The following is a 72,089-nucleotide window of genomic DNA, read 5'->3' on the forward strand; positions in this document are numbered from 1 at the left end:
TACAGAACTGCTGTCTTGAACAGGAGACAGGATCATACTGGAAGACCAGAAATAGTTGTAGGGTGGAACTTCAATATACCTTCTGGCCAATGAATGATTTAAGATTGTGATGATCACTAAGGGAGTTACTTTAAGAGAGTGCTTATAACATGCTTTCAAAACTCCAGATATGCCTAGTGATTTCTAATATAATATGCCTGCAGCAGACAGATTCTTAGGAACATGCAAAAATAGTATTTTCTTTTCAGAGTTTTTAGTTTGTAATAATTTAGGTTTTCAGCGTATTTATTGTAATTTACAACCCAGAGTTAGTTTGAACTGAGGTATAATTTAAAAGCAATCAGCATAGCTTGCAATAATATAGCTAATATTACAAGTATCGTGGTAGCTATTTCATACTGTATTGAACCAGATTTCAAAATATTTGATACTCTATCAATCTTTTAAAAGAAATTAAATACATAAATATTGTACTTACTACTCTTCCTGGTTGTATTGGATTTTAAGATAATAGGTATAATTAAACCACACTGACCTAAACTGTTATTGCTGCTGGTTGGCCATGAAGCTATTCTATCCCTTAAAGTTTTCTTTTTACACGAGTCATCCAATTTCACAGAAAGCTCCACTTCTTCCTTCCTGATTTCTCGTACAAGCTGCATACGACATCGTGTGAAATCTTGAAAGGAAATTTTTCCATGTTCATCCGCACCAAGCTGATGCATGATCTCAATCACAGATTCTTCCATGTTCAGTTGGCGACACACCATCAGCAAATCATTCCTAAAGAAAGAAAAAATAAAACCCAAAATGAATGTAATTTAATAAAAAAAATGCCAATATGTCCACAGATATTTTAAATATAATAAAGTTACTGAAGCTATTTTTTTTCTTAGTAAGAGACCTTAAAGATAACCAATTTAATCAGAGGAATAATGTCTTGATTAAAGAAACAAATTTATATACTCCAATATTTTTGCTAAAATCAGGATTCTGCCCATCCTATCTCATTTTTATTAAAAAGATTTGATGCTTTTTCAGATAAGAAGAAATGATACCATCTCTGAATTTATATAAGGGAAGAAGAATAGGGTGGTACAAAAGACAAAAATATTTTCTGAATCTTAAATTTTCCTTAATACATTCTGGATTGAAAATGTATATACTTCTCCCGCATCCTCATCCCAGTTTATTAGCTGCAAAAGAGAATGCTCTACATTGGCAAATAACACCACAAATATTTCTCTATGATATACAGTATGTGAATTTTTATTTCTTTTAAAGTAGGCTGCAAAGTACTTGAAATACATTTCACGCATCCCCATACTAAAATGCTTTAAAAATATTCAGGACATGACTTCTGGTTTGCCATCGCAGCCGCCGCAGACATTGGAAGGCGAGCTCTGTCTTCCGCGTTTGGTTTCGTTCCTCTGGGGGACCCTGGAAAGGGTCGAAAATCACCCTGTAGGGGCTATGAGCAAGACGGGGACCCCCGCTTGATTGCAGGAAGGCGGCAGCCCTCCAAACCGGTGGAGGAAAGACCGGCCATAGCAATATGGCTCGTCACTAAGCTGCAGACAGCCGAAGTCAAACTTACCAGCAAGCACTTCTAAAGCAATGCGGATGAAACTGGGTGAGATCCTATCTTCTCTTTAAGATCCTAAGTATTTTCTTTTCCTGTACAAGCTGCCCAAAGTATCTTTTCCCCCTGTGAGGAGAGAGGGAAGGGAATTTCTACCCCACTCTCTGAGAATAGCGGTGACTGACTACCCAGGGGAGTTAAAGCACTAAAAGAACAATTTTAATTTAATTGGATTCATATGTTTCTGAAACTTGGGAACCAAAAGTTTTCTTATTTTTACTGGAGACTTTTGTTTTTATCTACAAAAAAGAAATACAACTGGAAAAAGGATTATAAAAATTTTGGACTTAATAAAATTTTGGTCATTAAATTTAAAATATTTCTAAATTAGTTGAAAATAAGGATTCTATTTGTTTAATATTTAAAAATTAGATCCAAAAGAAAAAAAATGAATATGTTTGATTTATAATTAACTCAGACAATATATATAATGGTTTTGATTTATTAAAGGGGATACAGTATTATTAATTAGATGATTTAATATGGTGGGAAATAGATAATTTTTTAAAAATAGAACAAGACTATACTCAAATAGATAAGATGTGTATTTTGAATATTAGATTCTGTTATGAATTGAGATAAGAGAAACTTTGGTTACCTAAAGCCTGGAAATTATAAATATCAAATGTTAAATTTGAATATTGATGGGAAACTAAAAATTGGGGGAAAACCAATAACAGGACATGATTGTCTGTAAAGATTGAATGTAAAAGTAATTAAGATATGTATAAGCTAAAAATTTATTGATAAATGTAATAATGATATTTTTACTTAGTGGATATAACAAGAACTGTATTAGCTTAAATATGAGACAGTAGATATTAAGGGAAAAAGAGAGGAAATATTTGATGTTGTAACTTGAGATTTGTACTAAAGATTTTTGTATGTTATTGAACTATTGATTAACCCAGCCGCCACGTTACTTTTTAAATACCTAAATGTAAAATTAGAAAATTAATAAAATATTATTTTTAAAAAAGTATCCAGGACACAAACAAAATGAAAAGTTACGAATATTTAAGGACACAGATATTTCAAGTTTAACATCAAACTTTTCCTTCTGAAATATTAGGATTCTATTTTTTTTCTATTATTTACTATGCATGTTCCACACTTTTTTGTGAATTGAGTCTAATGTAACTTATTCTATAACTAGTTTTTAAATTTTGCATAGTAATATTGTTCAATGTCTTTCATATTGGAAAAATAGGTAATAAAATTGTCCATGATTGGTAAAAAAAATATCCCTGCAATGCTGGCTACTAGTAATATTTTGAAACATTTATATGAAGCAATTAATATACTAGCTTCTGATGTTTGCTCCAAGTATTCCTTTTCATCACTGCCTGCCTACTTTAGCCATTTACATTTGAATCTGAACAGAAGGAAAACACTGGAAAAAAATGGTGACTGCTGTAATTCCTCTCACTTTTGTCACTGATCACTCAGGGCAAGTAAACTATTAACACTAGTGATAAGAACTATCAAGAGTAGTGGAACAGGCTGCAGACAACCTTTTGGCATGCATATTAGCACAAGCCCAATAACACTGTTGTGATATCTTTCTATAGTATATTGCCAGAGCTGGATTAAAATTCAATCTTATGTTTCACAGAAGAACAAGAAAGAGATTTGGATGACTGGGAACTACAGTATAATTATTACAGATGTGCACAGAAATGGAAGAAACTTTCACAATAAAGGAATGGATTGTGAAGGTATTAGAATTGGCAGAAATTATAAAACTGACCTGCTTGGTCAGGGACAAAATAATAAGTATTTTAAGTACAATAAGACTGGAAACGTATTGTGGCATTTCTGCTGAAAATGAAAAAAAAGGAAATAATGATTTATGGATTTGATGAATTGAATTGAATACTTTTTTTGGCCAAGTGTAATTAGACACACAGGGAGGGTCTAGGACAATTTGGCACAGCCAGCTCACTGCTGCCAGCGTGCCTCTGCCAACTCACCATCACCAAGAAGCTGCAGGACAACTCCTTATGGCCAACTCGCCACGGGGACAACTCACTGTGGGTGGCTGGAGAGAGAACTGGGTGGGTGAACATGAAGGTTTGCAAAGAGCAGAGCGGTGGCAGCAGCTGGGAGCTTCCCATTATCACACCACCCACCATTGCCATCACTGTTGTGCCAAGCTCCAGGACAGCCCCACCGCCACCATCCCCAGCCTCTTCAGCCTGGAGGTGGTGGCGATGGCTTGGGGTGTGAAAATGGGAGGCCCCTGGCCACCACTACCACTCTGCGCTCTGCCCACTGGCTTGCTTGCCCACCTGGCTCTCCCTTGGGCCACCTACAGTGAGTTATCTTCGTGGCGAGTTGGCTGTGTGGAGTTGTCCTGCAGTGACTTGGCAGTGGTGAATTGGCAAAGGCAACTTGGCAGCGGTGAGCTGGCAGCGCCATGTTGTCCCATTTTGTACAAGGAATTTATCTCCAATGCAGAAGTTCTCAGATATATGCAAAACAACAGAATGAGTCATAATAACCCTTTTCATATTTTTTATATTTATTAATTTATGTAAATATTCTTAATGTAAAAATACTATATATAATTTTAATATACAGTATGTCTGTCTGTCTGTCTGTCTGTCTGTCTGTCTGTCTGTCTGTCTGTCTGTCTGTCTGTCTATCTGTCTATCTATCTATCTATCTAAACTTTTAAGAAGGCAACAGTACCATAACACTGAATACACATTGCTCTTCACATAAATAATTCCATATAGCATATTTGTATTGGCAAAGTTTGAAATAGTCTTTTTTTTAGCAATAGGACAAGAAAGAAGACTTTCAAGTAATATGTTTGAAGCTTTGTAGCTATCCTGTTTGTAAAATAATTTTCATGCTTTTCCTCCTATTATCTTTTCTTTTTATTATTCTGCTTATAAGTCTTGAGTTTGTCTTGATCCTTTATAGCTACTACATTAATTTATACTTTTTAAAATTAATTTAAATTTATATTTTAATTTAAAAATATTATTTTTAATAATTTAGCATAATAAAATGAAATAATATTAAATTAAAATTAATCTCTTATGAAACCAGGGTGAAAATTGCTTGATAATTGGTTGTCCAGTACATTAGCTATGTCTTCTGAGGAACAATACTTAAATTCAATGATGCCTTGATCTTGCATTTCTCTGTTATATTTTGAATCAAATAATGAATCCAATATTGACCTCAAAAGTAAGAACTGGCTCACGTTTAGCTTAATTTTCTGTCTCTCAAGAAACTGCATCTCAACATGTTTGAGCACCCTGGCTTTGTTGACAAAATTACTGCTATAATTTGGCTTCTACTGATCCATGTTCGAACTGAAACTCCAGTGGAAATTCAGGATATGACATATCATCAAATCAAATCTATATCCACTTACCCAACTATTTTTATGTTCAAGACTATTGGCAATCTTCTTTTGAATGGTGTATTCAAATAACTCATTCATTTTCAAAGCTGAACTGTTAAAAGATTTTGTGTCAAAATTTTGATTTCTAGAAAATCCCCAGAAACCGGATAAGAGCCTCCTCTGTGGTATGAATTACAGTGTGTATTAACAGCAGAAATTACTTATATTTTATGTGTCAGTTTTTCAGTATACAAAGAGTCCTATTGTCCAGACTGGTCACTCTGGTTTGTGTGAGGATGTAGTCGTTAAATAGAATGATGCCCAGGCTTTATTGTATTTCTAGCCCTATTTAGAGATATTGATAAAAAGCAAATGTCCATCTATTTTTTTTTACACTATTTCTTAGGCAACTTATTTCTTAGATTTGTACAAAGGTTCTGTCATTGCTAGCCATCTTGCCCAAAATACCCAATTACATGGTTTTATTTTGCTTTCTGCCACACTTGGCAGAAAAAAGAAAACAAAGGCTTGCCCATACTTTTTCTATTTTTTATAACTTCTGTTCTCTTTTGTACTAATTTAAACTTGTTAAGAAAGCTTCTCAGAGAAAAAGCTTGGCATTTGGCCCACTATGAAAAGAACTCTTTGAACTTATAAAATGGAAGCAATCCAAAAGAGAGTTTCATTATATTTCAAAGACATTCTACTTAAGGATGTTCAATGGCATACTGTTATCAGTATTAAATAGTCCAAAAGATTGATTCTTGAATGTCCTTTTTTTATATTTGCCAAATGTTATAGAGAACTTCAAGGGTTATGTTTAAGCTTGGGGGAGGATGGAAAACAGTTCATAGGTCCAGCAGCCTTAATATGTGGGAGACCAAGAAAGAAGATGTAACATCATCAACATTCCCCAGCATTTCTCAAGTTTCAGCAATAGCTTCTAAATCTCATTTATCTTCTGCAGTAAGAAATGTGGTTCTTAAAAAATGTCATCCATATCTATGCATTTGTATAAAGTCATTGAAACCCTTGTGTCACGTAACTTGATCTGTTCTTTTCTGTATTTATGTATTTCTCACTAGAAGTCTCTGTATTCTCCACATACCCTTCAACCCCATTTCAGTTCTTAGCATTGAACGGTTTTGCAGATCTTGTTCTCCTACATCATTTAATTTGATCTCCTGTAGATCAGTATCTCCCAAAACCATTCTTCCCAATTTTTAACAGGTGCAGCCGATTTCTTGCCAGGGATCTCTCATCTTAGAAATACTTTCCTACCTCTATCATGGAGCCTTTAACACCTATACTTTTGTGGAATGAGACTTCTGTCTTTATTCGTCTCTGAACCCATTTGAAAAACACATTTGACATCCTGAAAGATATTAGGACAGTGGTTCTCAACCTTTTTAATCCCGTGACCCCCAACCGGTCGTAAGTCGAGGACTAAACCGGTCGTAAGTCAAGGACTAAACCGTGACCCCCAACCGGTCGTAAGTTGAGGACTAAACCGGTCATAAGTCGAGGACTAAACCGGTCGTAAGTCAAGGACTACCCAACCGGTCGTAAGTCGAGGACTTTCCCTGCCCGGGAGCATCGCGCATGCGTGGTTCTGCCCCCTGCGCCGGCCGAGGCGTACCTGGCAAGCGGCAGAGACTGAGCAGGCCGGCCACCAGCTGGCCCAGCCCAAAGGAGGTAAGGCACCCGCTGGAAAAGGGGAAAAAAATGGCGGACAAAAAAATGGCGGACAGCCTTGCTTGGCGACCCCCGTTAAAATGGTCGATCAACCCTAAATGGGGTCGCGACCCATAGGTTGAGAACCGCTGTATTAGGATCTAGGTTTCTTAAATCAAGATATTTGTTTCCGGTTTGAAAACTGCTTAATTTGCAATTTGATCCCAAATTACATATAAAATTCATTTTATGATATAACTCAAATATAAAAATAATGGGTAAGAATTTTTACAAGGGAATATTTTAAATTAGTTGATTTTTATGATTGTTTTTAAGATTTTCAGAGATTTTCATTTATGTACGACTTGCCCACAATATACACGTGACAAAATATACAACCGCAACATGTATAGGTAGTCCTCAATTTATGACCACAATTGGAACCAAAATTTATGTTGCTAAGTGAGACAATTGTTAAGTGAGTTTTGACCGATTTTATAACCTTTCTTGCCACAGTTGTTAAGTGAATCACTGCAGTTGTTAAGTTAGTAACATGGTTGCAAAGTGCATCTGGTTTTCCTGTTGTCTTTGCTTGTCAGAAGACTGCAAATGGTGATCACATGACCCTGGGATACTGCAACGGTCATAAATATGAATCAGTTTCCAAGAGTCTGAATTCTGACCATGGGGAGGCTGCAACAGTCGTAAGTGTGAAAAACAGTCATAAATCCCTTTTTTCAGTGCCCTTGTAACTTTGAATGGTCACTAAATGAACTGTTGTAAGTTGAGGACTACCTCAACTAAACAATGTATTAACTAAACTATGTTGACAGATGCCACCAAGGTATCTGAAATTATAGCTTCTTTAAAAGGTACCACATGCTAAAAGAAATCAACAATTTAATTTTACAAGAAATTGAAAAGTGAAACTTAATTATATATTTGGTGGAAAAAATAATTGAAATATTCAAGTTTGGAAAATGAATGGGTGTGAGTATCAAAAAACATAACTTAACTTCTTGATTCACTTCTTGAGTTCATTTTTCAACATTTTTTCTCTTCTGTTTCTGAAATGGCTTTATGGTTTAAAAATGAGAAATGCCGCAATAGATTTCCATGTGGTTAAAGGACTTAATTAATTCTATATTGACAGTAAAGTGATTTTATATGGATTTTTTTCCTTTTTATTACGTTTTATTTTAATCATCATCATTGAATGTGGATTCTTTTCTCACTATAAAATCACTACTATAGGTTTTTTGTGGGTGGTTTTTTTTTACTCCATTATTAATCATTACATGCACACACGTACATATTTGAAAGGCCATTACTCTATTATGGTTCCCTCAGATGAAATTCCAGCCTCACCTGTCATCCACTGTATGAAAAACATTCTCCAACTGGTATGCACAATGCTTGGGTTCTTTTTTTATTCTTTACAACATTAGGTGGAAACAAAGAGATCCTTTTCTATCCCTTCCTTGCCATTAAGTGGTCATTTTTATTTGTGTAGTCAAAATGCAGCAGCTGAGTAAGTGATCTTGAAAAGCTAGTCAAAGCTTATGAAATTGAAGCAAGATTACCTCTTTTTCAAAGGTGTAAAATATTTGCTGCAATTATTGTCAAGCTTTAGGCATTGCCTCAACCTGAATGCAAGATTCTCACAGAACCTTTGTTAACCAGATTTATTGTTACAGCAATTTCAGCAACTGGATAATTACCCATACAGAACTAATTCATCCCCTGAAATATCATAGGGCAGAGAGTAACACCATTTCTTCTTAACAACGTTTGTGTTAAGTGGGATCAAAATGCAGTCTTCTTTGCGAATAATGAAAAACCTTGCAGTTGTTTATTTACCAAACCATCTCTATTTTATTAATCTATGAATACCCTGTAGTCGGAGAAACAACTAACCTATTTTATTAGCTACCTTTTACTGAAATAAGAAAGATAATGAGAAACAAGTCTCAAAAATTTATTATTGCTCCATGTTGCAACATGATGCTGCCATGTATGTGCAAATACACATTTCGTATATGAAGTGATATATGTACTCTATTAATGTAAACAAGAATCCACAGTATACACAGAAAAGTCAAGATAAAACATTGTTGTGAATTATCATTCTAAAAGAACAAAAGAAAGAAATATAACACACAACTGTGAATTATTGTCATTCTACTTCTTATCAATGTAATTAACAACCTATAGTTTTTTTTAAAAAAAGGAGTTATCTAGTATGCACATTCATAATTATATATAAAGCTCTACATAAAAATCTGAGAAAACAATTTTAGTAAACTTTGAAAGCAATTATGAAGAAAAACATGGAAAACACCAACACAGCAATGCTGATATGATAATCACACCTTAAAATATAAAACTGCTTTATAAAATGTTAAGAACTTTATATTTTGTACACAAGGCCACTTATATTAGCATTATAGGAAATTAACATGCATTGCTGGTGCAGCAAGAAAACAATTATATCCTGCAGACTTTTTTTTGCAGATTTTTTTCCTAATCCATTTAACACTGTATTTGATCATTTTATTTTAATCATGAAAATATAAAACAAGTCGGAGAAAATGTAAATTTTGCCTTCCTTCCAATTACCTTCTCCCAGTATGTCTAATTTTAACGCCACTAATGTTACAGTTAAGAACTTACTTACCAACTTGTTTTTTTTTGAATAGATTCCCACCAAGATTACACTTGGAATCAGATCACTTTTAAACTTTAAAAAAAACACTAAAACATTTCTTTTCTATAGGCTCCTCTAAAATTTCTTTATAGTAAATTCTTGCTGAACTTTGATTATATAGGGCAGGGGTTTCCAACCCCTGGGCACGGTTAGGAACCAGGCTGCACAGCTGGAGGCAAGTGAGTGAAGCTTCATCTATATTTGCAGCTGCTCCCCAGTGCTAGGCATCACCACCTCAGTTCCACCTCAAATCATCTGGCATTAGATTCTCATAGGAGTGCGACCCCCCTCCCCCGTGGAAAAATTGTCTTACATGAAACTGGTCCCTGGTGCTAAAAATATTGGAGACTGCTGATATAGGGATACCGGTATTATTATATGTCATAGTTTGTCAGCTCAATTTATATTAGTTAGAGTCATTATAATAAATGAGTGTTTCAATTGTTGTTCTATAGTATCTGTTCTATGCTTAGTTGTAATAATAAATTATGGATATAATAAATTCTTATTCATCATTTTTTAAAAAATCTACTTTAGCAGCTGCTACATTCTCTGACATATAAGTTTGTCATTGAAGACTATCCAATTCTAAAATGCTCTACATGCAAAAGCTAGCTGGCATATTAATGGCCACCAGGGCATCCACCTGAGGACAGGGAAAAGAGTTTAAGATATTAACAGGATCGCCATCTTCCTCACTCGCCTCTCTTTCTGGCAAAGGTAGGGTAGGAGAAGGGCACAAGGAGTAAGTAAAAAGAGAGAAAGAATCCTATTGCTCAAAATTTTATACGTGCCTCTAAAAATTAGTGGGAGCTGAGGGGAGTGGAGAGGCATACGAGTCCATGGGTTGCGCGTTCCTAGAGTTTAGAAGCTAATCATTAGAGATTTGGGATTATCTTTGTATATTTTTGCAGGAAACAATCTTTGAAACTGTGTCATATTTAATCCAAATTCCCTTTTTCTGAAATTATTAAAAATATTAACCCTCACTCCCAATAGGACAAATATAAAATGTCATTTAAATAGGCATGGGTATAAAAATATGTTGAACTATTTAGAGTTTTAATTACACCTAATTTTTCTTATTTTATGCTCAGAACTGCAAGTTATTTTGACAACAGTTATTCAAATGTTCATTGTATTATAAGGAAATATTTTAAAGTATTAGTTCATTAGTTGAATTTTAAATTACACCCTGTACCGCCAAATGCAATTCCTTTTTAATATCAATCAGCAATTTTTTTTATTCACATTTTAAAATGTCACCCTAACTATTCATAGTATGAAAATTAACTATTCTCTCTGGAGGTGACTTTTCTCTCCATATGTAGATTTTATTACCCAGCTAGTATTCAAAGAGTTTTCAATTTAATGTACCACAAAGGCTTTTCACAGCTGAGACACCATATAAGTTCATTAAGTATGCAAATAGCTTGTCTCCATACACCAAATTAAATTGCATACAATAGGAAAGCACTTGGTTTAGAACAAGAATAAACACCAGTTCTCCATAAAACTCATGTTTGTGAATGCTTTTAAGCCAAGAAACAACTTCATTCGCAAATGCACATGTGGAAAGAAAGTACAAAATGCCTGCAAAATAAAAAATATGTTTAAGTTTTAATATCCAGAATATAAACGGTAAATTTCACACTTATGAGAAAATATATTCCTCACTAATTTGAATTTATATTTGCTTTCTTTATAAAGCAGAGGAAGACATGTCTGAAAACTTGTATTTGGAAACAAGGTAGTCAAAATAGGCTGGAGAGATCAGAGTTGACAGTATATATATTTATGGCACCTTCCCAGACATTCTATCCTGTGTTGCTGCAGATCCATATAAGAGGTTCCATACCCAAGTAAGTAGCTAGTATCTGAAATGTGCTTCATTTGTAAGCTATTGTGCAAGAAGATTTAATGAACCTAAACTGTTTCATGACCAGTTAAAAAGGAAATGGCAATCATACTGATAGAAGCAAGACAAGAGCTTGTACGTAGAAGTATGAGAAAAAATTATCATTTCTGAACAATGTTTACGGGAGGGAGAAAGACACACACACACACACACACACACACAGAGAGAGAGAGAGAGTAATTTAGATTTTTTGACCCAGTATCTCAGAAATCTCAATCACTAAACAAAGCTTGTATTAAAATGATACCCTCGCTTAAGTCAATTATAATCAAACCACGCATGAAAATTATAGAACAGTAACATCTTATGTTACTCTTCCCATTAAAGATTATTACTGTTTTGTATTTGGCTTGAAAATATTTAAGAATTCTGGCTGTGTATCTTCAGGGAAATCTCTAAATGAACAAATTGTCAGAATCAGTCACACGATGTTCAGCCTAATAACTCAATCCTAAATTCTTCAGGATAGAGCCAGACTGATGTAATGGTTAAGACATCAGATTAGAAACTGAGAGACTGTGAGTTCTAGTTCTGCTTTAGGCATGATCTTGACCCTGATCTTGAGTCAGTCACACTCTCTAGGAAGCAGGCAGTGGCAAAACCCTTCAAAACCCTTGCCAAGAAAACTGCAGGGACTAGTCAAGGCAATTGCCAGATATCAAGACTGACTCAAAGACACACACATGCACGCACAAACACGGCCTCTGAATGGGTGGAAAATGGCAGATTGATGTGCTTCCTTCTATTTTCTTAGAAATCTATCCTGAATGTATCAGCCCCAAGTATATCAATTAGGTAGACTATGTCTAAGGATAAACTTTATCCAGGATGGTTTTCTAAGAAGATATTTCAAGACTGGGCTGGTAAACTGCCATGAAGTGATAAATAGCTTTTTACAGTGCTGGAGGGCAGGATACATTTCACAGTGAATGCAGCTAGGACTAAAACAATAACTGACTCATTTTAAATTATACTAAAGTGAATAATCAAAATTAATAGCATATATTTGTTTCTCCCAAATATTGTTATATTCAAAACTACAATTTAATTGCAACTTTTGAAAGGACTCTGAAGATTGTACCCAAGGTTGGGGGTGGTGGTGAGAGGGCTGTTCTGTGAATTCATGCCATGCCATGCACACATTTGAGTAGTTTCACAGAACATAGTAAAACTTGCTTTAAAATAGGTATTTTTATAATTGGTTGTAAGAGCTATGCATTCTATTCTGTTTACAAAGTATTTACAAAACAATAATGGTATTTTTAGATGGATACTTAAATATCGTAACAGAATTTACAACTCTTAGACACAGTTCTAAAGATAGTTGCTCTTAAGCAAGTCATTTAATGGTAAAGTGTATGTATAAAATTAACCATCATTTATAGCAGTAGCAACAACCCAGATCAATCCAGTGCAGATCTCTCTCTCTCTGTTTTCAATGAAATTGGATTATCGCAGCAAATAAATGACATGAATGTATTTTAATAGAACACCCCCCACAGAGCATTTTCCAAACATTTAAAAAACAAATGAAGCCAGAAATCAAAGCAATGTGAATCAAAGCAATGAGAGTCACTGTGAAAAGAATTATGAGTTTCACTTAGAACAGAATGAAAAATGTAGGTTTTTCTGTTATGTACTCTGCAGAAACTGGGATTAGTTTATTTTTGTTGATAGTGTACTAGAAGTTCAGCCTTTTTCTTTTTCTTTTTTTTATTTCTTCCTACTACAATGTAGGTAGTCCTTGACTTACAACAGTAATTGAGCCCAGAAATAGGGTTGTAAGTCGGGCCAATCATTAAGCAGGTTACCATGTGACTATATCTGATTTTACAACCTTTTTTGCAATGGTCATTAAGTGAATCATAGTACTCATGAAACCAACACAGCCATTGTTAAGAAAACTCTTTGCCTGCAATGGCCCGTCACATGACCACAGGAACATTACCCATCTCCAATAGTATCTATCAATCTCTATCAATCCCTTTATAAAATGATACATGCATATGCAGTAAACATAGAACAATACTTTGCTGAATTGTAATTTTAGACATAGAGGGATTTGAGATGATGATCTTAAAGGGCTGATACTTGTCAAGGTAGCTGGATTCTAATAATTTCTCCTGTTTTAAGTGATGTCAATATTTCAATTTGGTCTGTGAGGGCAAAATGTTTAGAAGGTAAAACTTGCTATTTATTCATCAGCCCGAGATGGGGGGGGGGAACTTGCCTTATAATGTAATTTTAATGTGTAACATCAGCTGAAGCATCCTGAAAAAGAAAGGAATTTTTCCCTAAATAAATCTGTGCATATTTTCAAAAATACATTTTCAGATTATATATTGAATGCAGTAAAACAATCGTTTTTAAACGATCTTACCTCATCAGTTTGAACATTAAAGGAACTAAAAATATAAGAAGCTACTTTACTTTTCAAAACACTGCATACGTCAGTTATTCACAACAAATGAGAATTGTAAACCAAACAGCATCAAGAATTTCAATATTTCAACAATATGGAGGATAGTTTCATCCTGTGCATAAGTATTCTGGAAAAACCATCAAAGAGCAAACATCAAAGGATTCCATTATAGGTATTTGGTTTCCATTTACTATGCATTTCTGCTGACTAACAATCCAGTGATGTTCAAACTGCTTTCAACAGGTACTGCTTTTAACCATTTATAATTAACAGTGTATGTCCAGCTACACATTGATAGAACTCCCTAAGTAATTTATTACTGTACTTAAAAGTTTACCACCAATAACAATCTCCTGTCTTGCCTGAACACTCTTGTGCCTTTTTATTTCTTCAGTCATATGCTTTTCAAAATCAATTAACAATAGTTTCAATACTCTCTTAAAATTCACAGTACCTATGAATTCAAATCAGAAAGATATATTAGCCAAATATGAAAAGTGATGAGGTTGGATTCTTATGCTGAATTTACAATGCTCCTTTAGATCTACCCCTGTATTACAAGATGTCATAGATTTTATGTTTCCTTATTTTTTATTTATACTTTTCAGTTCTTTAATTTTGGCAGGACAGTATGGAGCATGAACATTTCTGGGATTCTTACATTTTTATTGTGCCGAAAGGAGCTTTTACTACTGTATATTACATGTCACTATAAAGAATAGTCAATTAATTTTAGATTCTAAATTTAAGCATTGAAGGATGGCATACAATATATTGCTTCATTTAATCAAAAATGAATTAAATCTATCAAGATATGTTGGGGGCTTGCAAGAATACCTTCCCCAATTCATACTTTGATTAGTTTTAAAATCTTAACCTGTGTAGTTTTAATATTTTAACATATTTTTCTACTTGTTTTATAACTTGTAAGCTACCCACAGTCACCTTATAGGGGAGATGAGTGGCATAAAAATTTAACAAATAAAAATAAATAGATTCATTACTTGTTGCAAAGCTAAGGTAAGGATATCTAATGGAGAAAAAGAGTGAAACTGGAAACCTGTTCCCTTTTTCATCTCCTTCAACTTCTGAGCAAATAAAACATCTCAGTTTAATCTGAAGTAGCTCAACAGAAGTAACGAGGAGAGGAAATACTAATGCGGCATTTTTACCATTCCAACAAGTAAGTCCAATCACATTCCTTACACCAGTGTTTCTCAACCTTGACAATTTTAAGGCATGTGGACTTCAACTCCCAGAATTCCACAGCCAGCGTTGCTGGCTGTGGAATTCTGGGAGTTGAAGTCCACATGCCTTAAAATTGTCAAGGTTGAGAAACACTGCCTTACACTTTTAAACTTAAAAAAAAGGGGCAAAGATCGCAGTCGGGATGCAAATCTTTAAAGAAACTTTTAAGAAACGCGGACAAGAAACTGGGAGAGAGGCAAAATGGCTCGAAGGAGAAAGAGCCTTTTCTGAGAACCCTTTCTATTCGCTGGGAAAATGCCAGCCTGCCAGTCACTAAGCTAAGCAGTCAGAAGGTGCTCCGAGCTGGGCCCATTGGCAGAACTGAAGGCACCTCCCCTAGCCCACCATTCAGCGCGGGGTTAAATCCCGACTAAGAAACTTGCGAGGAAGTTGACCCGCACTTTAGGGGGACTCACAGAGCACTTTACATCTCTTATCATGACATGCATGCATAGTGACTGTTTGGCACGAAACGAAATGTTGCAGCTGCCCTCTTCACCTGCTGATAAAGCCGTCGCCGTCCCCATCGCACGTCTGGAAGAGGCGCCTCATCCTCTCCTCCTCGCCCGTGCTGGAAGTGTCGCTGCTGCTGCTGCTGCTCCCGGTGCTGCTCACGCTCACCTCTACCACCACTGCCGGGCCAGCCGCTGTCGCCATCATACGCGCTGCCCCGAAGAAGCGGCGGCGGCGGCGGCGGCGGCGACTCAAGCCCGCTCAGGCGTCCAAGGTTCCCGGAACCTCCCAGCTCGCCAGGGACCCCCCGCCCCCCCCCCCGCGCGCGCTCCCCCCCTCCCAGCTCAGCTGTCGCGCATACAAAGCACGAGAGGCGGCACAATGAAAACAAGGAGGGCGGGGAAACGCGGACGCTCCGCCGCTCCTTCTCGCGCACGAATTCAGCGCGCGCCGCCTCGTGCGCCAATCAGGCGCAGCCCAGGGACGGCGCGCGCGTTTGACTGGCGCACGAGACCCCGCTCTGGCCCTTTTCTTCGGAAGCAAAAGCCAGGAGTTGGTCGGCTTGCAACGGAAGAGCTACGGGAGAGTTGGGTGGAAGACGGTGGACGCAGATGATGGAAGTTTGCGGGCTTATTTGTGATTTCGGCTCGTTTTCCTGCAACGTAAGCGAACGAACGGCATATCTTTCTGGAGCAAATGGAAAGAATACTGTATTTGTTTCCGTCTGCAGACTACATATATATGGACGACCCCCGTAAAACATCGCTTCAGTCCGTAGTAGCAGTTACCTTTTTTAAAAAAAAGAGCCGCTGGCTTGAAGATTCGGTTTTCTTGGATCTTTTTTACTCCCAATAGAAATGCCCTTGATGCTTTTCCACAGTGAATGAATATCTGATGAATCCACAGTTCAACTGTGCGATACGTGATATTTGGTACACTGTCAACAGTGCACTGCATGTGAATTATGCTCGCAAAAGTTATGCTTGGGCTTGCTGCTGATTTGCCTTGAGCAAAAATCTTTCTATCTGCGGTTCGTGCCAAACAACCATTATGTATGTCATATAAGAGATGTAAAAGTGAAAGTATCATTGGTAAAAGTAAAAATGAATGAAATGTTGCATCTGCCCAAAATGTACCTCTTTGTATTACGTTATTCATTAACTATACTGTAATCGTAAATTTTCTTTGCCTTAAGTCAAACTTTTCTGTGACTATGTCTCTGATTTCTCTTGAAGTGATTAATGTTATTGCTGAGAAAAATATAACTGTTGCAAATGCATGTTTCATGAACATGGGATCAAATCTCCATCTTGATATGTCAGTTAATTCATATTTTAAGTTTAAATAATTTTAGCCAATGTGGTGGCTTTTCATTTGTTTTTAATAGCTTTATTTTCTAAATGTTTTTCAGCAGCTGCACTGTACTTGAGTTTGTAAATAACTGAGAGTTGAAGTACCATAAAATGGTTTATAGAAGTGTTTTTGTTTTGGTACAGCACCATCTGTCTGGTTTATGGTACTCAAGTGGCATATGATATACTGCCCAGTTTATTGTTATGGAACAATTTCTCATCTTGGAGAGACTGTTTTATATCTTTTTAATAACTGTTTTTATTTTAATTAACCTAAATAATTTTATATTAATATACATACCTCATCCCAACGGCAGATCATGTCTCTACACAGGTTGGTATCTGATAATCAACTATGTAGAGTGGATTTGGTTAATATTAACTTGGAATATGGAAGTAGGTGCCTGTCATTCAAATAACTGCTGAGATTTCAAGTTGCATACAGAAGTTATAGCACTAATATCTGCCCCATCTTTTTAAGTAACTACCTGGCTTCAGCAATAAATTAAAGACCTGACATTTCATTGCTTAACCTAACTAATTGTTTTCACCAGTTTGAAAATTCTTAATCTTGGATGCATTAAAAGCTTGATTGCAGACAACAGTGAAATCGTATATTTACCAAGAAGTGAAAGACTTATACTCAGTGGTTTACACTTGTGGTTTCCTTCTGCCCTTCCAAATTAATAGCGGATGCAGAGTATTCTTATTCGAAAGCAGGAAATTGTTGCAATTTACATAACACGAGGCCTCCGACTTGGGAAATATTGATTCTTGCTTTGGTTACCTCAACACCGATAGATTATGTACCATCAAGTCAATGTTAACTCTTAGCAACTACATAGATTTTCTCCAGGAATAGATAAACCTGATCCTTCAGGTTTTCCAACAGTGAAGCCATTATTGCCTTAATTGAATTCATCCATGTTGCTGCAGATCAACCTTTTCCCCCCACATTTTTGAACATTATAAATTACTCCAGAGACTTTTCATCTTTGCATAAAAATGTTCAAAAGTATGATAATTTGAGCTTGGCCATTGGTGCCTTAATTCAAAAGTCTGAGTTGGTTAGTTTAGCATGATGCATTTGTTGTTTGTTGCCTATTTCAAGTCTTACAATCACAAACAAGCTCCAGAGTACAGTGCTCTTACTCTTTTCTTCACAAAAATGAGAAAAACTGGAACTTCTCAGACCCAGTTATATATGCATAAGACAAACTATTAATTCAACACCATTATTTTCCTAGGTGGTGACCCTCAGCATCTTTAAAAATGTTGAGTGTACTGTATACCTCAGCTAGTAAAAGGTACATTGTTATGTTATGCTATCTTTAATCAAGCAATTTTATATGTCACAATGGTTGGGATTATTTACAATTATTATCATAAACCATGATATAAAAAACCAGTGGTAGTTGCACCATGCAAAGCCAAAATTTGACAAACCACATTAGGAGAATTTAATTCTGATTTATGAGCACCTTGTATTTTGTTCCAAGTCATTCCATCTCCTGATGACCTACATGGGTTTTCCAACTGTATGCATATGTGTAAGATGCTTCTATAAGAGTAGAGAAAAGGCAAACCCCCCATAATGTAACATTAATAATGCCCCTCTTCTATAGTCATACCCAAGCCATTATTTGGCCTGCAAACTTCCTTAGCAGAAAAACACTTAGTATTTTGAAGATGCACCTACCATAATTGCTTCAGAAAAAGAATCAAAGGAAACAGGTAGTACAGAATGTATTCCATGGGCAGATGACAGATGTAGAATTTTGATTGTTCTTTATAACTGATTTTGGCTCTCATAGCTGCCATTTTGTGAAAGTGTGAACAAAACTTCTAAATCTATTCACCAGACTGAAAAGGTCTCCAACCTGTGGCCTTGTAAGGAACCACTCATGAATTTTACCACTCATAATTACGTATCTTAACTCTACCTTTTCTTTTTTTTAGAATATTTGCTTTTCCCAATTCTATAATTTTTCTTGTCATACGTTTCCTCAATATATTTTTCCTTGCTAATTCTAATTATATAATGTTTCTATTTCATATGCCTTCATCTAGCTACTGGCTATTTCTAAAAACGGTTAAATATTCTGTGGAGCTAATAATTAGACTGTTTTCCAGCAAACAGGTTACCTCCGCTTTGAAGCATATGTAGTTGCACTACCCTTGTTACTGCATTCTTATCAGGTTTTAATTCTTGGAATGTGTACTATTGTATGCTTGCAATTGGATTTCTTCTCCAGCATTGTGGTTAATCTCAGAAATGTCTTCCATGAAACTTCTTTACAATAAAATCCCTTCAGAGCATTTAATTACAAATCTTATCTTGAGCCTGTGTTTTATTTCTAGTATTAGAAAGGGGCCATAACATTAAAAACATTGCAAAAATCAATTAGATCAGACTAAGTACCCATTTGATGTAACATTCTGTTTTTCACAATAGCTAACCAAACAGTACACAAATCAGGAAGGAGCAACCCTAACTTAAACAAAATAATGCCCTTATATTTATGCTCCCATTAGTGGAATTGGGAAAAATATACGATTTAGCAAGATTATCATATATCTGGATTTTTTCAAATAAATCCATTTTTTGCCATACTCATACTCTTTCTCCCAGGTACAATTCCCCCCCCCCAATGTCTAGAACTAAAGTGGCAGTGGTTGTCAGCTGAAGCATCCACAGATCTCATGGAGAATTCCTTTATCTATTCATCGGCTATATTATTTTAACAAACTACATTTCTTTACTTGATTTTACAGGATAAGGGATGGGTACAATTGGTAAACATTTCAAAGATGGGCAAGGACTCTTCTGATCATGACTTCTGCCTGCTGATCCAGCAATGCTGATAATCCGGGGAAGTCAATGGTTGCACAGTAGCCATGAACTCGAGTAAACCCAACCTCACTCCAAAGCAAGGAAGTTGAAATACAGCCTAGGGCAGACCTGTCAAACACAAGGCCCGGGGGCCGGATGCGGCCCGCGAAGTGGTTTCATGTGGCCCGCGAAGCCATCCTGGAAACAGTGAGGGAACGGCCCCCGCTGCCTTGGCCCTGGCCCAGGCTGGCCGGGGGCCAATGTACAATTTTGTGGTGGCCATCTATGCTAAAACACATTCAGTCTTAGCTCCACAAGGCTGTCTAGAAACCAGCCCTTGCCGCATCGGCGCCGCCCCCTGGGTGCATGCTGGGGAGGTGTTACCCTTTGTGAGGAATGAAGAAATGGACACGCCTTGGCGCTTGCCCCGGTCCCACCCCCTTCACCAGAGATCCTCAAATCTGTCCCACTCCTGCCCAGGCCCCCACAGGCCCCCTTGACGTGAACGATGTAGAGCTGACCATGCCCACCCAGTAGGCCACACCCACTCCATCCATGCCCACCCAGTAGGCCACACCCACCCTGGCCACACACCCCCAGCCCCCCCCCAGGGCAACCGCAATGCTGATGCAGCCCTCAATGAAATTGAGTTTGACACCCCTGGCCTAGGGGGAGTCTACCACCAGTTTAGCAATAGGTAGGAACTAAAGGAAAGAGAAGCAGGAGTTCCGGCACCATTTTGGGATGGAACCTTGTAGGGTAGGCAAGGCGGGTTGTATGATGTGTGTGAGTTCCGGCACCTTTTTTTTTTTTTTTTTTTTGCAAAAAAGCACTGAGTAGAAGTATGTTTCATTACTAAATAACTTATTAGGACAACGCTGGAAGCATACCGGACATCATCTGAGCCACAAAGACTTATATGAAAATAAATGCATCCATCTGCATGGTGCCAGAAAAGGATGCGTTTTTGTTCTATTTATTTAACATGCTCAGAAGGCGATCTCTTTCGGAAGATTTCTGGATTCACATAAGACGCTAACCATATTTTAAAAAACACCCTAATCACACAACACTCTTGACTCGTATTTTAATTTAGCCCGCTCATAGGACCTAAAGCGTACAGTATTAGTGTCTGTTTATTAGGCCAAAACGTGGCACCCACCCATAAAACAGCCACCCTCGGTAAATCGAATCGTATTTGACTCGCAACAGCGTCGTGCCTAATGTTGAGAAGCGACCTCCCCTCCTCACCGCCAGCACATAAGCCGGCTTCTTCTCTTTCTGCCATCCCTTTCCCGCCTGGGAGGCTGTGACGTCACTCCGCGCAGCCGAAAACTCCGCCCCTTGCGCTGCTCTTTTCAGTTTTCCGACGGAGTTTCGGGGTATTTCGGGCCTGGCGCGGCCCGACCCGGCTTCTAATGGCGGCGGCGAGCTGGAGCTCCTAGGCGGCGCTAGGAGATGTCCCGGCCTAATAGCATCTCGCCTCGGCCCTCGGGGAGCGGGTCCACAAGTGGAGGCCCCTCTACCGCCTCCGCCGCCGCTTCCTCCTCCTCCTGCTCCGGCGGTGGTCGCACCAAGGGGCTGAAGGATATTCGTATTGACGAAGAAGTGAAAATCTCCGTGAATATCGCTCTGGAGCGGTTTCGGTATGGGGACCAACGAGGTAAAGGCTCCTTATCCTGGAGGAGACCCACAGTTGATGGGGTCGTCCCTGCCTTGAACCAGGGCAGCCCCCCGAGACAAGCTAATCCAGTGTTAAAAGGTTTGCAAATGAAGTGGTCCTTCCCGTTGGTTCTTACTGTGGATCGAGCTAGAAGCGCTCTCCCAGTGCATCCGACAAGCAATGAGAGTTGTTGTTCAACACAACTGGAGGAGATCCCTAAGGAAGGCTTAATGGGAATAATCAATTGCTGGTGAACAACTGCCTGCATTGTTTTTTTTACCCTTGAGGTCAAGAGAGATATATTTCTGTTGTGTAAAGGAGGCCAACCTTACCTCCCCTGCATTAGTTACTCTAGGAAAAGTACAGATGTCTGGGTTGCTGATTGTAGTTATTGCTGCAGAAATAATATAGCAGCATCAATAGACAGCATTTCTCAAGGACAACATTCAGTCTTCTTTTATCTATTAGTTACCTAAGGTCTTTCATTCTCTTGCAACTTACAAGGCAGTTTTCTCCCACTCCATCAAACTCTTTTAAAATACTTTTAATCAGATTCTTTAAAACACAGTTGCCCGTACTGATAATATTTTCAGACATTCAGAAATAAAAGATTTTTCTGCAGTTTTATATCCGGGGTATACTAAGGGAAGATCATCTGAGTTGAATCATTTGGCTTTGATATTTGCTATTGTTTTTATTATTATTATTATTATTATTACTTTAATTTATACCCCGCCCTTCTCCCGAGGGACTCAGGGCGGCTTACAGGTAAATAAAAACAGAGCTATACAATAAATATTTAAAAGCCAAATTAAAATATATATTAATTAACCTGTATTAGAAAAATTATAAAATCCCTTTAAAATCCCTATAAAATCCCCCCCTAGGCCAATCCCGCTTGATGGAAAAGCCATGTCTTGAGGGCACGGCGGAAGGAGGGGAGATCCGGAATAATCCGGATCTCTGGGGGGAGTTCGTTCCACAGGGTGGGGGCTCCCACAGAGAAGGCCCCCCCCTGGGGGTCGCCAGCCGACACTGTTTGGCCGACGGCACCCTGAGGAGGCCCGCTCTGTGGGAGCGTACCGGGTGTAAACAGCAAGACCAAGCTGCAGATAAATAAGGCATGTTTCCAATTGTGCTGTCCCACATACCTTGAAAAGGTAACAAGCAAGCGTGGTCATAAAGAAACCAGGAAGTTTACCAGGCCCTGAGTACCAAGCATTTCTTGGTTAAGAATTTATATACTTCTCTGGTATAATATTTTTCATAGATTCATTAGTCCATTTATTTAAATGCCATGTAAAATAAAAGTAATTTACACATTTAGCAGTCAATAGTTTACTTTCTCCCCAGTGTATTACTAATCAAATTTGTTAATTGACATGTGATATAATTCTGTGTGTTCTATTCTGAAATAAGCTCCATGGAATTCAATGGAATTTTTCCAAGGAGACTCCTTTCTCATCTTTGAGAAGTATTTGTTCCTTTTTATGAACGAAAATAATCCCAATGAATATTCCCATTGTAATTTTCTCCTGTAGAAATGGATTTTCCTTCATCATTGACCAGCACTGAGAGAGCTTTTATTCATCGACTAAGTCAATCTCTTGGTTTGATTTCTAAAAGCAAAGGGTAAGTTGATATCTTATAAAATAAGCAGCTTCCATGCATTGCGAGTCAATGTGGATCATTCAGAATTAATATTTCTGATACAATTGTAGTTTTAAGCTTCTGAAATATTTTGATGTTCTTCATGAGTTTGGTGTGCTTCTGTTTTAAATAGTGTTACATATAGTTACTGTATTGCTTTCAAGTGCTTGTTCATAATTCCATGTTTAGATTGAATTGATAGCCAGATAACACTGGCTATCAATTTATCCTGTGTTGCTGCAATAAATATATTCATTTAGATTTTATACTATTTTATTATGTTAATTTTTTTAAAAAAATGACTATTTTTAGATTTAGAATAGTGTATTTAAGACATAAATTCTGTAGATGTTAGAAGTAAAATGCATTGAAATGAGCTGGACTTCTAAATATTGTTAGGATTTAACTGTAGGTTTTCTGGTCATTGACTATGTAAAAATTCTTACTGTGTTTTATTCTGGGAATCTTTATCAGAGGCTAAAACTATATATCATTCTTTGAATAATCACAATGAAGTTTCTTTAGTTATAAATAATTGTGGTACTCACTCATGATCTCAGTAGATGGCAGCATCTGACTGAGTATGGAAGATAACTATGATCGCCCTAATTAATGTTGAAATGGAAGATCACTAAGCACTGTAAACTAGACTGGGAAGTTAAAAACATTCCAGAAGTCAGCAGTGAAAAAACTTATATCAAGAAGACCACATGGATGTATCAGTGAAGATACCAAGATTCAAGCTCATTGAAAGCAGACTTTACTTTTACTCTTATGATTCTCATTAGTAAAATCTTAGATGTTCCTAAAAAGTTATTAATGCTTTAAAAAGTATGTGTTTAGAATGATTAACATTTCAGCTTACAGTATAAAAAGCCTTTCATAGAAACAAATTCAGTTCTATATATTTTAAATCCTATTCATTGAAATGTATACTAAGCATTTAAAAGACAGTAGGGATTTGCTGTATTCAACTGTGTTGTGTTTGATTGTATTTCATAGTAGCTGATCTATGCATTGATAATTCAGAAATAATGAACTGTTATAGAGAGCAAACTAAACAGAAACCTAGCATATTTTAATATTCTTTGAGATAATTATTTTATGTCTAGATATTCTGATTAATGTGAATGTATAAAGATCATTCCTGGTGATAAATACAACAATGCGTCCATATTACAGGAAAGGAGCGAGCAGATACCTAACTGTGAAGAAAAAAGATGGATCCGAATTGGCACATACAGTGATGACTTGTAGTTTGATTCCAAACACAAAGCATGCTATTAGAAGTTTAGTTCAAAGGTTTCCTGTAACTAATAAAGAACGCACAGAACTTCTACCAAAGACAGAGAGGGGAAATGTATTTGCTGTTGAAGCTGGTAGGTTGAGTATACCCTGAAAAACTGCAGTATATTATGGCAGGAAAATATATTCCTGAAAGATATGCTTAGAAAATGTTACCATTACAGTCTGAGATTTTTATAAAGGTAACGATTGCTATCCTAATGAGTGTAAGTTCAACCTATGTTGATGGTGCTGATTCACTATTTCCCCAATACTACTATCTGGGTGTTTTTGTTTTTTTAAAGAATTCTCTAAACCACTAAAGAAGAAAAAAGGAGAGATTTGGTAGAACGCTTCCCTTTCCCTTTAATGAGTTCTAAGCAAAACTCAGGATTCAGACCCATATTTTCAGTAGTAAGTAACAATAAGAGTTACAGAAATAACTTCATTAAGAATGGACATTAGGTGGAATTTGACATTGTTCAAGTAGGAGTTCAGTACAGATTCCATATTTCTTAAATTTTACTTTGAGGAGCCGGGGCCATACAGATGAGATTCTGAAAAAATCTGAGGAGCGGACCAGCCTGCTCTTTGATTCCTCAGAAACATTCTTGATTTTTTTCCCTACTATTGTAGTTTAAAGACCATTTTAAACTCTTTTTGTACCCCAAAAATAGCTATATGTTTTACTTCTGCCTCATGGTAGGCCTGAGCTTAGCTGTTTTAATCTCATAATCTTTACAATACTAAAAAAGGGTTTAAATCTACAGTTTTCCTATGTTTTGGAGCAACATACTGAACTCCCTTCTGTTCTAAAATCTTAAATAATCCAAACTTCTCTCAGACCAGGTAGTTTGGTGGCCACACAGGAAACAATTCATCACTGAAGCGATGAGACTAGTCCTCTAAAGCTTTCACCTGGGAGCTGCAAGACAGGTTATATTAGTTCTGGCTGTTATTGTGTAATCACTAATCTATTTAGTACTTTGATCTTTGATTTGCCTCAGGTTTTCAGAATGAAAATGTAAATAAAGTATAGCTGTTCTCTATCCATTGTGAATAAATGGAATGTGTGTCTATTCTCAGGCTGAGCAATTCCTGTTTATTCACAATTATGTTCCACAGTGTTTTGTGTTGTGTGATATTCAATTTCTATAACCAAATGGCTTATTTATGGCATGTTAGAATAGATAGATTTTCAGCTTAGCATAATCCTTATATTTTTTTTCCCCTAGAGAATAGAGAAATGAGTAAAACAAGCGGGCGTCTTAACAGTGGCATCCCTCAGATCCCAGTGAAACGAGGAGAATCAGAATTTGATTCATTTCGGCAGTCTCTACCAGTTTATGAAAAGCAAGATGAAATTGTTAGAATTATTAAAGAAAATAAAGTAATTTTGATTGTGGGGGAAACTGGATCTGGAAAAACTACTCAGGTATGTTATATATAAGAAAAATTAGAAATATGGAAAAGCTGTCCTAATAGATTAAATAGTTTTAATATTTTAAAATCAGCCAGTTTCAGACGGTAATATCATGTGATGTGGGATTTGTATGTCTAGTTCAGCGGTTCTCAACCTATGAGTCGTGACCCCATTTGGGGTCGATCGACCATTTCACGGGGGTCGCCAAGCAAGGCTGTCCGCCATTTTTTTCCCCTTTTCCGGCGGGTGCCTTACCTCCCTTGAGTTGGGCCAGCTGGTGGTCGGCCTGCTCCGTCTCTGCCGCTTGCCAGCTATGCCTCGGCCGGCGCAGGGGGCGGAACCACGCATGCGCGGCGCTCCCGGGCAGGGAAAGTCCTCGACTTACGACCGGTTGGGTAGTCCTCAACTTACGACTGGTTTAGTCCTCGACTTACGACCGGTTGGGGGTCACGGCATTAAAAAGGTTGAGAACCACTGGTCTAGTTAACTGATTTTTTTTCTAATTACACTTATATTTTATGTTCAGATACCTCAATTTCTACTTGACGACTGTTACAAAAATGGCATACCATGTCGCATATTTTGCACTCAACCAAGACGGTTAGCAGCGATTGCTGTGGCTGAAAGAGTTGCTGCTGAAAGAAGAGAGAAGATTGGTCAGACTATTGGTTATCAGATCCGATTAGAAAGCAGGTCTCACCAAATGTTTTTTGTATACTTGGATTTTAGTATTTTAGGAGTCCTGCAGATTACAAATTGTGCAAGTAACAAGCTTTAGAGATAATGTCATCCCTTCCTTGGCACATTATTTTTTTCTTTTTAGTCCTATACCTCTATATCCCTCTTCTTTTGGAAATGGGGAAAACTGATATACAAGTAGTCCTTGACTTACAACCATAAAGGAGTCCAGAATTTCTGTCATATGTCACAACAGTCTTAAGTCAAGGCATCCACGTGACAGATGAAATTTTATGATCTTTTTTATGGCAATCATTAAATGAAACCATTGTCCATAATGGATATTTTTGCTGGAAACCAGAAGTAAATGCTGTGGGACATTGCAAACGATCGTAAATGTGGACTGGTTGCCAAGAATCCAAAATGCGATCACATGACCATGGGGAGGCACTTGTCAGAATTTTGAATCTGGGTTATTGTCAGGTGTGAAACATCAGGACGGTTTGTGATGTTCCAATTAAATTGATTTGTTACTAGTGATACCTATGTATAGGAAGCTACTAAATTAATGATTAGCATTATTTGGCGTTAGATAAGAATCAGTGGAATTCCAGAGGAGGTGGTTCATTTGTGACAATGTAGAGATTCTAGACTGATTCCTCTTTTGACTCTGCCCCAAGATTCTATCACTACTACGGTCATAAATAGATTTTTAGGGGATCCATTATAACTTTGAACAGTCACTAAGTGAGCAGTCATAAGTCAAGGAGTATCTGTTATATGTTTGTTTAATTATTAATGCTGTATTGCATTATAGTGATAAATACTAATAGTATGTACTGTTTCCAAATGAACATCCATTTCATTATCTCCCAAGTCTATTTTTTGATAATGCTGCCTTCCAGAATTAGTCAGCAGTACATAACAAAGTGATATTGTGTTTATGGGATCCTTTTTACAGAAAGTCTTGCCTCACAGATTTTTTTTCAAAACTTTTCCAATGCTTCATCTTTTTACATTTCCAAGGTTTTCAAAATGTAGTTCAGTGATTGTTTTAATGCTGGTAGTGATTTCTTTTTCTCTCCTCATTCTCCAGTACTCTAAATACTTTTTGTGATTCCTCACATTAGTATTCTTGATTATTTTAATCTTGCTGGAAATTGTGAAACTGAGAGTAGTTAAGATGTTTAAAAATATTCCTTACACGTTGCCACTGTGTGTAATGCTGATATTGATTTGTTGAGGAATCAGACTACATCCCTCATTGACTGAACATGAACTGTTTCATATTTTAACCACCACCTTCTAGCCTTAGATTTTGTGCAAGTAAGTTTAGAAAAAAACATTTCCGCCTGGTAATATGTAGATACTGTACATTTTGATAGAGGAACTACATGTAACATACCTTTGTGTTTTTTTTTTGCTTAGAGTTTTTCTATAATCCTTTATAGAATCTTTTCTTGTGATAAACCTATATTTTAAAACAAGTCATTTGGTCTTTCAGAATAACATTGCACCTTTGCAGTATAGTTTGTTCAAAATTTACAGTGTTGAAGTGATAGCATTTTGATTAGAAGCCTTTATTCGTAGCAATTTCAGTGTCTATATAATTGTGCTTAATGTTTTTATTTATTTATTAAACAAATTTATATAGCTACCCAATTCACACAGTGATTTGGGGAGGCTTACAATAATTTTTTTTTAAAAATAACTTTTTATTAACAGGGTTTCTCCAAAAACACTCTTAACATTTTGCACCAATGGTGTATTACTTCGTACGCTAATGGCAGGAGATAGTGCATTGTCTACTGTAACTCATGTTATTGTGGTAAGTTTGGCCAATGCTTTTCAGAAATGGTATCCTTGTTAATATGCAAGCTTTTTAATACAAATTTATAATAAAAAATAAAATTAAGTTTTAAATACAATTTTAAAATAAAAATGTTAACATATAAACAAACTTTCTTATTAGCATATTAGTGATCTTATTTATTTAATCAATTTATAAGGGTGCCTTTTCCCCTGTAACTCTGGTACTTCTTCATTGTATATTACTTTGAGGCACTTGCTCCTGGACTATATGGACTCTAATAGAGGAAGAGGTTTTGAATTATTTTTTAAAGTTCTATAGATACATTGAATAGAATTTGGTTATTATAATATTTATAATTATGGTAGGTTCTAAAGCTTGAACAACTATACTTACCTACTAGATATTTTTACCAGTGTTTGTAAGCTTGAATTGTAAAATAATATACAGGTAGTCCTCGACTTACAACAGTTTGTTTAGTGACCATTCAAAGTTATAACAGCATTGAAAAAAGTGACTTGTGACCATTTTTTACACTTAACGACCGTTAGAGCATCTCCATGGTCATGTGATTTACATTTGGATGCTTGACAACTGGTTCACATTTATGATGGCTACAGGGTCCCGGGGTCATGTGATCCCCTTTTGCAATGTTCTGACAAGCAAGGTCAGTGGGGAAGCTAGATTCACTTAATATCCGCATTGATTCACAACTGCATTGATTCACAACTGCATTGATTCACTTCACAACTGCATTGATTCACTTAACAACTGCATTGATTCACTTAACAAATGTGGCAAGAAAAGCCGTAAAATGGGGCAAAATTCACTTAACAAATTTCTCACTTAACAACATAAATTTTGGGCTCAATTGTGGTCGTATGCCAAGGACTACCTGTATTGATAAATTTGATAATTTAATTATAATTATTTTAAATTATTTTTAATTTCTGATTATTTTGACTTTAAAGTGGTTTGATAAAAGCATTTATCTTCCAATGTGAACATATGTGGTACCTATAGGTTTATCAGTTTTTTTATGAAACAATATAATTTTCTGTGTTCAGCAATTTCTATATATAACAAGAATGTGAGATTTAAGGAACAGTTTTCAAATGAATCATGTAGAATTTTGGATTCTGATTGTTTTTTTAAACTGCCTTTTACATGAGCTTGAATGCCCTAAGCAAAGTATTGCCTAAAATCCCAACATAGGGCAGCAGGATGGATTATATGTTGATTGTTGAGTCTATTAATATTAGATGGGACATTAGCTAGGTAATTTTGAGAGTTTAAGCCCATACATTGGAAGCATGCACAAGATAGGGAAGACTAAAGTAGACCACCATTAGTCTTTAGTCTTCCCTACTTTGTGCATGCTCCCAATGTATGGGCTTAAACTCTCAGAATTACCTAGCTATTGTCCCACCTAATAGTCTTCTCTAAAGGGAAGGTTTTCAATCCCATAGAAATGAACACCAGTATTTGTAGACCAATGCAGTAAAAACATAGCAAAAGCATAGCTTCAGTATAGTAGACATGTCATTATGATATATGCTAATAAAAACAAAAAGCATGGCTGTCATTTCTGTTATCTTTTCCATGTCAGGGGTTTCAAAAAATTTTGCCCAGTGTTTTCATTAGAATTTTGAGAGCTCTGGTTGCCACAGGAGAAATATGGATCATATTCATGGTGATTATACTATCCATTCAATCATATCAACCTTTTCCCTTTTACTGCTGACCATTCTGGGCACAGCTGCTTTTTAAGTGAGTTTGATCACATGATGTGGCTGAAATAAGTAAGGTGGAATTTTGTGATCTTTGCCTTTCAGCAATATGTAAGGTTTTATATATGCTTATTTGTCACCTTTTCTGTCCAAGGAGTCTTATTAAATTTATATATAAATAAGAGTTATGTATATTTGAGGTGTTTGCAAGAGGTGAACAACTCCAGTTAACAGATGATGACAATAATAAATCATTGTATGTGATGTAACAAAATGCTCAGGTTTTGTTATAAAAAACACAGCTTGTTTATGTTGCAGGATGAAGTCCATGAAAGAGATCGATTCAGTGATTTTTTGTTAACAAAATTAAGAGATATGCTACAAAAACATTTGTCATTGAAACTCATACTTTCTAGTGCTGCTCTCGATGTGAACCTCTTTGTCAGATATTTTGGAGGCTGTCCAGTGATATACAGTAAGTTCAACTATTAAAAAGAACCCCAGTATTAAATACAGCTGAAGAAAATCTCTGTCTCTCTCTGTCTCTCTGTCTCTCTCTCTCTCTCTCTCTCTCTCATGGTATATACTAAATCTTGAAAACAAATGGTTGAATATCTGCTGAAAGATACACATATATACAAATTTGCAGTTTTTCTCTTTGAAGCACTACTACTGAACTTGTATTTTTATAATGTACTAGACAACCCATGGCCTGTTGGGTCATCATTTCACAGACATTTCCTTACCAAATTTTATCAACTCCTTCAACAGTGGCAGAACTTCTAACATACCAGTTCTTAAAAATTCAGGGAGATAATCAGAATTGTATCTGCCTTGAAAGTAACCCATGTTGAACTGTATAACACAATCCAACATAAAGATTCCATATTTTGGACACATGTTGTAAGTTGGCCCATTTGAGATATCTTGGTTCAAAAATTGTTGTCTTATGATGCACCATTTCATCCAGTTAAAGTTTACCCACAAACATGAAAATATTAGTAGTATATAGATTAGTATTTTGACATAGCAAGGTTTTGGGAAAAAAGGGGGTATTCAGAAACCCTTAGCTGTCATATAATACAATTTTTGTTAAATTCTGAGTATGTAATCATTACATATTCAGAAGTAAACACTATTTGGATATAAACTTAAATATTATTCTTAGTATATATTAAGTGGGGCTTGAGTTAACAAGGCAAACATTTACCCTAATATTTTTTTTCAGTTGCTAAATCTAAAAAGATCATTGTGGTAATGAAACAGCTTTGGCATTTGAGTTCCACAGGAGACAATTTTAGGATTTTGAGAAGAGAACACAGATACACACACACATGTTTATGATGCCTTAAGAAGTAAAATAAGTAAGCATGGTTCTGCCATCATAAAACGTGGCATATATTTATAGGCACACTTGTAGTAAAGTTTGAGGAAACATTGGCCATACTTCAGTTCTTGAGAAAGAACTTAGATGAAGGCAAACAAAGAAAGCAGAATTACAGCAGAATTGATGGAGGAAGCAATTTGCCATAAAGGGAAAAAAAGCAAATTCCAGTGAACAAGACTGACACAGAGGAACAAGAAACAAGACGTTCTGCAGTGTGGGAATTTAGCAACAACTTTCAGGTCATCAGACTATAAATAGCCCAACAGGAGAATAACACCACTTAACCAGATAGAAGAGGTTGCCTCTCTGTTTGAATAGCAGGAGACTCGTAACTGCTATTTGCAAGAGGATAAAGAACTGCAATCATTGATATCTTACTGTGAGGTTCAGAAACTAATGTCTGCTGGCCAGACTTACTGGTTTATTAAGAATTAGTTTTCATTTTCCAGGAACATGCACTACTGGTGTGCTGAAACAACTGCCAAGACTCCTCAAGCCTACTGATTTCTTGTTCATAAATAGGACAAATGTTATTACCAAGAATAGTTGATATGAATGACCTCACCTCAGAATTTGAAATTTTAGGAAGGAAAAATATGAAGTTCTGCAGGTGGTATTCCAGTCTATGAAATAAAATTTGGAAGGAAAAAAAATACTACAAGTGAAATGACTGGCTATTGAAAATGTGCCAACAGAAGAGTTATTGATGATTGATTGATTGATTGATTGTACTATGATTTGCATTATTTGTGTGCTGGCATAAGGGGGTTGCACTTCACAAAGGCAGGAATAATCATTAGGAGAGTCTTAAATGATTTTGTGGGTACTGGATCCAGAGTCCCAGAAATCAGGTGCAGGTTTATGCAATTAAACTGAACAGATAATATGCAACTAAACTAAACTGCAGCTAACCAGATGTATGTAATTAAACTGGAGCCTATTAAAATTATTAAGTGAAGATCAATAGAACTATACTTAAGTAAAGCATGCTACCACTACCTATGTATTAATGCTTAGCTCATTGAGAATGACAAAGCAAACATTACAGAAAGGCGTATTAACAAGTGTTGCAGCAATAGGGACTACCTACTAAAGTTCACCTCTGTACTAATAGCTAACTAATCAAATCAGTATAATAAGCATGATATATCCTTTGACTTAGATAATTAATATTATCATTGAAGTCTGCTTCACTTGGTCATTTTATTGTGCTTTGTGAATAAGCAAAAAAGCTAGAAGATTTTGGGTTCAAATGCATACATTAATCAGAAGATTGTAAAGATTAATATACAAATGAAAACCGGGGCTTCCTCTTGGGACTGTTGGATTAACAGTTGGAAAAAAGTAATGGAACTTTGTTTTTATATATGATAACCACAACAAGATTATTATATGCATAAAGATAGAAAGATCTGGCAATACCTACAATGGAGGAATGGTTGATGAAGATGATAGAACTTGTTGAAATGGCCAAATTAACCTCTTTGATTAGAGAAAATGCAATATCTATGTTTATTGCTGACTGGAAATCCCTAATGGACTTTTTACATAAAACAAAAAAAATAGACTTATTGATCTATGGTTCTGATGATTAGATAGGATAGATATATGGAAAGAAGAGCGTCTTCTTTCTACAATCTATCTAAGAAGGAAGGAGGTAAATCTACAGTTGTATTTAACAACTGCTGTAAAGATCAGAAGCCAAATCTTTATATCTTGTCTTTTCTATTTTTCTTCTACTTTTCTTTTTGCACTTTAACTTTGTCTTTTATTTTTTCCTTTTTCTTTTCTCCTTTTTCTTGTATATTAATTTTTATTCTTGTTTTAAAACTTGCAATAAAACTATATTTAAAAAAGATACTTATGTGTTCTCTAAAAACACATGTGTTTGTTAACAATTCCTAATTGTTGTTCAGAATGAACTCTGGGAATTTATAATAATCTTTGCGTTTTCAGTTCCAGGAAGACCCTTTGAAGTAAAGGAAATGTTTTTAGAAGACATATTAAGAAGTACAGGCTATACAAATAAAGAGATGATCAAATACAAGAAGGAAAAACAACGAGGTGGGTATCTAGTTTTGCAGTGGTTGGAAAATTAATGTTTTAATTGATATAAAAATTGCAAAATGGGAAGGGAAGAGGCTGTAAAATACAGTGGAAAAATCCTAACATAGCAAAAGCTATAGATCTAATCTTGACTTTTTTCTTTATGTAAAACATAAATATGCTACCTAGAAGAAAAACAGCAGACAACTTTGACTGAATGGTATTCTGTGCAAGATAATAGCAAACCTGAATTGCAACGACAGAGGGCAGTACCAAATGTAGCTGAAGAATATGAACTGCTGGATGATGGGGGTGACACTGTCTTCAGTCAATTGGTATGCACTACTCTAAGATCTTTGATATTTTATATTAGATTTTACATTGGATAGGAATGATTATGGTTATAAGCTCAGGCTTAACTTCTGGTTGATATATCCTTTTCACAAATATCTTCATATGCATGTCCATGTTTCCAACTCTACAAAAAAATTAGAAGACAATGAAAGTCCAAACTTGCTACAACTTCCATATTGTATTATTTTGTGCTTTTCAATTTTTGCATAAAGTTTTCATGATTTTATCATTCTTTTAATTGAGTTCATGCATTATTTACTTTGTATCATGTAAAATTGAATTTGATATATATAAATGAGGAAGCAGCTTATACTGGCAGAATCAAGTGCATGAATTTCTCCCAATTTTACCATAATAACATAATACACTAATTTCGGCTGGTGGGGTCCAGAACAAGAGCCTTTTCAGTTATGGCTCCCATCTACTGGAACATTGTGTTCTCCCAGGTGAAATCTGTGTTCACCCTTTGGCCTTCCAAAAGTGGTCTTGGCCCCAGTGGGGATGTGGCATTTTGGAGGTGACTAACGGATTAGATAACATCCCACCTTCCCCCCCCCCCGTGCATTTTGCTCCTTCTCTCTCTATCCCAGTCAATTTTATTTTAAGTGAAATTTAAATTTTATAAGTAAGATCCCTATTTATAGTTTTAATGTTTTATATAGCATTTTAATTGAATAATTGTAAACTACCTAGAATTGCGGCATATGGAGAGTTGGGCGGCATATAAGTTTAATAATAAATAAATAGCATTAACGTTGTAAGGTTTAGATAGCAGCACTGTTTAAAAGTTTTGCAATTTTTAAACTTTTTGCCAGTTTCAGGACATATAATGAAATGATTTTTTTAAAAAGCTTTTCAAGCATTTCCAAGTGACGATAAAGTGTGTTTTCCAAGTGACGATAAAGTGTGTTCTCATTTGCAGGCTGAAAAAGATGTTAATTGTCTTGAACCTTGGTTAATTAAAGAAATGGATGCTTGTCTTTCTGATATTTGGCTGCATAAGGACATTGATGCTTTTGCACAAGTGTTCCATCTTATTTTAACTGAAAATGTCAGTGGTAAGTTCACAATAGTTAACTTTTTTTACTGAATGACGTACTGAGATTCCCAAAGATGCTTTTTCACGAGGCAACTGGACTGAGATACCGTATCATAAATGGCCATGCCATTTGACAGAATAATAATCCAGCTTTGGTTTCTTAGAAGTCTGAATAATAATTTTGAAATGATGAATGATTCCTGAATAAATCAGTTATGTGACTCATGGATCATCACCATTTTTTCCAGTGTCTGAATTTTCTCAAACAATGAAGCTTGGTCTTGAACAAGCTGACTAGTAAACGTTTATAGAATTGTACATAACAGCCAAAATAATTAATACTTAGGCAATTCAAGTTTTAATGCTTTGTAACAATAGCAGAATATTTTGACAATATTGGAATAATAGTTAAAAGTTTGAGCAGTTCATAAATAATATTTCTAAAACTTATTTCCCATCTTTTCTCGCCCTTTCCCTAGTTGATTACAGGCATGGTGAAACAAGTGCAACAACATTAATGGTAGCTTCTGGAAGAGGTTTCTTGAATCAAGTAGAACAACTGATTGGTATGGGAGCAAATGTCCATATCAAATCATCCAATGGCTGGTAAAAATACCATTTTTTTCATTGTTTTTCTCTAGGGAATATATGTGATTTAAGACGGGGGGAAGGGAGGAAAGAGCTTAATTCTAGTTTTTGATGAATATTTCTGTTACTGATCATGCTTTAATATGTGGTATCCAACAAAACTATTGCAAATCTAGACAGCATACTAAAAAGCAGAGACATCACCCTGCCAATAAAAGTACGTATAGTCAAGGCCATGGTTTTCCCAGTTGGACCATAAGAAAGGCTGAGCGCAAAAGAATTGAGGCCTTTGAACTATGGTGCTGGAGAAGACTCCTTTGAGTCCCCTGGACTGCAAGGTGATCAAACTGTCAGTCCTAGAGGAGATCAACCCTGACTGCTCTTTAGAAGGCCAGATCTTAAAGTTGAAACTCAAGTACTTTGGCCACCTAATGAGAAGGAAGGACTCACTGGAGAAGAGCCTAATGCTGGGAAAGATTGAGGGCAATAGAAGAAGGGGACGACAGAGAATGAGGTGGCTAGATGGAGTCACTGAAGCAGTAGGCGTGAGCTTAAATGGACTCCAGAAGATTGTAGAGGACAGGAAGGCCTGGAGGAACATTGTCCATGGGGTTGCAATGGGTTGGACACGACTTCGCAACTAACAACAACAACAATCCAACAATGAAAAAAATAACTCAGAAATAAACCTGCCACAGAATATAGCTCATTTTTGAAACTATTCTTGAATTATAATTCTATATATAATCCTCTATATATGAATTTGTACCCTATCTGAAATTTAGGTTCAGTTACTATCTTGACCAATAAACAAGAGAAAAGCCAGGTCTTCTTGGTTCTATGAATAGTTGATAGAATCCTTGCGGGGATGGAGTGTGGGGGAGGGGAGCACATTCCAAAGGGCAGGTACAATAATAAAGAAGATGCATCTTCTACATCCCATTAAATAGCAAAACCTCAGTGGGGGGTATCTGGAACTTCCCCATTCAGTGCAACCTTGTGAGGCTGGTAGAAATAGCTTAGATAAGCAGTCCTGCAAATAATTAAACATATGACAACAGAGAAAAATAATTTCATATACTATAGATTACTTGTAGTAGTAGCAAGAGATCCTAAGTACTTTGCAGTAGTTAAAGATGCAACCTTAAAGGTTCAAATATTATTAAGAAGCTCTTTTCCTATCATTAGGTGGCTCATTAAATAATAGAGTAATAAAACAAGATTACAGATCAGACTTGTTCAAATTCTTCAAAATAAATGTTTTGCAGTACAAAGGAGCATGTAGAAAGCACATTTCTTGCAACTATTAAAGCAGTCGTGTTTTTTCTAGGCTTATATAGCTGTTTTCTAAGCTGTTTGCTGCTGTCTGCGTGGTTTACATGTCATTGTGAAGCATTTGTTTGAAAAAATCTTTATAGACCTATTGCAAATCCCATAATGAATATAACTAGAGAATATTGGGAACATTCCATTGTTGTGCATAAACCAAACATTTTATTAAATACTTTTACAGGACAGCTTTGGATTGGGCTAAACACTTTGGGCAGACAGAAGTAATTGACCTGCTGGAATCCTATTGGTAATGTATTTTCTTTACTTAACATAAATCTATCCAGGCCTTTGGAATACAGTTAGTCCTCAAGTTAGAGTCACAGTCAAACCCAAAATTTCCATTGCTAAGCAAGCAGTTGATAAGTGAGTGAGCCCCTTTTTATGACCTTTTTTGCCATGGTTATTAAATCACTGCAGTTATTAAGTGAGTCATGTGGTCGTTAAGCAAATCTAGCTTCCCCCATTGACTCTGCTTATCAGAAGCCGTCTGGGAAAGTTACAAATGTTGATCGCATGACCCTGGGACAGTGCAACTGTCATAAATACATGTCAGTTGCTAAGCGCCCAAATTTTGATCACATAACCATGGAGATGTTGCAATAGTCGTAAGTGTGAAAACTGGTCATAAGTCACTTTTTCCAGTGCCATTGTAACTTCAAACAGTCACTAACCGAATGGTTGTAAATCAAGGACTATCTGTATTTCTTGAAGCAGATTAAGCTTTTTCAAGTAGGAAATTTCATGATAAAATTGAAATAGGAAAAAATTACTTAATGATACTTGGAAAAACTCTTAATGTTTAATAAAAGTATTGAATACTTTTAGGATCATTCCCCAAGCTATTTTTATTGCACACATTGCACTTCGCTGTTTATTTTCTTCTTGATGTATATGTTAATTCCAGGTTTAAAGCCAAGCTACCTCTAAAAAAAGGCATTAATGGTCCTTGCAAAATTAGCAAATGATTTGTTTCTGTAATTTAGCCTGTATTTAAAAGATATGAAATAGGATGAACTAGAACATTACTGAACAGCAGTTGTAACACAGTATGGGAAGAGGTTTAAACAATGAGGTAATTTAATATAAAACATTTTTTTTTAGTGTTGACCTCTATTAAATATATCCAAAGTGGTGGTCATATTTTATTTCACGTGCAGAATAGATCATATGAGTTGTTCTATCAGAACATTCTGAGTTAGCTTTTCGATTCCGTATTCTCTCTTTGAGCTATAGGAACTTGGAAGAGGCAAGATGGGGGGCATATAAATCTAATAAATAAAAGCTTAATCCCCTTGCCACTAGAGTAAATACATTGATAGTTCATACTGAAAGTGTTAACTGTATTGCTTTCTAGGACAGGGGTCCCCCACCCCTGGTCCGTGGACCAGTACCAGGCCACGGCATGCCAGCAACCGGTCTGCACAAACAAGCAAAGCCCCATCCGTGGGATGCGGGTAGCACACAAAACCATGCCCTTCCAGTCCGTGGAAAAACCTGTCTCCACGGAACCGGTCCCTGATGCCCAAAAGGTTTGGGGACCTCTGTTCTAGGAGATTAGTTTTTCACTGTTTTCATTGAGTAAATTGAACAAATAAAGCATGTGAGTAAGATTGTGGATTAATTGAAGTTAATTTTATGAACCTATTCTGTTCAGGTAAATTCAGTGGATTATTAACCAAGATAGAATTACTATGAACACTGGCTCTTTAGGACTTCGAGAGTGAAAAGGAAAAAGACAAAAATCCTTGGATTAACTAATGTTTTTGTTGAATCAATGCCCTTGTATTCTTAGAAAGATTTCTTTGTGGTTTCCAAATATTTGTAAAATTGAAAAAAAAATCATTTTGGGACTTCTGGTTTTTTATTTTTAGGTTTAACACCTATTTCATCAGTGTTATCTTACCTTATTTATCTCTGCTATATATTTCAGTGCCTCATTAGAGTCTGGTAATCTAGATGAAAGTTCCTTGGTCCATGCTAATGCTGGTGAAATGAATATAGAAGATCGAGAACTCCTGAAAGCTTATCACTACAGTTTTGATGATGAAAAGGTAGATCTTGACCTGATAATGCACCTACTGTACAACATCTGCCATAGCTGTGATGCAGGTAATGTCCATTTAGATATATTCCGCTTTAATGCATTATTTCATTCATTATTTCATATCAAGGCTATATTTGTTTGTTGATTAATGAAAATTTTTTTTTGCTCAATCCTAATCACTTAGTATGACTAGAAATTAAAAAAAATATACAGTCCTAACATTAAAAACTCTGAAAGACCCGAATCACTGAAGGATGGATTACTTATATTATACTCCAGCGTGTATCCCAAGGCCAGCATATATACAGAGACAGAGATTGACAGACCTATTGTCACTTTTTTCTTGCAATTTAATAATGAATTATGAGCAAGGCCTAAATGCATACAAATGCATACAGATTTGTTTCACATTCAGTTACATAGGCAAGAGAGCATAAGGCTTGGTTTACTTTTATTTCTGTTGTAGCACATTCACATTCAGGGATGATTTGAACTAGCTGATAATAGAAAAACCCTTTAAGAAGTGTTCAAATTCTCAAACTAAAGACAATATACATAATTCCACAGAGTTCTGAAGCTATTTTATTAATTGTGAGAAATTTGAGTGCAACAATAATTAGAATTGCTTAGGTTCATCTTTCTATAGCATTTGAACTTTGTTTTACAGGTGCAGTTTTAATTTTTCTTCCTGGATATGATGAGATAGTTGGATTGAGAGATCGCATACTCTTTGATGACAAAAGATTTGCAGATAATGCTCATAGGTAAAAGTTTATATATATTTATTTTGAAGGGCTTTTTGTTTTACTTTCAGAACTGCAATATTTTTGGTATTCCATTCTGATTTTTTGCTATCAGATTCCAGGTATTTATGCTGCACTCAAATATGCAGACATCTGACCAGAAAAAGGTTCTTAAGACTTCTCCTCTAGGCATCCGCAAAATAGCAAGTATCAAATGATTTTAGTTATTTAATGATTGTTCCCACTTTAACATTAAGCTGTCATTACAAGGTTGCTGTTTTTGTTTCTGCAGATACTTTCTACAAATATTGCAGAAACCAGTATCACAGTAAATGATGTTGTTTTTGTGATTGACTCGGGAAAAATGAAAGAGGTATGCTATCTTTAATGTGGCGGACTTTTTATAATATAATGTATATTTTATTTTAAAATTATTTTGTGGAAAATTTAATTAAAGAAAGTTATGTTGGCATTACTTTAGTAAAATAAAAATAATTATTATATAACATACACATATACATCATATACATCATATATTGTTATATGACTTAATTACTAATTTAGTGTTCATTTTTATATCGTTAACTGCCAAATATTGGAGGAGTATAAATTAATTAATAAATAAATATCGATATTTTATAACATAGATTTTTCTTAACTTTCTAGAAGTCCTTTGATGCACTGAATTGTGTAACTATGCTTAAGATGGTGTGGATTTCTAAAGCAAGTGCTGTTCAGAGGAAGGGCAGGTAATAAAAATATAAAAAAATATTTTTAGAGGCTTGCATTAGAGATGTTCAGCATTTTAAGATACATCATTAAAAAAAAGAAATCTTTTTCCAGACCTAGAAAGAGACCCTCACAGATATATAAAATTAAAAGTGGGAAAATTTTTTCACTTAGGATCGAAAATTTAATGAATGAATTTTTAGTCTGCTTTGATAATTTATTCATATATTTTTAAATGTTTTAATTCAGCTTAAATAATTTTTTACTTCTAAGGGCAGGACGTTGTCGACCTGGAATTTGTTTTCGACTTTTCAGTAAATTAAGATTTCAAAATATGTTGGAATTTCAGACTCCTGAACTTCTAAGAATGCCTCTACAAGTGGGTAATTTTTATTCTCTTGTTAAGCCCTTTTTAATATTGTGCTTGAGTTAAGCTGTGGTTTATTTTAACTATGATTTGTTGAATCACCTGTGAGAATTTGGCTCAAATTAACCTTAGTTTCTGTTACTTTCTGATATTTTTAGCAATTAAGTTCAAGAATTAGTTTCCAGATCCAAGAAATAGCCTGAGAAGAAAAGAAAATATGAAGGTTCAGATAGCCTATCAAAATATCTATATGTTTATGTATATATGTATATGTTTACAAGACTGAGTGTGGCTTGTCCAACAAACCTTAAATAGACTGGTTGATTGCTATGTGCAACAAATATGCAACAATATGTTGAAAGCTGTTTTGGAGGCTTTGTATGGAAATCCTTGAAACCTTTTGAATATTAAAATAATATTAAAACTTTTCAATTGTGCTAAATGCTTAATGGGAACTAGATTTTTATGAGATGTTAAATAAATTAGATATCCTGCATCTCCGCCTCGCTGTCTCTTGAACAAGAGTTTTCTTAATATGCATTGTAAAATCTGATGATAGTCACTGTTGTGGGTTTTCTTTTCATGCCTGCATATACAACATTGCTTTGAATAATCCTAAAGATTCAAGTAATACATTTTTTCTGCACTGGAAAATATTTGTTGACTAGAATAAAAATTTTAAATTATTGAAATCTCACAGATTTTCAGCAATGAAAAGCTTGAAATTTTGCCTGACAATATCTGACACCTTATGTGATTTCAGGATTTCAAAAAATATCAAAAAATGTAAGGCACTGTAGGCAGTTACATTGCCAGTTTCTGCTTCAGAATGTCAAAAAAATCTAATATTTCTCTTAGATTTCCCTTTTTATATTATTTTAAATAAATAATCAGAATAGAGCTGGAAGGGACCATGGAAGTCTTCTAGTCCAGCCCCCTGCTCAAGCAAGAGTCCCTATATCATTTTAGATAAGTGGCTGTCCAGTCTCTTCTTAAAAACCTCGAATGATGAAGACATACAACGTCTGAATATATGCAGTTGAATGACAAACCTAGGCATGCTTATTTATCAAACCAATTGAGTTTGCTAGGCATTTTGGTGTTGTTGCATTCAGTAACCATTCCCAAAAATTAATATTTGAATTTATATTATCTAATTATTCCTGAATGACAGAAGACAGATGTGGCTTATGCAATGGCTTATTTAATCATCTGGTAACCATCATTAATTTTTAAGAAACATCATAAGAGTCACTTGAACTGCAAGATGAGCGGCAAAGAAATTTGATAAATAAAAAATAAAATATATTTATGTATGATGCTAAGACAAAGACGCAGGCATGTCTTGAGCAGAGGTTTGAAGCTGCAGGACACAGCTTGACAAACTCTGAGTTTATTGCTTCTTATATACTTGTTACAAACACAGCTTAACCATTAGATGCTGACAAAGGTTTCTTCATTGGAAAATGTCTTCATGTAAGCATCTATTTTCTAGTAACACATTACATGGTCAAAGATCAGGTAAGAACAAATACAGGTAGATCAAAAGGAGAAAGAGCTTAACAAAGACAGGAAGAGATAGGAAGGAACTTAAGCATATTATCTGTTTAGGTAGGTGAAGCATTAAGTCAAAAGGGTATGACCTGGCTGCTTCATTAGGACAAAGGGTATCAAGAGGTTATAGAATTATGAGGTTTGTGGGGGGGAAACCGTGGCAGTTTGCTGCACATGAATTTTCCCAAACATATTTATGATAAATGAAAGATTTATAGATGTTGAAGTGAACTGCAAGATTGTAGTCTAATGTTTTGGAAGATTTTTTCAACCAGGCTAGTTTTCTTGTCTGTCTGTCTGTCTGTCTGTCTGTCTGTCTGTCTGTCTATCTATCTATTTACCTACCTACCTACCTACCTACCTACCTACCAATCATATTTTTGAACCAACATCTCCCTCAGAGAAGAACGTAAGTTGCTACAATGGGTAGAAGAATTGATAAAAATAAACACTGTTCCATCACTGACATCTAAGTGGACATATACTGTATAAGATTGTACTATGAATGAAGTCATGATCTGAAAAACATATCTTTTATATTATAGGAGCTTTGTTTACATACAAAATTGCTAGCTCCCATCAATTGTCCAATTGCTGACTTCTTAATGAAAGCTCCAGAGCCACCTCCTGCTTTAATTGTGCGAAATGCTGTGCAGATACTTAAGGTGAGTAAATAGAATGCGACTGAATTTTTAACTAATTTGAATTTGAACTTTAATTATGGCCCAGAAAAAATTTAGATTATGCACGTCTGTCTATAACATTGCTTATCATTTGTTTTAATAGACCATAGATGCTATGGACACCTGGGAAGATTTAACAGAACTTGGCTATCATCTGGCTGACTTACCTGTAGAGCCTCATCTTGGGAAAATGGTGCTTTGCGCTGTGGTTCTGAAGTGCCTGGATCCTATTCTGACAATTGCTTGCACACTTGCGTATCGGGATCCTTTTGTGCTACCCACACAGGCTTCTCAAAAACGTGCAGCCATGCTGTGTAGAAAACGATTTACTGCGGGAACATTTAGTGACCATATGGCTCTTCTTCGGGCTTTCCAGGTATTATATGTTTATTTACTAAAAGGACATTTAACAATTCATGTTTGATTATACTGTATGAAACAGATGAGCTATTTTAGCTAGATCAAATTGTTTTGAAAAGTTATCTTAGGAATAATATAATTAGGGCAGAGCTCTTGAAAATCTAATTTATATTGTTGTTAGTTCCTGTCTCCTTTTTGCTGCTGCCAGCTAGCCTCTGCTTTCCATCTGCTACTTGTTTCCTTTTTTCATTGTTGCCAGCTGGCAAAAGACAATAGTGTTATGTTGATTCTATGTGTATTTTCTGCTTTTTCTTTATCACTTTCAAGACTTTCATTTTTAACCTGTGTTAAAAGTGACAACCTCAGCAGCTTGCAGTTCTGACTCCTGTAATGCTGTAACATGGTTAAATTGATTGCTGAAACTTTTAAAATTTCCTTAAAACTTGATAAAAAATATGCATCTTATTTTTTAATTTTTTAAATCACATATTAGTTGAAATAATAATAGAAAAACAGTTCTAAAGATTATGCTGTGGGAAAAAGACATCTCTTGTGTATCAAAAAGCATTGTATAGAGCTGTCCTTTGGTTTCTTTGGTGTAAGAAAAGGTTAATGGAGGGCTCAGGATGATTGTTTGATTTGAAAAGTATTCAAGAGCAATGAAGAGTGAAGTGCTCTCTTCATTGCTGTGTGGGAAATTGTTTCTGTCAGTTTTATTTTCCAAATATACTCAGTGGCTGTAGGCACACTAGGGACTTTTGGTGATCTCTCTGTCTCTCAACTGTTATGACTTTCCTGCCCTTAAGGGGACACAATTTTGGAAGACTTCTGCAACTCCTAAGAAATTGCCTCAGAGACAGTGCAATGGTTTTTGCCTTTTGAATTGTGGATTCATTAATCTAATCTTCTGCCCAAAGAGCCTGTAGAGCCAATATAGATAGATATTAGTTGTCTTTGATTGTAAGTTTGAGAGGTGGGAAGACATACATTAATTTTTGGTAATCTGGAAAGGGGTTAGATTTGGAAAGGCCACTGAAGACGTATTATGGATGTGTCTGTCTGTCTGTCTATCATCTGTTCTAAGCATTTTAAACCAACATCTTTGGTAGGCATGGCAGAAAGCACGCAGTGATGGCTGGGAAAGAGCTTTTTGTGAGAAGAACTTCCTTTCTCAGGCAACCATGGAAATTATCATAGGAATGAGAACACAATTGCTTGGGCAGCTGAGAGCCTCAGGTACAAATATATATATTCATAATAATAATAAATAATAAAGAAAACCATCTCTTGCTTCCATATGTAGAAAGCTACAACTTTCCTTACTGCGTTTGATTTGCTATGTTTGAAAGAATAAGCTGCTATAATTTATTCAAACCATACACTATTTTCCTAATACAAAAATTAAAGGGATATCAGTAGTTATATATAAATTAATAGTCACATGGAAAATAATAAAAATGTAGTTCTTTAAAAAATCTATATGTTAGAATTTAAGTTAATTTATAAAGTTGAATCATTATTGTATCTAGAATAATATAAATTATTAATTGATGCTATTTTGCCTATGATTCATTCTTCTTCTAATTTCAGTTAAATAGTAAAATAGGGAAACATATTTGCATGTTGGAATGAATTCCATTTTTTGTGTAATTTTCTGAACATCTGTTAGAAAGAAACTTTCAGAGATTGCTTTTGTTCATTGTTTTAAGAAACAATATTTTCACACTGCACTTTCTGAATTTATCGCTAATTCGTAAGTATCTCTGATTGGATTAGGAACGCCATTGTATAACTGCTAATGGTGAAAAAGTGTCTTACAAAAGGTTCAGAATTAACATAAATTTATATAACTGTCTGGCCTTGACAATCTGTATGATATTAAAATACAAAAAAAACAAAGTACAAATCAGCCAAATAAAGTGGAGGGCAAATCCCCTAATAACTGTTTTTCAGTAGAATTCATCCATGCTAAATGTACAGTTAATATATCTTAAAAACGAAGTGAGAGTTAAGAAACTATCCAGGCTGACAGTTAAGTCCAAGAAATAAAGTTGTTTTTTTAAATAATTAACTAGTGATTTCTTTCTTTCCCAGGTTTTGTTAGAGCCAGAGGTGGTGGTGATATAAGGGATGTGAACACAAACTCAGAAAATTGGGCTGTAGTTAAAGGAGCCTTAGTAGCTGGGATGTATCCAAATATTGTTCATGTTGACAGAGAGAATGTAATTTTGACTGGGCCAAAAGAGAAAAAAGTCCGTTTTCATCCTACATCTGTTCTTAGCCAACCCCAGTATAAAAAGGTGAGATAAAAGTATTAGGGTTGCAGTCCTGGCCCATGGAAAGAAAGAAGGAATTGAGATAGCCTTCAAAGCACTTACTGTGGGCCTTCTAAAGTGTGTCCTTAGTTTAACACTTGGCTCATGCATCTTTTTCAAGTGCTTTGCACACCTTCCTATTCAGGTTTGGAGGAAAAAGCAACTCACTCCCCCAAATGTTTGGGATACCTTTTCCTATGAGGATTTCTTGCATAATTTACCAGGCTTTCAAACATTTAACTAAATATGAAAAGCGAAAATTAGTTTCCTAACTGAACAACTTAGAAGGAGATTATACAGTTCAACTTTTGATTAATTTCTATTTAGAGGACAAGTGAAAAGGTAAAGTCTTTCTAAAATCGAGTGTGATTTCATAGACACATCCATGAATTTTCTTAGCAGCAGTACATAAATTGTTTGCCAAGAGGTCTTTTGGGACCTCTTTCACCTTTCCCATCCAGCTTAGAGCTTTTGTTTTTCTTGAAAGTCTCCCACCTAAGAAGTAAGCAGGTCTGAATCTGCTTAGCTGATGGAAGATTAAATAAAGACATATCATATCAAGTTACACATTACATAAATAAACTCGTATGTATATCATCTTTTATACTTGGCAAATATATGTGAAATAGTATTGTATTTCGCTACACACATGCATATACACAGAGATATATTTAACATTTTTTATGAACCATAGATTTGTTAAATTTGATATTTAACTGAATTTTTTGCTATAAGATATTCAGGTCTAGAATACAAATAGATTGTTTGGCTTTCAGAAAACTAAGAGTGACTTATATGGAGCTATTGAAATCTCCTGCCTAAAGTTTTAACAAAACTCTACACCTGCTTACGTTAATAATCTGAGAACATTAAGTGATCCCAATTCTTTTCTTGTTAATTTATGCAACATAGCTTAAAGTTAATATTTTTGAATTGCCTCATTTATTGTGCTGAACAAACCATTTTGCTGAACTGCTAACAGATTCCTCCTGCAAATGGCCAAGTAGCAGCTATTCAGGCACTTCCCACAGACTGGCTTATATATGATGAAATGACAAGAGCCCACCGAATAGCCAATATCAGGTGCTGCTCAGTTGTGACTCCAGTCACAGTGGCCCTCTTCTGTGGATCAGCTAGGTTGCCAAGTAATGCTTTACAGGAGCCTTCTTCCTTCCGAGGTAAGGTATTCATATTCCTGTAATTTATATTTTAAAAAATCCTTGACAGTTGATGTTTAAACTACTGGATTAAAATGTCAGCATATATAAGGGGTTATTTTTGTTCCATATATTATATAATGTAAATCTAAACATGATTTTTAAAGGGTTGGATGAAAGAAAAATGGATGGTCAGCGATTGATGACAGGAGGTGAGGAGAATGGTGCAGGAGCTGGTGGGATGGGAAGCAGGCCCAAAGCCTTCAGGGGAGCCAATGAAATAAGATTGGGGGGGGGGGAGATAGGCTGGAAATTGCTACAGCGTCCCTGTATTGGTCATAGGGACGAATCAGCCTGAATTTTGTGAATGTGACTGAGGGGGCAATGCAGCAGCCGTAACTTCAAAACTGAGTTGTAAGTAGCTTTTGGGTGGAGTTGTCATAATTTTGAATGATTGCTAAGCAACTGGATGTAAATAGAGGACTATTTGTAGTATGAACTATACTGTATTACTATTGATTAGGAAATAATGCCAGAATAAAATCAAGATATATAATTACTATTGAATAGTTTTGCACATGGCAAGTTGAGCTTACTGTGTTGGAAAAATTTGGTCTCCATACATGAAAGATCATAGTGTGAACAATCTTAATTTTATATTTCTTTATTTGTCTGTGCGTGTGTACATGCATATACAATTGCATTTCATTTCAAATCATACAAAATATGATTGCAAGTATAATATTTCTATATTATTGAACTAACTTATTGTTAATAATAATTATACAGGTCTAAATCTAGTATTTTCTGACAGTATATTCTTTTAAAAATGTGTTAAGTCTCTATATAATATATCATAATTGTTGTAATTAAGTAAACTAATTTTCAAAGTAAATAAATTTGATTATATATACATATTGCATAATATACGGATTCCAGAAATGTTTTCTGTTTCCATGAAAAACAATGGTTCATTCTTTGTATTTTAGAGAACTTGAATATTTACTTTAGGGAGTTCTTAGTACAGATTAATCATTAAAATCTCAAACTATTAATTTAAATATTATCTACAAATGACTAATACATAGGATCTCTGTTTTCTAATATAGTTGATGGTGTCCCTAACGATAGCAGTGATAGTGAAATGGAGGATCGAACAACTGCAAACTTGGCTGCTTTAAAATTAGACGAGTGGCTCAATTTCAAATTAGATCCAGAGGTAACTGACTGCTAAAAAAAAACATTTAATACAGGTTTTTTCCCCCAAAAGAAATATTTGCTTAAAGGCTTGTAAGATGAGGATTCCAAATGTAGATCCATGAAAGGAAAAAAAAATCTGTACTGCTATATTTCAGTAAATTCATGGAACTAAGTATTGTAGTATCTTGCATTTATCTGTGTCACTGTGTCTGGAATTCAGTTGCTGAAAAAAAATGAAGTAGTGCAATTTTGGAAATAAAAAATTGAAAAATTTGAGTAGATATGAAAGGTTTGAAGATTTATTTTTAAAAAAGGATGATATAGAGAACATACATATAAATATATTTTTCCAGCACAGATATGAATTCCATAAAATTGGTTGTCAGTAGGTTCAAATAATTCATAATAATTTATAATGAACATGACATTTTCTTGCCACACAATGTGGCAATGGCCATTGGCATACAAAGAGAATAGGTTAAAAGAGAGTAGGTTAAATCTTCAAAGAGATTATCAATCAAGAGTTGCTTGCTCTGACCTCTAAGTGGAATTCCTGCCCTTTGTCAGTATGCTGCTGAATACCAATTCATATTAGACAATAAAAGTTCAATGTTGATGGTGTTAATATAAGGTTTCTTTTCTTTCTCTCTTATTTTGGTTGTTTACAAAAATTAAAATTCAGACCATTCACAATTATCTTCTAGCTATCCATTCAAGGTCATGAAAGTCCAGTTTACTTTCAGGTCTTTTGCATTGTCCCTATATTTGAGGATGTTCAAGATTGGCTGTAGGTTTGCAAATGTTCATGTTCATATATGTACATGAAGAAAAAAATGCAGCATAAATAACTGTTTTGTGGCATAAGTATGGAATGCAAAAAATATAGTATGTTTATGTCTCATATTAAAGATCTTGTATTTTGTCATTCAGTTCAGTTAATAGTATTGGAGCTGTAGAAAGTTCAGTTTATAAAGTTATTTGTATGTGAATTGTCATGTTTCAAAAAAGCCTCAAAGGTATGTGTGTTAAAATAAAACTTGTTTTTTTAAACAGGCTGCTAGCCTCCTCTTACAGTTAAGACAAAAATGGCATAGTTTATTTTTGCGACGTATGAGAGCTCCTTCAAAGCCATGGTCTCAAGTTGATGAAGCAACAATACGAGCAATCATTGCTGTTTTGAGCACTGAAGAACAATCTGCAGGTCTGCAGCAGCCTTCAGGAATTGGGCAAAGACCAAGACCTATGTCATCTGAAGAACTTCCCTTAGCATCTTCTTGGAGATCAAACACCAGTCGAAAAAGCTCAGGAGAATCAGAGTTTGCAGATGATGCTTTTAATTCAGAAAGGTTAATAATTCAAATTTTACTCATGGGGAAACCCATTTTTTTAATGAGTCCAATAACAAATGGGGAAATAGTTTTCAGTTTTTTCTTTTAGCAGTGGCAGGATTACTGAAGCAATTTGCTGTTCAGCTAGGTTGGTCACCTCATATTATGTGTTATTTCAGGAAGATGTATACCTGTTTCTTGGTACTACATAACCTATGTCATTTGTGGAAGTGAATTAAGGCATCTGTTGCTGTTTACTCTTCTGAAAAAACTGGATACTCCTGCAGTTGAATGAGATGGATGGATGGATGATGGACGGACATTTCACTACTACCTATATTTGTTTCTTTTGTTGCTTTGTTTTCATTAATTAAAATATTGACAACCTGCTAAAGTGCAGTTTAGTTTTCTTAGGACCATATCAAAATTATTTTCCTAAAACATAAGCTTTAACAAAAAGCCAGATACTACATAAACTCTTTCACTTCAAAATCAAATACATAGGAAATAAAGGAATGCTTTATGAAAGATGTGAGTATAATTTGAACTTGGTTATAACATCATGTCTCAAAACTATTCTCCAGTTGTTTCTGCTAAAAATCTTAGGGTAATTTCACAGTGATTGAGCTTCATGTCCTCTCAAGTATTGTGTTTTTTTGGGACTGATGAAAATGTGCCTTCTCTGTCATTGCCCCAAAGAGCAACCTCCAAAGAAATGTCTGATGCTCATTCTGGGATTCTAGAAGGCCCTTAAGACCTCTGTTACCAGGCCTAGGAGTAGCATATTTGGGGAGTCCCTGCCATGCTTTTGTTGTTACTGTTATTTTTTAGTCCCTGCTTCCATATCTTGTTTTATGCTTTTAATCTTCAATTGTGTATTTGGGTATTGTAAGCTACCCAAAATCTTTTTGGAGTGGGCAGTCATAATGATGACAATCATGATAATACCAGAAATTTACTTAGCTCTTTACCTTTTCTCTTTCAGAAATACTCCCAAAGCAACTTTAAGCTATGATATAAACAAAGAGCAGAACAATACAATATTAAGGTAATGTTTCTCTTATAACACTTCTTTTACATCTTTCATTTACAGTAGTATCAGTATTGCTATATTTCCAGGAAATTAAGGTAACTTTGCAGGAAGTCCAAGGTTACCTTTAGGATATCTCAGACTATGGGCTTTGACTATATTAGGTAATAGTAAGTACTACATCAATTTCTTCCCATTCCCAAATCTTAAACCTAGCTTCATAATGACAGATCCCAGAAATACCTTGGAAACAGTAAAGTATTTATATACTTCTGAGCTGTTTACCTAACGGCTGGTATGGTTATGCCACAAAATTTATGCTATGCTACAATGAGCAGATTGTCTTGTATAGGTGCATATAAAATGTGTTTAGTTTGATGGACCTGAAAATAAAGAGTTGAATCCCTTTAAGTACAAGTGCATGTTACTGCAGGAATCCTTTTAAAACAACATTAAAGCTGCAGTATCTGGTTAGAACCACAGTTTATTTTTATTAAATGCTGCATTCTGCTTTTCATTTACAGAGTCTTAATGAAATCTACATCTCCAGCATTTCACCAACCGCTAAAATACAAAGAAAGAGGTGTTGTGCATTCCAAACGAAGCACGGATGACAGGACAGACCAAACATCTGTGAAATCTACAGAGAGTATCAGTTATCCCAGTCCCTGTGCCAGTCCTTCTCCTCCATCTTCTGGGAAGGTATAGTACTTTGAAATCCTAGTAAAAAATAATGCAGACTGAAGAACATTGGCTAACATTAAAAAACAAACTAAAATAAGTCTACAGTGATGAGTAAAAGTTTGTGAACTCTTTTGAATTTCCATATTTCTGCATAAGTATGACTTAATACATGATGCATTGTCTATACAAGTCCTAAAACAATATAGGGAGATCCCAATAACATCAGTGAAACGCATATAGTATACATTACGTTCATTGATTTATTAGGGAAAATGATCCAAATGTACAGTCTTACACATCAGCTCGGAGGAATTTTAGCCCATTCTTCCTTACAGAACTGTTTCAACTCAGGAATGTAATTTTCCTCAATGAATGGAGGAACAAGCATGATGTTTTTGATTCATTTGTTTCACTGGGTTTTCTTTATCTAGTTTTAGATCATTTTATGCAGAAATATTGAAAATGCAAAATGATTCACAAACTTTTAAGCACTACTGCATGTTATTGTGAATATACTGTGGTTTTCAACATTTTATGTTAACATTCCAGCAGGTACTTTATCAAGAAACCTGAGTCATAATATTTACAAGTTTATGAGGCATTCTGTTATCTTTTTATAATAATAATGGTTACAAGGTAGCAGTGAAGAAAGACTTCAACTCTGTTTATAGGAGACTCACAGAACTCCGTTAGCCTACTTCTGAGTAGTTTGAGCTGAAATTTGTCTTGTGTTTTGAAGTACTCCAAGACATTGGACTGTACCACTTTGCCAGAGTGGTACAGTTTTTTTGCTTGAGTGACAAAAAAAAGAAAAAAGAATGATACTGGAAGAAAGCAGTGGGAGTGAAGAGGAGTTATTCAAAGGATGGGGTATTGCTTTCATTACAGCTTTGGAGAAGCTTGATAATCCTGGTCACATCAAAGCATGACTAGAACCATACATACCACCACTTTTCCCTGTCTATTCAAGTGCTACCCTGCTCTAGCATGGAGAAAATTGTTTGCCAAGGTGGCCGGCAAATTAATATTTTGCCTCTTGGGAAAATGCAAAGATCACAATAGTCAGAAATATGGAATGGATTATACAAATAAGTCACTATTCCATTTCACTAAGCATTTCATTTTAGCCTAATACTTGCTAAGATCTTCAATTGCTGGGAAAGCAACAAATTTCAGGGAGGCATTAGCTCAAAAGAGTTTTTCAAACTTGACCACTTTAAGCATGCTGGCTGTGGAATTTGGTGGGGTTGAAGTCCACACATCTTAAAGTTGACCAGTTTGAAAACATGGAGTTAGCTGAAGGAACAGTAGTGTGCATAAAGGAGGCAAATTGGATGGAGGAATAAAAAACAAGGATTGGAAGAGCTGTGGAGTGCAAGCAGAAAGGCAGCAATAGATTTGGGAAATGCAGTCAACTAGGCACTTTATAGACTTGCCTTGTATCCTACCTAGAGCACCTCCACATTGCACTGATGGAATATGAACATCTTGTTATAAAGCATGTGAAATGTGAGTGCTGACAATATTTTCTGATAATTAATTTTACTGGATATTTTAAATTATTTTATGCAATGTACCTAGCCTCTTTTTACCACCATTAAATAAAACTACACCCTCGTACTAAAACTGTTATATAGGTATAAAACATTCAAGAAAACCAATGTGTTAGCAAGTATTAGGCTAAAATGAAATGCTTAGTGAAGTGGAATAGTGACTTATTTGTATAATCCATTCCATATTTCTGACTATTGTGATCTTTGTATTTTCCCAAGAGGCAAAATATTAATTTGCTCAGGAATCAAGAACAGTCTTCCATCTCATTTAGTTGTGAAAGCTTGGCTGTAGTTTGGCTGTAAAATGTTTAAAACTAATAAGATTAAATAAAACCTATTTCCAGATCTACATACTACTTTGGGAAGGTTAATGACAAGCCATAACAGAAGGACCAACATTTATTGATTCTATGCTGCAATTATACTGAAGTTCCAAAGTCATTAAATGACAGTGTGATTGCTACATTTGATTTTGTACTTAATTTGCAGCATACAGTATTCTCATTCTTTTGATCACCAGCTCTTGAATTACATACGGCAAAAATTGCCGAGTTCTTAAGGTTTTTACAAAACTTAATTATATATCCCAAGCATTATAAAATAAAACTGTTTTGCAGGGTTCCAAGTCTCCTTCTCCAAGGCCAAATATGCCAATTCGATACTTTATTATGAAAAGCAGCAATTTAAGGAATCTTGAGATTTCACAACAGAAGGGAATTTGGTCTACAACTCCAAGTAATGAGAGAAAACTGAATCGTGCTTTTTGGGAAAGTAGTGTTGTTTACCTGGTATTTTCTGTTCAGGGATCAGGACATTTTCAGGTAAGAACTCTCCAAACTGACAAATTGACTGTTGACAGTTTCACTACATATTACTGACATGTAAACTTTTGTCAAGTAATTGACTTGTTAATTTAATTTTACTATTACTTCAATACTTTCAGAAAAATGTGCCTTTGTGATATACAGATAGTTTTCACTTAAAGACAGCAATTGGGACTGGAATTTCCATCTCTAAGCAACATAGTTGTAAAATGCAATGTCATTTAGCAACAGAAATTCTCGCACTCCCGGATGCTGTCATTAAGTGAATCACCATGGATCAGTAAAAGCAAGGGTGTCATGTAATTGCTATTTGCTAACTTCTGCTGGCTTCCACATTGATTTTGTTTTCAGGGAGCCAGCAAAGAAAATTGCAGATGGCAATTGTGTGACCACGGGATGCTGTGATGGCCATAAGCATAAAGAGTGGTTGCAACTACCACTTGTTCAGTGGCTTCTTAAGTTCAAATGGTCCTTGAACAAATGGTTATTAAACAAGGAGCACCTGTACTCCTGTACTCCCTGCAGATGTAAAGTAGCATTGTAGAGCCGTGGTGGTGCAGTGGTTAGAATGCAGCCTTGCAGGCTAACTCTGCCCACAGCCAGTCATGGTTGACTCAGCCTTCCAGCCTTCTGAGGTTGGTAAAATGAAGCAATATGCTGACTCGGTAAACTGCTTAGAGAGGGTTGTAAAGAACTTTGATGCGGTATATAAGTCTTACTTGCTACTGCTATTTTATATCACGTGCAGTACGATTTTCATATAAAAACTGATTCAGACATAAGGTTTCCCTTCACGCACACGCACACACACACACGTAAACATTCTTATTTCATTTTTATGAATGTTTGAATTAAATAATCTTAATAAAATTAAAAATATTTTCCATCACTAGTATAGCATTGTGTTAAACATGAGTGTTGTAATTTTATCACAACTTCATTTTATAGGAATAAGCCTATTTTGGGGGGAGGGGGTTACTTTTTTAAACAAATGCTTGCATATAAGGATGAAGGCAGAGAGCCATGATTTGGTTAAATGGTATGTAATGTCAAGGCAAAGCAATCCTAGGATATTGCCTGGATTAGGCTACTAAACCTTCACTCCTGGGGCTTCCAACAAGCAAAGTAAATGAGGGAAGCCAGATTTGCTTAATAAATATGGTGATTCATTTAATGACCACAGCAAAAAAGATTATAAAATTGGGCACAACTCTCTTAACCGCATTACTTAGTGACAGAAGTTCCAGTCCTAATTGTGATTGTAAGTCAAGGATTATCTATAATTTAGAAGAGATTGTTTTGAACACAGAGCTGAAAATTAATACCTAAATTTTACTTAGATTTGTAATCTTGCTAAAATTTCCACAGGGCTTTGCTCGAATGTCTTCTGAGATAGGCCGTGAGAAAAGTCAAGACTGGGGTTCGACTGGTTTAGGGGGAGTGTTCAAGGTGGAATGGATCCGGAAGGAAAGTCTTCCTTTTCAATTTGCTCATCATCTGCTTAACCCTTGGAATGACAATAAGAAAGTACAGATAAGCCGAGATGGCCAGGTATACTAATCTTTACATGATAAAATAAAATTTTCTTGCTTCTTTTAGTCTTTATTGTCAAGAATGTTTTGATACAGGTAATTTTTTTAAAGTGATAAATGGGAGTGTTTTGCACTTCTGGGAATATTTCTGGGAAAAAAAACTATTTTCATTATTATTAAAATGATACAGAATCTCATTGCCTCGATTCTGCTTACCTTTATAGAGTGATTTGCTTTTTATAAGCCAGAATTTAAATTTTAGCAATCTCAAAGCCTTTTTTTCTCCTCCCATTTAGGAACTGGAACCTCAGATTGGTGAACAGTTATTACAACTATGGGACCGTATTCCTCTAGGGGAGAGAAACACAGCAGACTAAAAATAAAAGAGCAGATTTTGAGGTAGGAGCTAGTCCCAGGTTGATATTACAAATGAATGTGTTGAGATTTTCTTCCTTTACTGATCTGTGTATCCACAGACATTTAGATGAAAGTGTGACTTGGGAGAAAGTAGCTGCCATCAATGTATAGTTAATGTAATGTTAGATGGCCTATACATGGCACTATACTTAAAGCCAGAAGAGGGAGAAGCAGAGCATATGCTTTCTGTATCACAGTAATAACAGCAGACGGAAAAAAGACTAACGTGGAAATGTATCTGTGAGATATTGCAACACTTACTTAAACCTCAAGACACTCTTCCAGAACACACTAATTTTGTTCTGCGGATTCGTAACTGGCCGTACTCAGCGTGTAGTCCTCAACGGAACTACATCTACATGGGGGGAAGGGAATAGTGGGATGCCCCAGGGCTCTGTTCTGGGCCCAGTGCTCTTCAACATCTTCATCAATGATTTGGATGAGGGGATAGCTGGGGAACTCATCAAATTTGCAGACGACACCAAGATGGCAAGAATAGCCAACACTCCAAAAGACAGGCTTAAGATACAGGAGGATCTTGACAGACTTGAACATTGGCACTATCTAACAAAATGAAATTCAATGGTGAAAAAAGTAAGGTTCTACATTTAGGCAAGAAAAACCAAATGCACAGGTATAGTTTAGGAGGTACCTTGCTCAATAGTAATAACTGTGAGAGGGATCTCGGAGTTCTAGTGGACAATCACTTAAATATGAGCCAGCAGTGTGCTGCAGCTGCCAAAAAAGCCAACACAATGCTAGGCTGCATTAATAGAGAGATAGAATCAAGATCACATGAAGTGTTAATACCACTTTACAATGCCTTGGTAAGGCCACACTTGGAATACTGCATCCAGTTTTGTAACATCACCATGATGTAAAAAAAATGTTGAGACTCTAGAAAGAGTACAGATAAGAACAACAAAGATGATTAGGGGACTGGAGGCTAAAACTTACAAGGAAAGGTTGCTGGAATTGGGTATGTCTAGTTTAATGAATAGAAGGACGAGGGGGGGCATGATAGCAGTGTTCCAATATCTCAGGGGTTGCCACAAAGAAGAGGGAATCAAGCTATTCTATAGAGCACCTGAAGGCAAGACAAGAAGCAATGGATGGAAACTAACCAAGGAGAGAAGCAACCTAGAACTAAGGAGAAACTTCCTGAAAGTTAGAACAATTAATCAGTGGAACAACCTGCCTCCAGAGGCTGTGAATGCTCCAACACTGGAAGTCTTTAAGAAGAGATTGGACAGTCATTTGTCTGAAATGGTATAAGGTTTCCTGCCTGAGCAAGGGGTTGGACTAGATGTCCTCCAAGGCCCCTTCCAACTTTCTTCTTCTTGTGCCAGATCCGTTATCGGATGATGGCGATCATGTTGGCAATCCTGTTTTTATCAGCAGCCAACTTTATTCCAACTTTTTATTATTATTATTATTATTATTATTATTATTATTATTATTATTATTATTATTATTATTAATCGCACAGTCAGCCAGATGTTCAGACTGGATTTGGCATTTTTATCTACCTATCGAGTCCTTGGATAGGCAGATGTGGATGTTTGATGGTATTATTATTATCATTATCATTATCATCATCTTTGCAAAACAACTGAAAATGTCAGGATCATTTATCAGAAGGCAGATATTTTGGTTATTGAAAAAGTAATAGTTAAATTTTAATTTCATCCTTCTCCTCCACAGTTGCATCTCACGTGAAAGCAAATTAAAATCATCAATGCTCATACAGAAAAGAAATGCCGTAAAGAATAAGATTGAAGGAAACCAGGTGCATTTTTCAAGCACAAACTGAACTAAAGGGGCTGCTGTTAACTTCCACTAAGAAATTTGTTCTTCACCTTGGAAGTTTTGTTGTTTGCACTTTGAATCAGACAGAAGCTCCTGGTGAACTATGAATAATGTTGTAATTATATTTAATGTATCTTTGGAGAAATAGATATGTCTACAGTGCATAAGCTTTCAATAAGATCTTGTTCAGAAATGCTCAAGGGGAAAATAAACAGCATGGAAAGTTAAAGGTCTGAAATAATTGTATTGTTGAAGTAAATATATAAATGAGAGTTCTTCTCTATTTAAACTTGAATCAAACTATTTTAGAACTGTATGTATCTTAAAGGATCCTTTAAGTTGGTTTTGGGGTGTTCAGTTTACATTCTGTCTAGTATGAGCTCACAAAAAAAGTGTTGGGTATTTTTGTATATTCTAGTAGCAGTTGGACCAGAAATAATTTCTTCACTATCAAAGAAAAGGACACTTGAAAAAACCGTGTGGTGTTAACCATATAATAGCCTCAAGTACTTTTTTACCCTCTTTCCTTCCTTTTAAAACGTTTCTTTTGTGTACTTCTAATTTTTCTTTTTCTTTCTGTGGTTCTTAACAATTTTTATTTACTTAATACCTTACTCCTTACTTAATTCTTTCTCTGATTTACTGCATTTTACTTTTAGAGTGGTATTGGCCACTATAACCTATAGTTTCTTTATCTACTGTTTTGAGAACTAGTGGGTCAGTTGAACAAGAGGAAAGGAAAAATGTCACACTAAAAAGAGATGATACCTAAGCAATGTTTGAATATAGTTAAAGAGCCATTTAATTATTTGTCATGCTGTAATCTAATAATGAAAAAAGAATGATAATTCTTATCCAAAACCACTACGTGGAAGAAGAAATTATAATGGAAGGCTTTCATTGTCAGCAGACTAGTACAGTAGAGCTTTAGCCAAGATTCTGCATTTGTTGCTTTTTCATTCAAATGTTTCTTTTATATATGTATTTATCTATACTGTGATTATTTGTAATTTGTACACATTCATTTAGTATTCTCTTGTTAATGAATTGTAAATCATTATAACAATTGTAAATCAATTGTGACTCAATATCTTAAGAAGTTTTAAATTGAAAATAAGATGTCTTAGAATAAATTGTTTTGTTTTAGTCGTGTAGTTTGGAGTAATTTGTAATATTGCCAAAAAAAATTATCAAAAGGTATATTGAAGACTATTGACCTAGAAATCTCTCTTTACTTGTTGATTGTTAAACTACATTCAAAAATCTCTCTCTCTCTCTCTCACACACACACACACATACACACACACACACACAACCTGTGGTCATCTTGACCACAGGTGTCAAATTCGACCGTGTCACATGACGTATTGTGACGTTTTTTGCCTTTGCGGAGCTGGTGTGGACGTGGCCTGCACGTGATGCATCCGGCCTGCGGGCCACCAGTTTGACACCCCTGATCTTGACTAAGTGCATTGCAGTCAACAGTAATAAGTCGATATTGGCAACTGTCAGCCTTTCAAGGTAGTTCAGGTCAAGAAGTAGAAATCACTAGGGTTTCATAAGTGCTATTTTGTTGTTGTAGTGTATAACAACAGAATCCTGAAAGCCAATATCTCATTCTATACTAAACAAAAACAAAGGGGTTGAGATTTTTTTCCTCACTCTTCCTTTAGTCTCTGGACTCTGTGACTTCTTGTCCAAGTCTCTTGGTTCACTCATACCTTCCCCAAGGTCAGCTCTAAATTTCTTTAAAGTCTTTGTCCTTCCTCAGTTTCCTCCTGCATGTGAATCATAACATTTTCATACATTATATCACATTTCCCCTGGAAAGTGCTACCTTTCTGCCAAATTGCTTTGGTGCAGTTTCACCTTGCCCACCAATAGGGTGGCAGCAAAATCCACAAAGAATAAGCAGGCCATCTCAGCTTTGATGCAAGGAGGATATGTTGATGTGTTCTATATCTCTCTTTTATTGATAAACCAAAAGTGATCTAGTAATGAAACATCATATTCTCCTATATTCTCCACAAATGTAAAATGATCCTCCCCTTTTAAAGGTAAATTATTGAGGTAAATAGTCCTACTTTTAAGTAAATGCAGGAATAGCATTAAACCATACTTGGCCATCTTTTGTTAAGTATAGTTTCATGCCTCAGAACATATATTGTGTAGAGGAAAGTAGAAGAAAATTCAGTAAGCTCATCAAATTTCCAATTATTAAGAAATATGAAGGCAGAAATGGAAACAAATTACATGCAGAATTTGAATTTGATTATCATCTGCATTGATTGAACAGGGCTCATATCTATGAAGGACTAAAATCAATTCATTAGAATGACCAATTACATTTCTATTCACTGCAAGATCTCAAGGAATTAATTCGTCTATTTGGCCTAGATACATTAAGTATTTTTATTCTGTATAGCAGGAAACAGATTGTTTTAAAATTGAAAATCATAATTTAGGATTGGCCAAGATTGTCTTCCAATTCCTTTGTGTGGAAAGTGCTATTTAAATTGGTCAAGCTGTTAGAAATTATGGGAATGAGAGACTACTGACCTTAGCAATCATGATTACTTCTCATAAAGTCATACTGCATCTGTTATGATGTGTTAGAAACTTCACATGAAAACATTCTGTCTGGTTGGATTCATTCAGTCCTGCAAACACTGGGATCAAACAATGTTGTATAAAAGAAAGAAATGCAATTTGTACTCATAACCACTAAATGGCACGTTGAAACAGTTCAGTCAAAGGATGCCTCACCAGTTTTGATACAGAAAAAATTACTGTGGACAGTTTAGAAACAATCTCTGTTACAAAAACTATTGTTTTCATATCAGTTTGCTTTTCAGAAAATATATTTGTAAGTAAGACAAAAACTCAAGGAATTTGTTTAAATTGCAATGTTAAATCTGAGTTTTGTCTTGAGCAGTTGTGAAATGATTTAAGATTCAGAGTTACTAATATCTGCCTGATCATTCCACAATTGGTATAAAGTTCTCTAGTGCCATCACTTCCCAGAGGAGGGACCTATTTTATTGGTCTACCCCAGACATCTAATGGAACTGTTAGGTTTCCTGATAATATTTGGGGAATTTCCAAAGCTAACAGTAGGTTTTAACTATTTACTGGAATGAGGGGACAATAACCTTGAATAAAATTGCACTCGAATGGCCCTTCCCAGGTTGCTGATACAAGATGGCTTCTTGGTTCTTTGACAAGCTCTGGAAATGAAACAAAGATATGTCTAGAGAGTGCCACTAGTTAAAACAAGGAACAGATATAACAAAGCACAGATAAGATAAAGTTTGAACCTGGTTTGCAGTTTGAATGTTTTCTCAAATTCACGACTCCTATTTGAGGAACATGTAGCAGTGTTCAAGGGAGACCTTGCACAATTTCATATTCCTTTCTGGAATAAGAGGCATTACTCATTGTCACTCCTATCTTAATCAGTTTTGATTAGACTGATGTACATGGAGTTGCCCTTGAAGAACATTCAGAAGCTGCAGCTGGTTCAGAAGAGAGCAGCTCAAGTAGTGCGGGGTAACTCAAGATGTACCCATGTAACATCTTTACTCTGAGAGGTGTCAGTTGGCTTCTGGTGTAATTCAAGGTGTTGGTTGCCATTTACACCATTGTTTGGTCTTATTTCCCTTCTTTCTATCACAGCTGCCTGACTGAATGTTCCAATAGGTGAGTTTACTATGTGTGCCTTTTCAGTCACTGGCCCCTCTAGAACAGCATCTCCCTCTCTCTCTCTCTGATGCATAATCAGCCCCTTCACTTCTGGTTCCCTGGAAGTTGATGAAAACTGGGTTGTTCCACCACCTCAAGGAGGCAGGACTCCTGCAATGGTCTCTTGGTTGTGAGATTATTGTTAATGTTTTTATTCCTGACCTTTCAATTGCATAGAAATACTTCTAGCTGTTTTTGAACTGACTATATAATTTTAATGCCAGTTATGTATTTGAAAATTGTATGCTATTTAAAAGTTGGCAGACTGGAGCGGCCTACGAGACATGTAAATAAATAAAATACAATTGGAATCTTTCTCTCATAAAGAGCAGCACAATTATGTTCTTAGCAGGTTGCTCGAGAATAGCACCATTATGCTAGGTGGTGCTCTTGTATAAATGTTTGCCTTTAAAAAAAAGAAAAGAAAAACAGCTGCTTTATTATGTTTTTACAGTTATTTATGATGATGTGCTTCCTAGTACAGTGTCACTGAGCAGGATTTCTCAAAGTATGGGTTCCCCCCTGCCTCACCATAGAAGGAAAATAAGCAGCTTAGTTGTTTGGCTGTGGTTCTGACATTTTTAATTGCTTCAAGCTGACCTTGGACTACCGTACTTAATATTACTAAACTCATAAACTCATCCTCCACCCTATTTCCTTTCCTCAGCATTAACTTATCTGTTCATTTAATAGATACTAAATTTATAGCTTGCTACTATTGAGGAACAGCAATTAATTGATATCTCTTCTGACACTTCATTGAAAACAGTATTCTCAACAACGAATTTTGGGTCAAAATGAATACAAAGAATGAACTGAAAAGGCTACAAACATACTCATTCCATTAGAATATTTTATTTTTATTTGGATCACTGCTTTATTTGATATATAAATCATTACATGGGGATATTTACATTCATTCACTTATCACTTTAGGGGTTCTGTTGTCACAACACCGGAGTACCCTGCATGAAGTTAGAACCAACAAGAAAACTATCAAGAAATCTAAATAGAACAAATCAAGAGACTGGGTGAGTTATATCTCTCTGAAATACTGTTGTCCACTGCATTGCTAGCATTGTACTGCTGTAACAAATAAAGCTAAAATGCTTTTATTTCTGAATTCTAACATTGTTCATATCCACATTAGAAAATGCATCTACACATGGATACTTGATCTTCTGTTAAATGGCTCTTGGTATTATTTAGCCAATCTAAGTAATAGTGTTGATACAGACAAATATAGCAATAGATGTTTCATTCATCAAATATTAATAATATATGCCAAAATAAGACATAATGGGCCAGAGTGTTGGAAATGGGTGATTTTGTTAAGTACTGAAATCATTTAAATGCAGACAAACACAAACTTTTGCATCATACTGGGTTTTTTTTGGGGGGTGTCACTTATTTTAGCACCTACCTGACCTTGTCTGGTTCAGAATCTAAGGAAAATGGAATCTTGTTAATATGTGGAGGGGAGTCCTCCAGGAATAGAAGATTGATCAGCTAGACTGGGAAGCTAAAATACAGATTCCAGAAGAAGGCAAGGGCCTACTATTTCCTTTCTCCTATCAAGGCAACAACATGGATCTATTGTTAAAGCTATTAGGAGTCAAAGTAAATTCAAAAGGGACTTTAGCTAAGGCTCAATTCTAAAAAAAACAGGTCCTTATCGCTAGAGCAGCTCAACTTGACAAATTCTGTTCAATCTCAGTACAGCTGAGGCAGCAGATAGTTTGAAAATCAAAAGCAACCCCCCCCCCCTTCTCAGTACTATTTATCTCTGAAAAACTACAATGCCAAAATTGAGTATTTTAACGGGCAACCTTCTGTCAATTATTGGGACAAAAAGCTTTGTGGCTGAGCTTGTGGGGAATTCAAAAGCAGAAACTGCAGGGGAATCAACCGATTCAAAATAAAGTATCATGCAAACTAGTGTTACTGAAGTGTCAGCAATATCAAGGATTAAAATGTGATCTATGAAAATACGCTCTATTTAGAAATGCACAGCATACCCACTGATCATAAAGATTAACTACCATTGTCAGGTATCTGATCTACTGGAACTTATCTGCTTTAAAAAAATATTTTAGGCTTTCATTTATATAACTCTTTTTGTCTTCTACCCTTTGCAAAACTGTGCACGTAATAGGCACAATCTATTATCATTACTGTTATTAATTGCATGTAAATGAGCCTCTTGATTGTTTCTATATGATATCCTTTTCAGTTACACACGGCAACACTTTGGTTTGTTATGTATAACAGTTTGCTCTTACTAAAATTCTCTTTTGATTCTCCTGTCAGTGTATATTTTTCAGGGTTGTCATAATTCTGACCTCAGGTTTTTTTCAATGTGTTTCTGTAAATGTGTGTAATCAGAGAGAGAAAAAGGTGTGCTAAAGAAAGAATGCTAATCTCATGTGATTGCACTGGGGGGGAAATAATAGCATTTTCCATCTTTTCATTTTATTGTAAACTATAAGAAAAAGAAGCTCTCGAAAACAAGTGAGCATCCTTTGAGGATTTCAATTTTCCTCATTCTGCTATATCTCACAAAGTTGGCAGTTTTGACTTTCAACATTTTACTCTTCCTTCAGAATTTTGCTGGGAAGGAATTTGATTTTTTTTTTTAATTTTGTGATGAAGATTCCCAGTGACACCTTCCCTTCGCAGAGGAGAGATGTAATCAGGTCTTGCAATTTGACTTCTTTTAATGAATGATTATTGGAAAAGATTCCTGTACATTTGTAGAATAATAACAGTGCTGTCATGAAACTGAAAAAGATAACTGGTACTACAGAAGATGTTGAAGGGCCTACCCTGGTCTGCAAACCTACATTATTCTATTTACTGCTGTGGATGTTAGGAGTAGAAATAACAATAAATGCTTCTTGGTTTCTTCAGTGCTTTTCCCCGTATGGGAGACTAATATTCTTGTGCTTTCTCTTTCAGTTTGTTTTCTGTAAGAAGAATATATCCCTTTTTCTTATACTATTCTACCATTCCAAGAGCATAAATCTTGGAGATTGCAGCTTTCCTTAATGTGTCCATAATAAAGGAAAAGCAATTAAGGATTTTTTGCCCTTTAGGAATCTAAGGAAGCTACGCTTCTCCCCACACATAGTCCATCAACTATATATTCTGTTTAACAGAGATCCCAATGAATGAATCTAACCAGAGGGACCTCAATATTTTCTCAACAATTGTGAGATTCTTGCCTGTATGTTTAGAGACTTCAGTATAACAGTATTGCAGCAAAGCAAGCCTAGAACTCACGAAGTTTGTACCAACAAGTCTGGATGTATTGAACCAATGCCTGAAGCTGTTCAGGGCTGGATAGGGAGAAGTAGACTTCAGCTTTATTCTGATAAGACTGAGTAACCATCCCTGTTTGGCTACAAACAGTTTGGACCAGTGATATTTTCATTGTTGGTCTTAGATGGGCTTGTACTTCCCCATGCAAGATTGGTGTAATGATAGGGCTGTCCTGAGTTTGCAACTCTTTCTTTCAGCATCAGTTGCACCTTTCCTTGCCTAGAAGGCCTTTTCAATGGTTACCTATGCCCTGGTCACCTCACAATTGGAATATTGCAATGTGATTAACATGGGGCTGCCCTTGAAGACCATAAAGAGGCTACATCTGGTACAAAATGCAGTGGTATGAACAGTAATGGGCACTTCACATTACACTCAACTGCCACGATTGCTATGCAAACTATACTGGTTGTCAGTTGGCATCTGGATGCAATTCAAGACATTGATGATCACCTATAAAACCCTTCAAGGCTTGGGGCCTAACTGAGGAACTACCTATCTCCAAATATATCATGTTTGGACAGAGTGGATATGCCATTGTGGAACCAAGAAAGCATGTATTCTCTGTCCCTATTCTCTAGAACAAAATCCCCCTGAGTATTTGGATGCTGCCCACTTTCCCAGAGTTCCAGAGAGCTTTTAAGACCTGGCTCTGTTCACAAGCTGCAGTTAATGTATTCATTGATATTTTTATGGGGGGCCTGTCATATTTATATATTTTATTGTTCTTTTTGTTTTAGTCTAGGTTACCTATTTATATGTGTTTAATTGGTTTCTGGATTTTGTAAGCCACCCAGAATCTAATGAGGTCAGTAACTATAACAAATTTAATAAATAATTAAATAAAATTCAGCCTTGGCTGTTGGTCTGCTAACTCACTATGGTAATCTTCCTCAATCTGACATTTAATTACAGAGTTAACAAACCAGCAGTCAAGGCTGAATCCTGTTTGAGAAAACTTTAGCAAAATACTTCTACTGAAGTCATCCTTTGTTGGTGACCTTTTATAGACCCACCTGAAAAACAATAGCTTCTGCCTTCTAATCAGTGATAGGCAGGAGCCACCATTTTGACTTCCCATTATGTCTTCAGTATATATTACTCCAAGACACTGGGAAATTTTAGTGGCAATTCGCAGATTCAGCTGCTGAGTTTGGGAGCATAAGAAAAGACAGAATCATGCTTCTCTGGGGTTACATATTAATAACTAAAAGACTTGGTCTACTGTTATGGTATCTATTAATTCTAGCTGAATATCATCTTTCTCTTTCTCCTTCATTTTATCCATCCATCCATCCACACACATACACATATTTTCCCCTGAGTCTCTTGAGGTAATACGATTTCAACCTGATGTCTATATAGATAAATAATAATCTTGATCTATCTCCTGTAGCTCTTCCAAGGACAGTCCTATAATTTCTTTGATACCATCCATCTTTCATAGCAATTGTATTTTTTTTATAACTTCCCTTAACTTCATTGGGACATTGGTCTCTCAGACCAATCTACCTTACAACATTGTGGTAAGGAAAAATTTGAGGCAAGAAAACAATATATGTACCTTGAGTTTCTGCATGAAAGATGCCTAGTTCTTAGCTCTAGCATCTCATCTAGTCAGATTTCCAAGCCAATTGGATTCAGTCTATTTACAGCTATTATTCTCTGACCAATGTGATTTTAAGTCTTGCTTTATCATGTGTAAAATATATAGTACTTTGACCACATCAAATTTGCAATTATTTAGTTTTATTATGATTTTTATTTGCTGTCCTAGAATTTGTCTCTTTTTGTGTGAGGTATTCAATGACCATAATTTCTTTTATATACATAGAGAGATGAAACATATCTATCTATATAAGTTCTTTTATATATGTATAGATATGAAACATCACAGTTAAATATTCTATGATACCATAGAGTTTAGTAAAATCTAGCCTTAAAAAGAAAAAATCTGAAGGAAATTAAATAAAAAACTAAGAGAAAATTAAAAATCAAATTAAGAAAGTCTAAAAATCAGACAGCAGGGCCTTAACTCCTGTGGTTTTTCTAATTTTCTTAAAATAGTTTTTATTTTCTTTTGTTTCAAGANCCCCCCCCCCCCCTATTTCTGTTCCTGACTCTAGTAGGAACTTCTCTTCCTAACACTATAATTCTCTTAGTCACTGAAACTTTTGACTCCTCTCTATATATCACACTGGGAGGCTTCCACTTTTTAACATTCATTTGGTTTTAAAAGATAGAACTCAACACTCCCAACAATATGAATTATCAAAATATGGGAACAAATTTTAAACCAGTTTGCTTTTTGCTATGACAATTTTCTTCTTGGGAGAAGCTATTATAGGGAACTTTTAAAATATATTTGTTTCCGTTATTGTCTAAAGAACATGCAGTCCCCTTGAATATCTTCTTTAAACCAGACCAGACTTATGTTGGATGAGGTGCTGAATTCTGGGCTATAGCATTTCAGAATGTAAATTTGAGAGATGTAATTCTGAAATTAACAAGATCCTCTCATAGGGTGAATCAGTATGCATTAGGGAGAAGGCTACCGTAAATCTCTGCCATGCAACAATTTACATAGTCATTTTTTTTTCTCTTTTACTTCTGCAACATACAAAAAGACTTGTCCAATGAATTCTGAAGTGGTATATTTTAGACGTCAACTGCTGTACCTTTTCTATGAAACCTTTAGAAAAACTCTTAGTATTCTACTCCTCTTAGGCACAGCTTCTGATCTTTATATCTGTGTTTGATAGAAGATATCTCAAGCTAAAAGCTGCTATTTTCTTTTTCAAGATCATAGCTGCCACCTCAGTCATTTAAACTTTCCCACTCTTTGCCTTTAATATGTTCCCCAAATGTATGAATTTAGGAAGAAATTTAGCTGTGGCCTTAAGAGAAAGTGGAAGAGATGAAATAGTTACTCAGCCCTGGGAAAATTGAAAGTGGAGATAGAGATTTAGTACAGCCTTGACATGGTCTTGTTTTGCTTAAAAAGTGAAATACAGGCTTTCAAGATTCTGTTAATATGGTAACTCTACAACAATAAAAGGTCATTCCTGGAACCCGTGCAGTGTGTTTCTTGAACAGGCCTATCCAAAACGGCTGAAAGAATGTGAATGAGTTCTAAATTAGCAAATATTAGTCAGATTCTAGAGATAAATTCTTAGTCAAAAGGAGATATGGGTCAAGATTCAAAGATAAAGAAACAGATTAGGCATTATCCTAGCACAAGTATTGGTTTTATAGGGCCAAGAGCAATGGTGGGATTCAAATATGTGAACAACCGGTTTTCTGCGTGGATGCCGCTTCCGGAAGTCCATTCTGGGCCTGGGCAACAAAAAATTAGCTATCATTTCTGCCGAAGTGGTGTGAACTGGCTGAATCGCACCACTGGCCAAGAGGACATGGAATTAGCTCTTGGCATTAGCCTCAGGCAAGCTGAAACAGAAGTCAGAATGATACCTCAAACATAGAACACATTTGTGAGTGAATCAGGATGTTACTGATATAATGGCAAAAATGCCAGGTATCTGATTGACTAGTTTAAGATATGTTCCCCTGTCCAAGTTTATTTGGGGATCCATATGCAAAAAATGTTTTTATTTTTTCAGGATGGTTTCAAACTGTTATTATAACATAACATGTATAATTATGTGATCAAGTGCTTGCATGGTAGATATAATGATATACATCTGTGCCTTGCTTCCCAGCTACAGATAGTTTGGATTAGACATTCCTATACTAAGGAAAAGCTTACTTGCAAGAGCTCTGTGTGATAGTTATGGTGAAAAAGAGAGAAACATGCTAGTTCTTTTTTAATGGTAATTATATTAAAAATTACAACTACAACGGTAACAACTAATGCAAACTAAAAAGAATAAAAATAAAAAATAGAAGATACAGAAGAGTAAAAACAAAAAATAGAATATAGTGAAGAAAAGGGAAAGAAATATATAAAGAAATGGTTTATTGGTATGTACTGTATATACCTTTTAATAATCAAAGTATCTCTTTTAATTATTAAGACATCAGTCATTTCTTTTGTATGTAAAGTGTAACATTTTTTCCCATGTCATTCTTGTAGCCTGTTGTTTTTAAATCCATTTTCAGTCTACCTATAGTCTTAAAAATAAATCCTGGGTTCGTTGTTCAAAAATACCCTTCAATATGTCTAATATTAAAATATTTTGTTTCCTTCTGTATTAGAAAATCAAATTTGAGTGTTCTTATTTTATTTAATTTATTTGCTGCCCATCTCGCCATAAGGCGACTTCACCTTTAATTGTAACCTTTAGCTCCTTCTAGTTCCTTTGGGTATCCAATTTTTAAGGTCTTATCTTTTTAAAAAATAGAATTTAAAAAAATAAGCATTTTCCCTCAGGAAGGATTCTTTATAATTAGTCCCAAAATCTTATTTCAAATTTATCTGGACCTTTGGTCCATTTGTAACTTTCTGAAAGCAAAGTTTTAGTCACCCTTTTGCTGCTTTTATTAAAGTAATAGTTTTTAAGTCCTTAAAATAATATTTAAATCATCTTTCACTAAGAATTGAAGGAAACTCACCAGTGCTATAAAACTTGTCCAGCCAAACTAACTGACTAAAGATGTGACTAACACATCTTTGGACCAGATCACTAAGGAAGCTGATAAATTATTTTCTATTCATTTTTAAACCCTCTTTCTTTTTAAACATTCTTTCATTCCCTAGCCAGGCATGGAAAAATACAATTGGACAAAGCCTTGGGGACACACAAATGGTTCTCCCCTATCTACAGATGGCCTAGACAAGCACAGCAGGACATCTGCTCTCCCAGTGCAACTGATAACTCACTTTTTAAATAATTGTTTTAAACTGAGATTCCCTGTTTGTCTTAGCTTAGGCAGATGGTAATGTTACTACAGATTATCTCCTTTCAAAGAATGACAGGTAGTCCTTCTAACTGTGAAACCAACAACAGATGTGAGTAGTATGCCAGGCCAATGTTGCCGCTATTCTAATTTTTCAGATAGTCTTTTGCTGACTGCACTATGTGTGGCCTTGTAGATAAATAGGAGAGAGCTCTGATTTAACATTGCAAAATGTCCTTGTCCCAAATTGATACATTTTTCTTTTTAGCTGTATGCTAAACAAACAAATATATTTTTATATGTACAAACATACAGAATTTTATGTCTATATGAGTTCAGAAATAAATCTGAAATGTAATGCTACATTTTCTGTAGGCGTTTATAGCTATCATCTTGATGTCCTTGACTTCTATACCCTTGGTACCCTTCCCATATGTTAAATCCACACTTGCCTTGATTTTTACAGCTCTGATCACAGTGAAGGATTGGTAACATGCTGAGGGTAGATAGACAGAATAAATGTGGAAAGTGGCACATCATACATTAACAATCTCTTTCTCTCTCTTTCCCTCCCTCCCTCTCTTTCATATTTTATTTTCCCAGACCTGAATGCTTCTCTATTTTAACTGTGAAGATCTCTTGAGTATCTCAATAGAGATAATTGTCTCTTAAGATAATTCTCTGAAGATGAAAACATTACTCCTATATACAAATATAATTTGTAAATCCTACAGCATCTATATAAAGATTGGAATTTACAACTGCAAATTGAGGCTACCAATTTCAATTAATTTTTTTAAAAAGCAAATGTATTGGCAAGAAGGCTATCAATATGATGTCTATAAATATAGTGGGATCATGCTAGACATTCTATTTTTTGGAACTCACATTGGAATATTACTGGCATAAGGGCAGAATTTTTGTTGCAATGTCATGGTGTACATTTTAGCTCATGGCTGCCTATGATTGGGGACCTTTGGCAGGTGAAGCTCTAAACACAATGAGACTGCTTGGAGAGAAGGGAGGGCAATCCTTTCTTTGTGGACCACTTTCAAGAAAAAAAAACCCAGGTATGTATGTATGCAAAAAAAGAATTCTCTGTGGATTTTACTCTGCTAGTTGTTGCTGATAATAATAATGATAACAACAACAACAATAATAAGAATAGAGTCATGTGGCCAGTCATGACATCATGAAGTTTGTTACCTTCCCACTGAAGTGGTACCTATTAATCTACTTGCATTTGTATGATTTCGAACTGCTAGGCTGGCAGGATTGAGGCGAGGATGGGAGCTCACCTTGTGTGGAGCTTGAGTCTCGAACCTGGGCTGCTGGCTTTCCAGCCAACAAGCCCAACATCTTAACCAATGAGCCACCGTGCCGCCACACACACACACACACACACACACACATACACACACACACACACACACACACACACACAGAGAGAGAGAGAGAGAGAGAGAGAGAGAGAGAGAGAGAGAGAGAGAGAGAGAGAAACTTAATGAAAACAGTGCATAGAAAACTAATTTAGTTTAGTTCTTGTAATATAATATTGAAGAATAGAAAGGAAAAGAAGGGGAAACAAAAAATAAAGAAATTATCACAACTGTAATCTTTTTCTGATTTCTTGATCTAACTTAAAACATGATCATTTTTTGCTTTGTACCTTTTTTCTTTTTTCCTTTAAATTAAAACCCTTCTAACATTAAACATGAAGATGTAAAAATACTGAAATTTTTCTGACTGTACAATGCTGAACATACCTCTAATTCCTTTTTCTTCTTTTTTTTCAGTCTGCTGATTATATGAAGTAACAGTTTTGGAAACTTCCTTATGTTTAACCTTTCTCTGCTTTTCTGCAGACTCATTTCCTTGCTCTTTATTGCTTTTCTCTTCTATCTGAAAGTTGTCAATATGCCCTCTTCATTTTCTTTCTCTTGCTATGCTCAGTTCATTCAAGGCTGTCTTGCATAACTTGTCTGCTAAACTTCTTAGTATTCTCAGCACTTTTTCCAAAATGCTTTCAGGATTCTCTGAGCTTGATTTATCTGTGACATACTGTACCAACTGCAGACTCAGGTATCCTAGCTGTCTTCTTCTACTTCTTTGGTCTGTGAAAGGATGTCTGGTATTGTTCTTTCACTAATTCAAATTCTTTAATGGTTTGGTACTCACCATCTGTGAGTCTATTTTCAAGGAGACAGATATTCAAAATGAGAAGGAATGGTTAAATTAAGAAGCAAACTTTGGACTTATCAATCAAATGGTGTTTTTTTTTTACTTTTCAAATATTTCCCATAGATGACTAATATAAAGCCCCAAAGTAAAATATTTTGAATTAAAGCAACATTTTAAAAATATTAATATGATATTAAAATGTAGAGGAAATGAGTTTAAGGATAGATTTTAGGACTCAGTTAGAGATACCCTGACTGCAGCATTAAAAATTCTGAGATAAATTATGATTGTGGGAGGAAGAAATCTTTCCTTATTTCTACATCTAAGCAAGCTTTAGGCAAATTCTGGCTACAGTTTATGAATATATGGCAGCTTTATTCAGACAATGGCAGGGTGGTAATTTCATCTTTTCTTAGACAATATTAGCAATGGGCTTGGCTGGAATAAGCTGCTTCTTTTCAGCAATGATGGTGAGCCTGCATTGCAAAGACAAAACACAGGAAAAAGCAGACACAGTGGAAAATAAGTGTGATGTTGAAACTTTTAGATAAACCCATTTCTGCAAACATTATTATTAGTATTATTTATCTTTTCCTACTAAGTCAGCATACTAACCATACTATCTTTGAGAAATGGTCAGTGAATAGAAGCAATTTGATTTTGGGGCCATAATTCCTGATGGATTCTGCTTCCTGTCACCATTTAGGGCCAATTCAACTTGCTGAAAATATTCTTACAAGGACATTTCACATGAATGCAGCTCATATATGTATGGGGATCACCATCACATATGGTCTATACATTAGGGTAGGCTCTTTGATTCTGTGTTTCTGTTTTTCACTTCTGGGTATTTGTTATAGTTTGCTTTTGGTTCCTTTATTTTTTATGCCTTTATCTAATTATAAGGTGCTCAGAAGTGCTTTGGCAACCGATTATTCATTTTCTTGATGGATTGATCAATGAAGTACAACACCAATTTTGTATTTTATAGGATACAGCTGGTGGCAGTATCCAGCTGACCTAAAACAGAGGTAAGCAACTTACTCTTGGTTAGACCGCTTGAAAA

The 72,089-nt window shown here is 35.5% G+C and overlaps 1 protein-coding gene across 1 annotated transcript; it reads left to right on the top strand.

Annotated features, from left to right (window-relative positions):
* Positions 1-21,094: 21,094 nt before the first annotated feature.
* YTHDC2 (YTH domain containing 2) lies at positions 21,095-58,035 on the top strand. Its single transcript, XM_015827119.2, has 31 exons — positions 21,095-21,273; positions 22,815-22,905; positions 24,106-24,302; positions 25,443-25,642; positions 26,157-26,323; positions 28,034-28,136; positions 30,167-30,323; positions 33,192-33,299; positions 33,471-33,616; positions 34,558-34,693; positions 35,154-35,280; positions 36,776-36,841; positions 38,525-38,703; positions 39,306-39,402; positions 39,497-39,584; positions 39,674-39,754; positions 40,048-40,130; positions 40,384-40,489; positions 42,577-42,696; positions 42,818-43,090; positions 44,184-44,310; positions 45,169-45,374; positions 46,372-46,567; positions 47,656-47,765; positions 48,800-49,092; positions 50,060-50,122; positions 50,629-50,806; positions 52,959-53,162; positions 54,534-54,716; positions 54,994-55,096; positions 56,819-58,035. Exons 2-30 carry the CDS (start codon positions 22,817-22,819, stop codon positions 55,072-55,074), a joined length of 4,164 nt encoding a protein of 1,387 aa, XP_015682605.2. The 5' UTR covers positions 21,095-21,273; positions 22,815-22,816; the 3' UTR covers positions 55,075-55,096; positions 56,819-58,035.
* Positions 58,036-72,089: the final 14,054 nt, after the last annotated feature.

The sequence above is a fragment of the Protobothrops mucrosquamatus genome, unplaced genomic scaffold, assembly GCF_001527695.2.
Source record: "Protobothrops mucrosquamatus isolate PMUCROS unplaced genomic scaffold, P.Mucros_1.0 scaffold3512, whole genome shotgun sequence".
Lineage (NCBI taxonomy): Eukaryota > Metazoa > Chordata > Lepidosauria > Squamata > Viperidae > Protobothrops > Protobothrops mucrosquamatus.

What these genes read in the sequence shown, in the direction of transcription:
- YTHDC2 (XM_015827119.2), top strand. Translation starts at nt 22,817, where the DNA reads ATGGATTTTCCTTCATCATTGACCAGCACTGAGAGAGCTTTTATTCAT. An exon ending in TTTGCAGATAATGCTCATAG is followed by an intron (nt 39,403 to 39,496) that starts GTAAAAGTTTAT and finishes TTTTGCTATCAG; the next exon opens with ATTCCAGGTATTTATGCTGC. An exon ending in CAGAACAATACAATATTAAG is followed by an intron (nt 50,123 to 50,628) that starts GTAATGTTTCTC and finishes TTTCATTTACAG; the next exon opens with AGTCTTAATGAAATCTACAT.